Source organism: Lepidochelys kempii, chromosome 1 (assembly GCF_965140265.1).
Source record: "Lepidochelys kempii isolate rLepKem1 chromosome 1, rLepKem1.hap2, whole genome shotgun sequence".
In the NCBI taxonomy this organism is placed as follows: Eukaryota; Metazoa; Chordata; order Testudines; family Cheloniidae; genus Lepidochelys; species Lepidochelys kempii.
In genome coordinates this window covers 309,828,376-309,889,323 of record NC_133256.1, presented here as the reverse complement: position 1 = coordinate 309,889,323, position 60,948 = coordinate 309,828,376, and the positions used below count along the sequence as shown (strand labels likewise).

The window sequence follows — 60,948 nt, the reverse complement described above, 5'->3', positions numbered from 1 at the left end:
ACTCTATGACTTTTGTGACCACTCACACCTAGCCAATACAGACCAAATTTGGAATATTGAATATTAGATTCTTGAGGTGATTTGTTTGTAATCATTCCATAGGATAAAATTAATAACTTTTAAAAAGTCTTTGAATACATTTAAATAAGGGATATATAGCAAAGTCCTTGCATATGTTCTAAAAGTAGAAATTGGCTTCAAATTATTTCCTCCACTCTAAAGTTAATCCAGGTATTTGTAGGAACTAGTATTTATGTTCACACTGGATGAAAATTCACCCCATAAGGAGAACCATCACTAAGTCTATATATTAGTCAAGACCCATTTAAGTTCAGTTTGAAGTGAATTTCATATGCTTATTTTGACACATAAAATCTTCTATTACAAATAGCTCCCTCAACCATACAAATGTTTTTTTTATATATAAAAATTAGTTACAAAATGTTCATTTTTTTGGATTATTCTGTTACACAAAGATGTGACCAGTATTTCTCTGGCACAAATAGTAGTTTATAGAACTAAACTGAAAAGCTGATGTACAGTATGAGGCACAGAAAATGGGACTGATCCAGATAAATCCGCAGAAATTGCAGCTACTTATCTCCTTTCAAGAATAGTCCTTTTGTGGGAATAAAAACTCCAGAATGCTGAACGTAGCCTTTTCTTTCTTTCTTTCTTTCTTTCTTTCTTTCTTTCTTTCTTTCTTTCTTTCTTTCTTTCTTTCTTTCTTTCTTTCTTTCTTTCTTTCTTTCTTTTTCTTCAGTTGTGCCATTTAGATTAGGTTTCTCAAAATTAGAATTAAACAAACCACATCCAGTATCTTCATCTCATCAGAAGACGAGCCACTGAAGCTATGCGTATCAGTTATCTTTAAATCACCACTGCTGTTAATTGGGACGTTGATGTGTCCTGCAGTAGATACATTGAATGTGTTATTCCAGATAGTCTGCTGAAAATCTTTTGTTGCATTATGTGCAGGTAATGTTATGTTTCTCTGTGGGATAAATGAAAATATACTCGTGTTGGAAGAGGCTTCTACATTAGAAAGTGAATTTAAGGATACGTGAACACAAATATCTTCTGAAATGCAGGCATTGATGTAGTGGATGTCATTTATATCAACTCTAAGTTCACAATTGTAGCCTGCATAACAGCGGCAATAAAATTTTTCTATAAATCGCTGCAGATCCTGAAAGGATGGCTGCCCTTGTATGGCATATTTCCCATTCTTTGACATCTGAATGACAAAATTCTCTGGGTTCAGATGAAGATAGTCACTGGAGTTCCAGTTCTTTCGTGCACATGCACCAGAGTCTTGGCATAATGCCTGACTACAGATTTTGGCTGCCATGGTTACATTGATGATGTAAGGGTTCAGAGTGTGCCTAAGGTAGCTGTCCAGAGTCCTGCAAGTGTTCTGTGAAAAGAAAATCATATTAAAAACATTTTCAATACGAAAATGGTTGTCACTTCAATAACAACATTGTCATAGCTAATTATCAATGTTTTTCTTGAAGTATTGCAAATGCAGACAGCCAGTTATCATTGGATGTTGGAAGCAAGCACACTTATTAAATTATTATACAGTGCAATAATTATGAAAAAATTATGCTAGGTAGATGCTGGAGATTTTATTAAAAGCATTCAAATATCAGAAAGCAAAGGAATTAAAGCTTTCACTTTATCTATGTAAGGTTAGCCTGTAGTTTTTTTGAGTCAGATGTGCTTAATGAAGTTATAAGAGAGATCAAAATTCCTTTTATTTTGAGGGGATCCTGAAGAATTCTAGGTCTTCACAAATGGTCATTTTTTTCTAATTATTGTCCCTATGAAACTCTTAATTTTTTCCGCTGAGCTGACTATCCGTCAGCTGCAGAAGACAGGGGTTTTTATGGCTTGAACTGAACACTCCAAGGGCTCTGCCTTTGGAACAGAAAGAGTTCTGGGAACTTCTTCATATTGAGGAATATCTTCAAAACATGCCTCATTGACTGAGAAATTCTTGTGTAATTGGCACGGGTTTCCTGTTTCCTTGGCATGGTTTCATAATTAGAGGCTGGGGGCAGGGGTTGGTTTTTGGTATGTTTTGTTTCTGAGGCTATATCTATACTGGGAATTTACCCTGATTAGACACCAAACACCTAGTGTAGACCCGCAAAGCTACTATTTGCACCAGTGCAGCTTACTGCTGGGATAAACTGTACCAGAACATAACACAGCTGATAGCAGTTAGTTTACCCTGTCTGCATTAGGGTTTGTACTGATACAGCTACATCAATGGCTGCCCACCAATGGCTGAAATCAGGATAATAACCCAGTGTAGAAAAAGCCTAAGAGATCTCTCTGCTTTTTATCTTTTCCCACCTGTTATGTTGAAAAGGGTATGTCTTGGACCTAGCAAAGGCTAAGATGAAACATTTATTTACTATTAAAACATTAAAGAGTTAAGTGTGGTCTGGGATTTCATATCAAGTTATTGCTTACTATACTGTAATACACTCCACTATAAAAATCTTTATAACTCATTTATTAAAGATATAGAAAATGAAGGGGAAACAGTTAAAGCATTTGAGCATTTGAAATGTGAAGTATTGAATAAGACTTTCATTTTAACGGTAACCATTATTCCCTTTCCCTTTAGCTGGAAACAGTCTTTTATAGGAGACAGCTCTGTCTGACAGCCTTTTAGATGGTGTTAACTGGTCTTCTGGGGAAAAGAGAAGTTCGTTTGGATGGTCTAGAGCTGTTGTTGAAATTGAGCCCCATTTTCTTTAAGACAAAACAAAACAAACACATGAAAGAGAAGAGGACAGAACAGTAAAGATGGAAGCTGTTTTTTCTATTTTAGGTGCTGATTTGTACTTGCAGCCTCTCTGCTGGAGAAGCACAGGCACATTGCATTATCAGCCACTCCAAGACCTGTCGAACTTGTACCACTGTCAGTCTGTCTTAGGCATTGTTTTAAGCGGCCTCTCTGGTCACAAGCTCACAGCTATATTACGAAAGATAAGAGTTGTGTTGGCTGGCTTATCCACACTCTTTATTTTTAGACAGAAGGCAAGAGGAGTGAGCAAGGAAAGAGAAGAATAAGGCAGGGAAGGAAAATTACACACGAGGGGGTGACACCAGAAACCAAAATCTCATGTTCCAGGCCTTGTTTAGGATTTAGCCAAAGCTGGTAGAGGTAGCAATGTCATCTGGTTCCCTCTCTCTCTTCTCTGATCTGGTCTGGTCAGGATGCCTTTCAGGATTAGGATGATGTAGGCCCAGTGGTGTTAGTGTGGATCCCAGCCAGAAGACAGTGGGAGTGGCAGTCAAGATGGTCAACCTTGCTCCTTCCAGTCCATGCATCCTTCCCACTCCCATTTGGTGAAGCCCAGATAAACATTGTCCATTATGGTCACCTCATCTAGGTAACATTAACCAATTAAAATACTTCTTTTTATTTCAACTATAGATATTTCCTCCCATTTCTAGAATCTCTCGATTTTTATCACTTACGTTATGCCAACCTGTGACCTTTCTAGGAGTCTGGAAGACTCCTTAGTACAGGATTCTTTTAATTCAAGCAATCCAGTTTGTATCTGTCTATTTATTTTTAACTTTTATGGAACAGGCTGTGTTGTTCTTGGACAATTTAGAGCACATGCCTTTGAACAACACAATCTACTATCTTTCCACTCTTCTGAAGAGCTGCAGGACTTTACTGTTACTGATTCTGTCAGTTACTCTAGGTCACTTATATTGATTGCAGTGGCACCCAAAGTGACCGAGGCACACAAGATAACACTTTCAAAAGCACCTGCGGGAAAAACATACAAAATGTGGAGAGAAAGGATATAATATACCATTAAAGTAGTCAGAGTGATGAGTGGTACAAGTATTGTTTTGTTTTATATAAAGAGAGGACAGCTAAAGATATTTTAGCTAGCAATTCTTAGCTGATTCATTTCTTGGAGGAGTTGTGGCAGAAGTGGGTCTAGTGGAGAGATTTGTATGAAGAGGGTAATGACTTGACATATCCCCGCTGGAAGGTTGTTCCATGAACACACAGCTTTACTCATGTAAAAACTTGCACAACTGTGTAGATAAATGTTACAATCTGTTTATGCAAAATCTCATTTGCTTATACTAATCACTTGCAAATTTAATTTTAAAGGCTGTTGCCAATGTAAATTCTGTCATAATAATTGTGTGCACAAATTACAGATGCAAATGATATTCATATCAAAATCAAGCATGTAGAAATGGAGTCCATGTTCAGACTCTCTTGAAAATTCAGTCCTTAAAGAACTATAAATATTTATGTGGGCATGCTTTCTGCTCAGGAGATACCAACAGTGCTGGACAGTTCCAATTCCTTCCTTTTAGTAGACTGTGGGTGGGGGTGAAAGTACAATAACTGCACAAACAATATTTTATATGGAGTGACTTGACTGTATACAAATGGTCTAGTTCATAAGATTTATTGGAGCATCCTTAGAACAGTGTTTCTCAAACTGTGGCTGATCTTCCTAAAGTACATGAAGGGGGGAAAAGATTTTTTTCCCCTCTTTTGTCATGCATCTTTCTCCTGTAAGAGTCAGTCTAGGTATTATCATCCATTGCATACAAAATAGAGAACAGACTAATCATGAAATGTAACAGGCTGCACCCTCTTAATGTTTAAAATATTTTCCCTAAATGTACCATTAAAAAAAACAACAATCCGTGAGGACGATCATAAAAATAGTTGCATCAGACAAGGCCTGAATATTTTTCTGTGCCTTAGGATGGAATGCTATGAAGAAATTTCAGAACTCCTAAACTGACTAAACAAGTGCCAACCTGCCAGCAGCTAGCATAGTAGCTTGTCTAGCCACTCATCCCTAACAGCATATATCAGATTAAAAGCTAAGTACTAACACTGATATAAAAAGACTTCTGAAGGGATGATGTTTTATTTAAGTATAGTGGCAGATGATGCCAACAAGCCTTAAAGGTGTTTGCTTTCTTCTCAGAGAAGACACTGGGTCTTCTGAAAACTACTTAGTCATTATTTAAAGTAGAAATTCTGAGAGGAGTAAATAAATAATAATAATTAACACCTAAAACTTTTCATCTCTAAGGAAAAAGAATGTATTGCTTGTTAAAAAATTGAATGTAATTAATCTGACATACCACACTCAGTGTTAAATTCAGGTCTCCCCAGATTACAATTCCAGACACCCCTAATGCAGCAGATTCTCCAATGGTATTTACAAGGTCATCCTGAAAGCAAACATGCAAGGATGAATAATAAAGTAAGTATGCTTCAGTAATATGCAGTACATACAATAAGTTTTACATAAACAGAATAACCACCTTGAAAGCGGTAAATAATTAAACAAACATTACACCCACATTCTGCTCTCAGTTATGCTGGTGGATTCTGGAACAGAGTTGAGCAGATAATGCAAAACAACGTTGCCACCTAACACCCTTTTGAGTATGTCTTATGATCACAGAACTAAGACTCAAATTGAGCTCGTAAAAGTTCATGAGACACACTGGCACTTCTCCAAGCTGATCACCATTTTGTCCCACCCCCTTCTCACCTCGACTGGCTAATCAAAGTTGATGGTGTCCCAGTTCAAAAGTGCTACCTGAGGCTGGGACATGAAAGACCTCGGGTTCAAGGCAATGCTTCGCCTAACTTTGGCCAGCAAGGGGAGCCAAAGCAGAAAAGCAGCAGGGGGAAGAGTCAACCGCTTTGGGACACTCTGCCATCAGGAAAGGCAAAGACACAGGGTGATCCTGGGCTTTACACATAGGTGAATTTAAAATATTTGTTTATATATTGTTCAGTCAGGTCTAATCCCAGGTAACCCCACTGACTTCAGTGGAGTTTCTCCAAATGTACAGAATTATACTGTATAAATGGGAGCAGAATTTGTCCATCATACTTAAGATTGACCTATAAAGGCAACACTCAGTGGACTTGTGCCATTTTTGCCTCTTTATGGTGTAAATAAGTTTTGTTTTGATTTTTTTTTAATTCTGCTTCTTTTTTCACATCAGAAATTCTGACCCTGCTCTAGACAAGCAAGTTCCATGATAGCAGAACTAGTGAAATGGTGACATCACAAGAGCCCAGAGAACAAAAAATGAGCAACAGGGTGGGATAGGGGTTTACTGTTTAAAAAAAAAACCTCTAATTTTCTTGTTTGTTTTATTAACACCTAATCAACAATGGGTATTTAACATTTTAGAGAAAGGAAGCTTCTCTTAAAGATTTGAGAAACTTGCTTCTTCAGTTACAGAGTTAGAATTCACAGTAGACATCCCTGAGAGCTCTATGGTCCTCTAACACAGTGGCTCTCAACCAGGGGTACATGTACCTCTGAGAGTACGCAGGGGTATTTCAGCGGGCACATCAACTCATCTAGCTATCTGCCTAGTTTTACAACAGGCTGACATAAAAAGCACTAGCAAAGTCAGTACAAACTAAAATTTCATACGTCTTGTTTATACTGCTCTATATACTATACACTGAAATGATTAAATACATATTAAAGTACAATATTTATATTCCAATTGATTTATTTTATAAGTATATGGTAAAAATGAGAAAGTAAGCACATTTTCAGTACTAGTGTACTGTGACACTTTTGCATTTTATGTCTGATTTTTATAACCAAACAGTTTTTAAGTGAGGTGAAATTTCGGCGTAAGCAAGACAAATCAGACTCCTGCAAGAGGTACAGTAGTCTGGAAAGGTGGAGACCCACTGCTCTAACAAAACCAGGGCAGACCACACTTCATATTCCTAATCCTTCTTGAGGTAAAACTCAACTGAAACATCTTTTAAAAAGTAATCTTCATACTTTCTTTCTACATCACATAAAAAAAATTGTCCCCAGTTAATTTTAATAGCCCCTAACCAGTCAGGCTGGAACAACAGCTTATTCATATTTTCCCTCAATTAACATGCTACAATATTCTTTCCACTTCCATAGTATTTCACTACTTGTTAGATATAGTACTACTCATAAGGTACTGGGAGGAAGTTTGGAAGAATTCAATCCTTTTGGCTTGGCTAAATTTAGTTGCTGAAAAAACTTAAGTTTTGTGAGTCTGTCTGTACACTTCCATTTCAATACAATTTCATTTACTTGTTAAGTAAACATCCAAACCCCCTGTAGGATACTTTAATCATCTTGCAAATGCTTTGTGCCTATGTATTTAGTACACCTTACATTACAAATATTTAAGAGCTAGCCAAGCCTCACTCACCTGAGAGAGATATTCCTGATTGAAATCTGTGAATACTGGACGTGTATATACAAAAATGGGAAGTGGACAGGTGGAATTGGAAACATTAGAAACTCTAATGGCTTCTTGAACTCTGTTACGAACAAAGAGTGGTGCATTTTTGGAAGATCTCAAGGCCGTTTCCAGATAGACAGATGGGTAAAGTGCTGTGCTTTCCTCCCACAACCAATTAAGCTCATTATTTCTTGCTATTTCAATATCTAAACAGCTTCCTGTATAATTGTGGGGATTTTGGTTGTAATCATAGTTATAGCAGTCAGGGTAAAGGTAATATCCCCACAATTGATTCGGCTTCATTGATATTCCCAGTTTTAAAGACTGCAACATAAATGATTTTGCTGCAGCTTCAAATTCCATTTTGGCTAAAGTCCTGGCTTGGGTTTCTGATATGCTTAAATCTTTTTGCTGAACAAACTCAACAGACTCCTGTCTGTAAATGTCTTTCGATCCCCAGTTCCGTATCCATAGTGGCCTCCAGTTTTCCCAGTCGATGACAGCCAAGCCAACCTGTTCATCTGAAGGGATGTAAAAATTAACGTCATCACTGGCTTTCTTTAAATGATGCTCCATGGAACACAGTTGGGGGATCCCACCATTAAATGTCTCACCTGTGTTCTCATCTATGTAAGGATAATTGCCGAGCCTGTCTGCATAGAATATAGTAATACTCTGCTCAGTGGATGTCTTCAGTGTGCTTCCTACCAAGTGGAAGGTTCTCAAATCCAGCTGCACTCCAGTCTTCTCAGTGCAAAGCTCTGTAGGGGCATTCCATATGGAGAGGAAAGGAGAATTGGGGATGAGAGGACGGGCTCTTATATGCAAAGATGAGCTGTAAGTAACTAGAATAATGATGAACACCAGCCAGGATGCTCTGATAGAGGCAACAAAGCTACCAAAGCTTTGGACTTGCCTTAGGGTTTCCATTTCAGTTAGTGAATGGCTCTGTATGTACAATGCCATTAGCTGTTTGTAATCAAGCTGCAAATAAATGCTCCAAAGATGCTCACAGCCATGGTAGTCAGACAAAGTCTTTAGTAAAATAATATATTTCTTCAAATAGAGTACACGTTCAGCAATATTCCTTAAGGGTAAAAGATGTGTGTCATTTATCCGATGTTCTTTATTGCACATCCGAGAAAGCTTCCCAATAGTTGCCCAACCTAATGCAAAAAAGAGATTGAAATCATTATAATACCTGGTGGGATTTTTTTTCAGAGTATCCTTAAAACATAAATAGATATAGTTTGTAGCTAGGAAAATACTGCCATTTTTCAACGAGTAGAGACTACTCCTACTGAGTGAAAAACCAGCATAGCATTATAGAAGCAATACAATACTTAGAGAAGATATAAGATGGCCAGGGAAGTGGTTTCTAATGGTCAGAGCATGGAACAGAGTTGATACCTCCTGTCTTACTTCTGATTCTGTCAGCAACTCAAGTGTGTGACTTTGTTCAAACTCACATAAGCACTTGGTGCCTCTACTTATTCTAATTATTCAGTAGTAATCTGGGTATAATATTACTTACCTACCTCACAAGATTGTTGTGAAGCTCTTAATTTTACAAAGCACTTTGAGATCTCCAGATGAAAGATGCTGTATACATGCAATTGTTATGATCATGTCCTTGCCCTTGGACAAAATGTGGATGCTATTTTCTTCTCCATAAGTTTCTTGTCTCATATTCCTGTTGCATTCCTGTTTTTAATGCAATATACCATACCCCTGTTGCAGCATAAGCACTATGATATAGTAGCTCTGTTTGTCTTCCACTTCTGAGCCCGGTAATCATGACTGCATGCCTATCAGTCAAGCTTTGCTAAAAATGCAGTGCTTTTTCATAATTTACGCTGTTGTGAAAATCCTTCCTGCTGAATTATTTTTGCCAAAATAATATGGTAATCGTATTTGCAAGTGACTTGCAGTAGGAAAGATCTCACAATACAGAATCCATCAAAATAAAGCTTGTGATCTGTGGGCTTGATTATGCCCAGACCTATGTGGGTTTGGAAGGCTACTTTTCCTGCCCTAGCTGCACACAACGAGAGCATATGACTTCCCCAGTGCAGGTTCCCTTGGTAGTGCTAGCCTTCCCAAATGGGTGTGAAGGAGGTGGGACATTGCCCTGTATCACTCCTCTCCACAGGCTAGAAGAGTGAACTCTGTGTGAGGCAGGAATGAGTGCACACTGCACCCTTGGAACACCTGGTACAGTGGCCACGCTCTTAAGAGCTCAAAGATGCATTATGCCTGAGCCAGGCCCAATGACTTTAGGACTCAGCATTCCTGCTGGGGCAGGGTACCTCCTCACCATAACTAAACACTTTGCTTGAAAAGAAGTATGAAGCAATAGCCCTGTTATTGCAGTGCGATGGGGTAGTCTGCCCCTTAAGGGCAGGACTGCCTATGGGTCAGTCCTCCCCATCATGTGTCATGGTCTTTAAGAATATTGGGCGGTCTGATATATAAGACCTGAGGAGATATGGGAAGAGAGGTAAAGGGTCCTATGAAGAGTAGCAGATAGAAGGAATCCTGTTACTGTGTTTTTACCAGCCTGGGACCTGAAGCCTTGAAGAGAGGGTGAGGTAGGGTTCCCTTTTTCACCCAGACAGTAAGGAATGAGCTGGGAGAAGGGGCCAGCATAAATGCTGCCTCCACCTTCAAAGCAAGTCAGATACCTGTAGAAACTACAGGGAGCAAGAAGGCTCTGTTAGGATATAGATATTCAGGCCTGTCTGTAAAGGCCTCTACTCTAAGAATTTAGGTGTATTCTTATCACTTAGCTAGTTATAGAGTTACAGAAGAAAGAATCAAAATCACTGTCTGCCGGTGTAAGGTCCTTCTCTTACTGTGACAGTCTGAGGCCTTGTTCTTAGGCTAAGGCCTTTGGCTAAGCAGCAGAGGCAGCCATAAGCTGGAAAGCGAATGGTCACATCCTCACATTCCAAACTCGTCAATCTGGGGCTGTTAGGAAGGTGATCTGATCTATCACCTCCAGAGAAAGGGAAGAGCCTAGAAGATATAAAAGGAAATTTAGGTTGATAGTTTTCTGTTAGAACTCACTTATCAATAGACACAGCTGGGAAACCCTTATGTCTTTATAGTTGCAGTTGTGAAATCCTCACTTCTGTATTGTTTTGTCATTATAGTTCCCACTTTGCTATTGTTTGTCTGTATAGTCTCTGTCTGGTTCTGTGATTGTTTCTATCTGCTGTATAATTAATTTTGCTGGGTGTAAACTAATTAAGGTGGTGGGATATAATTGGTTACATAATCATGTTACAATATGTTAGGATTTGTTACTTAAATTTCAGTAAAATGATTGGTTAAGGTATAACTAAGCGGAACTCAAGTTTTACTACATAGTCTGCAATCAATCAGGAAGTGTGTGTGGGGACGGGGGTGGAAATGGGAACAGGGAATGGGAGTGGGGAAATTGGAATCATGTTTGGCTAAGGGCAGGAATGGAAACAGGGACACAGGTGTAAGGCTCTGTGGTGTCAGAGCTGGGAAGGGGGACACTAAGGAAGGAAACTGGAATCATGCTTGCTGGAAGTTCACCCCAATAAAGATCAAATTGTTCACACCTTTGGACTTCGGGTATTGTTGCTCTCTGTTCATGTGAGAAGGACCAGGGAAGTAAGTGGGTGAAGGAATAAGCCCCCTAATAGGCTCCTGCAGGGCCCTGAGTTAGCAGGGAGAAGACAGCAGTAGGGGAAGGTCTGCTTACTGAACCCTGCCAGCCTCAGGGTGAATGGACTAAGTGGGGAAAAGGGCCCAGCTGGAAGAGAAGCTGGTTAAAGCCCTGCCAGTGGCCTGAACTACAACCCAGTTCCAAGGAGGAGCACTGTGGGAAACTCCTATCTAAATGAGGGAAACCATAAGGGCAGTTTGAAAGATAGGCTGGCATGTGCCACAGAAACTGAGGAGGCTTAGCTGTGTCAGCTTCTGCCTTTCGGGTTCAATAAACTAGACACCTGAAGGGGTGTTTTTCAATATACAAGCCTCATGGGACTTATTAAAACCCCTCACTCAGTGAAACCTAGGCAAAGACACAATGGTGGCACTTTACTGGACCACCAGGGCTCCAGGGACGAGGGTCTCTGCTGCATGCAGATATGGGTTTATAATATGGACACTGTTCAGATCTAAAGAGCCCAGTTCTTGGTCTGCAATAGCTTCTCTGCACTGCTTTGTCTGTGCAAGTGGGTTGTAAAACTGATTTAAATGCCCCCTGAATATTTCCCCAGTGTAGAGGAAAGCCAGGTGTTATAAAGCCAGCACAGTCTGAGCCCCCAGCATGGTGGATGTGGCTAGGCAAAGACTGAAGCACTGCAGTTCTGTGGCTATCCTGGTTGCCAGAACAGCTGCTTGGGGCTTTGGGCAGCCATGTGGAATTAAGAGTCAATTGGAAGCTACCCTAAGTCATATGAGGGGCCAAATCAGCCCTGAGCCAGCTCTAAGATCAGGGGAACACTAAAGTAAAGCTACATTTACCCCCTCTTCCTTTGTTCGTGTGCCAAGTACAGCTCAGCTAGACCCCAGATTTGGGTCCCCGTGTTGTTTTTCACAGACTCTCTGCAACCATTTAAACAAGTGCTCAGTGCATTCCTACCCCTCTTGTGCCTGATCAGCTCTGCTGGCTTCTGCAGAGGGTTTTGCATCATTGTGTTTTCCTCACTTGTCCCCTTTGAGAAGGCGAATGATGCCACTGATAGCCTCATGCAGTGTCCATGCTCCTCAATCACATTATGCCTGGGCCTGCCATAACTTTACCCTAAGTGAATATCCATCCTTTTCTTACACTCATTAATACTACCTGCTTCCACTAGAACCTTCAATAGATTCAAATCCCAGTAACTCTATGAGAGAAGTCTTTTCTGAGATCTAAACTAACTCTGTCCTTTCTTTGCTTAAGTTAAAAATCAGGACTATATGCCATGCCCTCTCTTCCTAGAGGTTGACCGATGAAGCTATGTCTGTGCCAGTGTAGGGGAAACCCTACATTTGTAAGGGCAGGCATACTGCATGCACATGTGCTATGCAATTTAAACCTTAATAATGCAGGCAACATTTATTATGGAATTCAGGAGTTTTTGTTTTACAGTGGAGCTTTATATTAACACACTGTATGGTTCTATCTAACACACACTGTATGTTAATGGTATGATGGTGTGTAAGGACAGGCCTTTCTTGGGAGAATGAATTTTGAGTGGATGAGGGTGGAAGTGGGCTATGGATTAATCTGCTAGCTGTAGTAACTATGCTATTGGTAAGTTCCTTCCCTTGTGATTTGCGACTGTACTACCCAACCCGCTAGGGAAGGGTAAGGAGGATGGTGATGTACTAACAGTAAAATTCTTACCTTACCTCTAGACAGCTGTACTTTCTCATCTCTGACTGGTTAAGGACCTATTCTGGAGCAGTGCAGCTTCTCTTTATTCTCCCAAAGTAGTGACCTATCATCGATGTAAGTTGCATTGAATGCCTATGCAAATTGAGACATTTTATCAGCAGCCTTCTGGATAACAATTTTATGCAACTGGTATCCAAAACAAATGTGTCCCATACTTAATGAAGGGGGCAGCTGTTGGAGATGGAACTGAAAAAAAAAAGGCTGGATCCTTTATAGGGCATTATCTCCGGCTGATATTGCTAATAGTCTCATTATTGAGGGTGTTGACATTTGTAATGGTATGTGCAGTAACTGAAAGCATTATTAAAATGGCTAGGGAAACTACTTATGTAGTCAGTCCATTACTACATTACTACTAATTATTTACAATTGATTGTCTCTCCTTGGGGGAAATGAGAACCCAGATTTTGGGGTACATGTCAACTTCCTGCATCAGGAAGCTTTGCCTGCTTCTGATCAAAGGCTAGCACATTATGGACTACAAAGAGGCTATGCAGAAACTCTGTTATAGAAATCTCACAGAGATTCTGGAAGGGGCATGAGTCCCCAGCAGCTCAACCAGCGCTCTGTAGATCCCAACTCATCTATCCCCCCTCTGCTGGGACCACAAAAGTTACTACAGTCCTGGGCAGCCTGTATGTGAGAGGGGACGTCAATGCTGTGATAAAAGACCCATGGCACGATAAAAGACCCATACAATTGCATTATAGCTATTTGGGCTCGGGCTGGAGCGCTGGCTATGAAACCCTGCCTGGGGGGAGGGTCTCAAAGCCCAGGGCCAAGCCCAAATGTCCATACTGTAATTTTATAACCCCTCTGCCTGAGCCCTGTGAACCCAAGTCATCTGACCTGGGCTCAGAGACTGTGCCATAGGTTTTTTATTGCAGTGTAGACATACCCTAAAAGAGGGAGGTGAGAAGGAAAGCAGAGGAAAAGGGACAAACCACAGAGGACCATGGATAGGGGCTTTCCCATACGGCCAAAAAATTAGCTAGTGGGAGGATTGGAAGAGTCATGGGTGGGCTTTGCTTTGTCTTCTCTGTCCTCTGGATACCCTTGGTTGAGTGGGAGAGCTTCATCCTGAGTGAGGTCTTTATCATCCCTGGCTTACATTTCTATTTTGGAGCTGTCCTCTGGCTCCGGTATCTCAGGAACATGAGGAAACTGACCCCAACCACAATCTTCTTATAAAATAATTTCTGATATCAAGTTACAGATGGGTCATATCCGCATAATTCATTTCAGTGCTCCAGAGTGTGGTTGTAATACATACCGTGATAACAGCAAAGGTGAAAGTGGGCCGGTACGGTGTACTGGTAAGAAGTGGTTGCCAGTACTGGCCGGTACACAGCTGATGTTAAAGCGCTGCCACGGCAACGCTTTAACGTCACTGCCCCTTCCCCGCCCCCTCCCCGGGCCGCTGACGGGGGAGACAGTGGCGGGGGGGGAGGGGCAGCTGCCCTGTGGTCCGGTGATTTAAAAGGGCCCGGGGCTCCTGGCTGGAGCCCCGGGCCCTTTAAATTACCACCAGAGCCCTGGGCAGCACCAAGCAGCATGGAAGGGCTGGCTAGGGGAGGCTGACCCCCAGCCCTGCCTCTTCTGCCCGAAGCCCTGACCCTTCCAGTAAGTCTTTTATCTTACTTTCACTCCTGGATAATAGGCTATGTGAATAAAGAAGTGCTTCGATACAAATGCCATACTAATACTGAAAATACTAATATATAAATTCTGCTTTGATCATATGTAAAAGATGATGGTAATTACGGAGCATGTGTTTCATATGATTCCATTTGAGTTTTTTGAGAAGAAGAATGTTTTTTGAGCTTTTCTTGGTCTCTTTGACTCTTCTGTCAAGTCTGTCTTCTACACAGGTATATAGAATTTTGTATTGGGGAATAAGGATTTTGTATTGGGGAATAAGGAGAATGTGATCAAATAGAAAAATTCAATTACACACTTCATGTTGGATATTATACAATGAAATACCTATCACCAATTAGCATCACGATAATATAATGTTATAGAACCTCCTACTTAATAGCCATGTATTCTTGAGAAAGGGTCTGATCCTGCACCATTGACGTCCACTCTGTATTTGTTGTTGACTTCCGTGAGTGGGATCAAGCCGAAAATGTGCAAAAAGCTGACCCGCCATATTGCAAACCTGCTCTCTGATCTAACCTGATTTTTTCTGTTTTGTTGACCACTGTAACTTAGAATTTCTTCACATTAACCAAATAAGGTGACGTTTTCTGATGGAGTGACAAGTTTATATTGGGGCTGTAGAGACAGAACAAGGAACTCTTCTCAGAAATCATGAGGGGGGGAGGAGAATATCTTCCATTTATACATGAACAACTAATCAGATGAAAGGAAATTATCACATGGTTAAGGAGGAATTCTTACCCCCAAATCAAATTGGAGCACTAGAGAGTACAAATTTGACTTTCCACTCTGTTAAGTTTACTTGTAAGTGAATTTGACTGGAAGGCCATGGATGTGGAGGAAAAATATAAATCATTGTACTGTATATTACATTTATCAGCTTATCTAAAACTCAGCTGATTTTGCCAATCCTACTAAGATTTGTTCAATTGATTGTTGGGAAACTTTTGCCTCCAGATCTTACGGTAATTTATTCTTGTGTGTTAAAGTTAATAGATTATTTCACATAATAGCTTTCAGTTAAAAGGATTGCCTCTGGCCCAGCTTAATGATGACAGGTCTAATAAATGTTTCTCTTTTCAGTCTCCTGTTGTGAATGTGGGTCTAAATGAGCTAAGTAATAAAGCTGCCCTTGTCTTTGTCAAAAAGTCAATATCTTTAGAATATATTAACACTAATTGCTCTAGAGTTATCTGGGAATATATACTGATGGATCTAAGTGCCCTGAGTCTAGGGAAATAGCTACTACTTTATATTTTCCTGAATTTGACATTTGTGAAGGTTATATATTGGAAAATATCATATCAATTTTCTCTGTTTAATTATTTTCTCATTTTTATATCATAAACTAGATTGCAAATGAATAGAAAGGTTGAAAATCTGAGTGTACTACTCCAATGCAACATCTCACATTTCTTATTCCACTGGTACAGAATGATGTGTGTCCCATCAGGGGTCACTGCTAGTGCTGCTTGGATTAGCTCCAGGAAGTGCTCCTAAGCATTATAAGTATCGGGCAGCGTTATTTTACTAGGATTAGATGTGAGAGTCTAAATTCAATCATTGAGTCCACTAACATCAGAACTAAGTTTGACCCAGTAAGTGCTACAAGCATCTGACATCTACTGCCAATAATGCTCTTAGCCACATGCCTCAATTTTGATGCAAAAGTCATTGAATTCATGGATTTGGATGGCTCATAATGGCCCTTCATGGAATCCCATACATTGAGTGACTTGTATAACCTGTATTAGTCTGCCTGAGTATACAGAAACATCTCTAAGATTATGACCATGGATATATTTATCTATAGTTCAGAATGTTTGGGCCATTTTTTGCGTAGTTTGCTAGCCTAGTGATTATTATTTCTTTACTTCATTCTAGCCTGAGTCACTTGAATAATTAATGACAGTGTTAGTAATACAAACAATGATCAATGAAGCAAATTAGGCCCTGATCCTAAGAGTAAAATCCTGTGAGTGCAGGAATCAGCTTTTGGAATTGGGGCCTTGGTTAAGATGGAAGTGGAAGGACTAGGCCATTTGTTTAGATCAGTCTAAAGCTGTTAGGAATGATGTGGCTACTTCCTGATGTCTAGTAGGAACCAGAACTTTGGGCCTTTTCACTCTGTTGTTTCCTTTTTGATTAATAGTTTATAAACTATTAATAAAAACTTTGCATGTAAGTTGACTCTAATGATATTGGGGAATTCATTTTAATATAGTTACTGAGATATTCCTTTTTCAAAAACATAAAGATTAAATTCCTAAACTCCATAATTACATACACAGAGTGCATGTATACATCGGAACTTAGTCTTTTAGTGAAATATAGCTAGAGTCCTGCATGGGTACAAAATTTGTATCTGCATCCGTATGGTCCATGCATATTCGTGGATGTAAAGTGGATATCCACAGATTTGCCAGGCTCTAAAATAGCTATTCACACTATCAAGAACATACCATACTTGAGATTCTAGCCCTTTGTAACTCTGTGGAACAAAGTGGTATAGATCTTGCTTCATTTGTATTCATGCTCATAGTAGAAACAATGAAAAAATGACTGAAGTCTCAACTCCACCTACTGGAAAGAGAAAGCCGTTCAGCAGTTACTGAGGCCTTGTCTACACTACAAAATTAAGTAGACCTAAGTTAGGTTGACATACAGCCATCGCAGTAACTACTGCATTTTTTTATGTCCACCCTGGCCCTTTCTGTCTGCAGTGCACTTCCTCACCAAGAGTGCTTCTACTGACTGAAGTGGGGCATTGTGAGGTACTGACAGCTGGACTGCCCCCTGCTCCGGGGCTGACAGCCCAGAGTGCCTGCCGGGGCTGACAGCCTGGAGTCCTGCTGCTACTTCCCAGTGGGGACCTGGGGGGAAGGGAAGGAGAACCCAAGCCTGCCAGCCTCCCAGTGAGGGATTTGGGAAGGGAGTTAAGGAGATCCCAAGCCTGGCAGCCTGTCGGTGAGGGACTGCAGGGGAGGAGAGCCCGAGCGGTGGCCAAGCTTGGGCTCTCCTTCCCCAGTCCCTCACTGGAAGGCGGTGGCGCAGCTCTGGGCTGTCAGCCCCAGTGTCCAGGCTCCGGGCTGTCAGCCCTGTGTATCTGACAGACAACAGGCAGTGGTAGTAATGCAGTGTCTACATTGACCTAAGCTCTACGCCTCTCACAGAGGTGGAGCTATTAGGTCAATGTAGTGGCCAGCTTACATCGGTGGGAACACCATTGTAATGTAAACATCTATAGAGTTAGGTCGACATAAACTGCCTTATGTCGACCTAACTCGGTAGTGTAGACCAGGCCTGAGGAGTAAACAACAGCTATAGTTGCTGAGGAGGAAACAGACCAAAACAAGTGTGAGCAAGTTTTGTATTTGAAGAGTCATTAATTCTGCAGCCTTGTGAGGTAAAAAGACAACTAAGGCCCAAAAGCCATTTTAAGAGAGAAACCATATAACTTCAGAAGATCACTGAAGGACAGATTATGCATAATTTGGGTAGTCTGATAACTGTTTTGTTTGAGTAAACATTAGATGGCCTCAAACTAGGGAAAATAATTTGTTCATTTGAATCTTATTGCCCAGTCTCATAAATTGAAAGAGCATTCAAGGCATTGGTGGGCCATTAAGCACAGCAAATGTCCCACTTTCTTTGAGAATCCTCGTATTAACTTCTGTTTTATATAGCTGTTGACCAGTAGGTGCAGCAAATAATCATGTTGAAAGTTTAGATGTGTCATGACAAGTTAGATGTCTTCAAGTCACCAGAGCCTGGTGAAATACATGCTAGAATACTCAAGGATCTGACTGGGGAGATATCTGAGACATTAGTGATTATCTTTGAAAAGTCATAGAAGATGGGAGAGATTCCAGAGGACTGGAAAAGGGTAATAGTGCCAAACTATACAAAGGGAAATAAGGACAACCTGGGGAATTACAGACCAGTCAGTTTAACTTCACTACCTGGAAAGATAATTGAGCAAATAATTTAGCAATCAATTTGCAAACACTTAGAACAGGGGTTCTCAAACTTCATTGGACCGCAACCTCCTTCTGACAAGAAAAATTACTACACGACCCCAGGAGTCTGGACTGAAGCCTGAGCCCACCCAAGCCCTGCCGCCCCAGGTCGGGGCCAAAGCCAAACACCAAGTCCCACTGCCCCGGAGCAGGGGTTGACCAAAACTAAAGCCCACGGGCTTCAGACCTAGGTCAGGGGCCTGTAACCTGAGTCCCGCCGCCCAGGACTGAAGCCTTTAGGCTTCAACCCCGGGTGGTGGGGTTCGGGCTTTGGCTTCAGTCCCATGCCCCAACAAGTCTAACCCTGCCCTGGTGACCCCATTAAAACAGGATCTTGACCCAGTTTGGGGTTCCGACCCACAGTTTGAGAACCGCTGACCTAGAAAATAATAAGGTGATAAGTAACAGTCAGCATGGATTTGTCAAGAACAAATCACGTCAAACCAACCTGATAGATTTCTTTGACAGGATAACATCTTTGTGGACGGGTGGAATCAGTAGATGTGGTATATCTTGACTTTGTAAGGCTTTTGATACTGTCTTGCATGACTTTCTCATAAACAAATTAGGGAAATGCAACCTAAATAGAACTATTATAAGGTGGGTGCATAACTGGTTGGAAACTTGTTCCCAGACAGTAGTTATCAGTGCTTCACAGTCAAGCTGGAAGGTCATGTCAAGTGGAGTCCCATAGGTATCAGTTCTGGATCCAGTTCTATTTAATATCTTCATAAATTATTTTGATAATGGCATAGAGAGTACACTTATAAAGTTTGTGGATGATACCAATCTGGGATGGTATAGAAGTGCTTTGGAGGATAGGATTAAAATTCAAAATGATCTGGACAAACTGGAGAAATGGTCTGAAGTAAATAGGATGAAATTCAATAAGGACAAATGCAAAGTAGTTCAGTTAGGAAGGAACAATCAGTTGCACACAAAATGGGAAATGACTGCCTAGGAAAGAGTACGACTGAAAGGGATCAGGGGGTCATAGCGGATCACAAGCTAAATATGAATCAACAGTGTAACACAGTTGCAAAAAAAAGCAAACATCATTTTGGGATGTATTAGCACAAGTGTTGTAAGCAAGACACGAGAAGTAATTCTTCTGTTCTACTCCACTCTGATTAGGCTTCATTGGAGTATTGTGTCCAGTTCTATGTGCCACATTTCAGGAAAGACGTGGACAAATTGGAGAAAGTCCAGAGAAGAGCAACAAAAATGATTAAAGGTCTAGAAAACATGTCCTATGAGGGTTTGTTTAGTCTGGAGAAGAGAAGACTGAGAGGGGGCATGATAACAGTTTTCAAGTGCATAAAAGGTTGTTACAAGGAGGAGGGATAAAAATTGTTCTCCTTAACCTCTGGGGATAGGACAAGAAGCAATGGGCTTAAATTGCAGCAAGGGTGGTTTAGGTTGGACATTAGGAAAAAATTCCTAACTGTCAGGGTAGTTAAGCACTGGAATAAATTGCCTTGGGAGGTTGTGGAATTTCCATCATGGGAGATTTTTAAGAGCATTTTAGACAAACACCTGTTAGGGATGATCTACATAATACTTAGAGTCTTGCAATGAGTGCAGGGGACTGGACTACATGACCTCTTGAGGTCCCTTCCAGTCCTATGATTCTATAGTATTTGAAAAGAGAACAAAGAGAATATTTTGCATCTTAGTGCTAAGAATTGTGGTATATGAAATGATATCACCTAAACTGGGACAAATCAGATGGCCCAGGGATTGTTAATAGAATACAGAACCTTTTACTTCCATTTCCAGCTCAGGTCGGAATCATGGCTGTTCAGTGTCCTGTGTGACTTGACCCATGTCTTAGTTCTATTCCTAGTGAATGGGTATCGATGTCATAAAGCCACCTCAAAAGGGAGGGAAGGATAGACTTGTGGTTAAGGCACAGGCCTAGGAGTTGAGATGTGGGTTCTCTTTCTAGCTCTATCTCAGTTTCGTTGCCTGTAAAACAGGGTGGAATGGAACTGACCTAACACTAACAGACAAATTAATACTGGTGAATTATATTGAGTTCTTTAAATTGAAAGTGCTACATATAAATGCACACCATCAAAAGGATCTAAGTAGCACATGTGTTGGCAGGCTGAACTGATATGCCACAGACTGAAAGAGCAGTGAGGTTGAACATGCATCCTTAGAGGTGGCCGTTGTCAAGGTTCAGGCACATTGATGGGACAGAGTTAAATATGCTGCACTGCCACCTGCCTGTGCTGTAGCTTCTGCAGTCACCATGGGCTGCTGACAAGGGCTCTGTTCCGAGATAGTTGAATTCTCACTCTGGTTTAGTCCCATATTTAAACATAGGACAGTTGTATGAGGAGGAGTGGAAATGAAAGAAGCCTAACGGAAATTATAAGACAAGCTCTGCTCTCAGATTTTGGTGTTTCCTGATTGATCCTGAGGTTTTTTTGTATATAACGGAAGACAGAATTTGTCCATCCTTCAGGGGGTCAAATGGTCAATACCTGAACTTACAGGGGACATGTTTCCCTCAAAAACTTACATATTAAATAAAAAATGTGAAAAGGCTAGTTAAACTACCATTTACTTATATTAAACAAGGGATTTTCTAAATGAACTTTCCTAATATTTTCAATTATTTTTTGACATTTTCCCCATGACTACTCTATTTTTCCATGACCAACTTGGAGTGTTAGGAATTCTTTTCCCAATTCCTGTTCTATGATTTTCCCGTTAGGAGTTCGAACTCTCAAATCTGTAAAGATTCGTCTGACAGCATCATTTCCTAGGAGCCTATTTATTGATGTTCCAATTTGTTTTTCAGCATGTTAGCCAAATGAACTGTCTGAACATATTTCTAAAAGTATTTGGAGAAACACCTTTGCCTTGCTGTATATAATTATGCTTGGTGGTACCCAAATGCTGCAATGACAGTGTCCATGGCTTTCAAAATAAGAAGGAGGACAAGATAAAAGCCCATCTATTGTTACTCACTCTGCAGAGAATTCAAGCTCATTAAAGTTGCTTTATAAACCTCTTGGGAAGTGTCCATATCCAAAAAAGCACATTAGAAGTTAACATTATGTGAAAGAAATACAGCCATAATCTCACTTAAAACTTCGCTCCTACACTATAGCGTAAAAAGTGGCTTTATTTGAGGCTCAGATCAGACTGGGGGGGTCCATTCTGTTCACATTTCTACAACAGGCTACATGGGCAAATCACAAAAGCTTTGGGCAAATCACAAAAGCGGCCACAGATTTTCATGGCCTCTCTTTTGGTGATGCACTTTACAGTGTCTCAGATTAGGCCCCCAAAACCCGAAACACAGCAAATCGGTGGCTATTTGGAAAAATGGCCTTAATTCCTCTTAGTTTCCTTATCTGTGAAATGGGTAGAAACAATACTTACCCACCTCCCTCTTTCAAAGGGGCTGTGAAGTTAAATACATTAATATTTGAATACATGTATTGCATTGTAATAATGCTTTGTATTTCCATAAAACCTCCCATCTGATGCTCTCAGTGTGTTTTTCCTCTGTCTTTGTGTTCTGCATTCTCATGTCACAGTAAAATTTTCTGGGTAGCAATTTTAAAACGAGGGCTGTAGTGTAGTGTACAATCTGTTTTACTTTGTGTTGCTGTACAAAGACAGACTTCCCAAGCTGATGAATAGTTCTTTTGAAAGAGCTCTTCCTAACAGAAGGCAGTAGAACTATGACAGTGCAAATGAAACGCTATAAGTTACTTGGTCCATATGCACAAATACTGTATTCATAAGCAAACTTTTTTTTCCCCACCAGGATCTTGATTTTGAAAACTTGACTCCTAATCTCTGCTCAGAAAAAATACAACTTGCTTTCTCAAATACCAGGCCAGCACAGAAACCTATCTAAAGCACAATTCTGGTTAAAGTAGAGGGCACTTCCACATCTATTTTTTTTTCTCCTAAGAGGGGAAGTGTTGCCCAATTTTGACGATTATATGGGGAAATGATCCAGACTCTTCGAAAATTGCTGTGCCTTAGATAGGAGAGTAATTTTCAAGAAAATGTCAATGAAATAGGCAGAATGGGCTTTTCAGAACCCTGATCTTTTAAAGAAATACAGACTCAAAATTATTATAGCTGCCATTTCAGCATCAGAAAGTTCACTGTTCTATTAATTGGTTTCAGTCACGGAATTATATTACAGCTTTTGATAACTGGGTCTTTCAGTAAGGATGCAGCTTTTTTAGTGGTGGTCACTTTTGAAAGCAATGGGCCAAATTCATTCCTGGAGTAATTCCATTGTGCAATAGTTACACCAGGGCTGAAATTGTTCCAGGATCTTTAATAGCAGCGATTTACCTGTAGGGCTATGGGAGAGTAAACAGGGAAATGTCTCACATCGGAGTGATCCTGGGAAATACGTACTCACTGATTTCAGAGCCAGTTTGCATCTGTCCTCTTTTCTGCTGTAGGTGATTTCTTTTATTGTTTGTTAAAGATCAAACCTCACTGTTTTTTTAAAGCTTGCCTTCCTGTCAGGCATTAGCTGTGTCTTCCCTCACCCCGATTATTAGAATAAATAAAGCCAAGGAGAACATGGACTTGCAACACAGAAACTCATCTCTCCCAAGAGTAGTTTCCTTTTCCCTTTATTTTCGGTCAGGCCTTCTCTTGTCTTTCCCTTTCTCCATTATCCCCATGGTCTTTCAGTATTCTTATAAATTCATCTGTCTTTTAGGGTAAGATTCTACCCTTGTCAGAGACAACACATACCTTTTGATGGGAGTGGGGGTGGAGGGTAAAATTTAAAGGTTGGGAGACACTTGACCGCCCCAAGTGTTGCCTCTGGGAGGTGGGGGACATGGGGAAAATTGAACTTGCCTGCTGACTTTGACTGGACTTTTGCTGGCAGTTGAAGCAGAGCCATTCACAGGTGAGAAGCCCCATCCCACAGGGTGCCTGGCTAGTGGGCTGGCTGCGGGAGGTGGGCGAGGCTGTGGTTGTGAGTGTGAGCCTAGAAGCGGCGGTGGAAGAGTCCGGGCGAGGGAACAATGGGAAGAAGAAGGGAGCTCAGCATGGGCTGTGGTCCTGTTAGACTGGCTGCATCGTGTCCAAGTAGAGAATGCAGAGAGGGAAAGGTTCTGAGTTGTTAGGAGTTAAGCAGGACTGAGCCCACCTAGCCCATAGCACCTAGAGGTGGCAGGGGACTGAGTGCCCTGGTACATCAGAACTTCATGAAGTAGAGCCAAATGGAAAGCAGAAATCTGGGGGTGGGGGGTGGGGATGCAACCCTGTGTGCCCACCCTCCACATGTCACCTCTGTTTGCACTGGAGGGACCACTTTCCTTCTGGAGCCCCTGCAACCTTAAGCAGTGTGCAGTCCAGGGAGCTCTTTGGGATGGTGCATGATGGATAAAGCTATGGCCCACCTTCTCCCTACCCTCTCTCAGACACCAACACCCATTGGGGGCAGTGGGAGGTAGCAGCAATTGTACTCCCCTGTACAGGCCCTCGCCTCCCTTTTTGCACTCACACAGCAGCTGGCTACAATCTAGCCCTTAACTTATAAGCAACTCTGAGGCTAACACCTTAGTTTTTTATTTGCTTGTAGCAAGTCATGCCGTCAATGGTTCTTCGTAAGTAATAATTAATTCATTACAACACATCATTTACCTGCATCAGCAGGTTAGAGACACTGATGTGTCTTTCCTTCCACCCTTTACTAGAAATATCATAGTAACCTCACTCTTTAATAGGAACAAAATAACTTTTCACCAACTTTTCTCCCAAACATAGCTCCTTCCAGTAGCTTCCTAAAACAGGGCAAATACTTAATAGCTTCCTTCACTTATAAGTGAAAGTGTCCAGAGAAAATTTTAGGTCAAGCTAATATAATTTAAATAAGTTACTTGAGAAGTTTGTTTTGGCACATTTTGTAGGTCTGGATATATGCACTTTACTCAATAATCCTTACACAATGTAAGAATAGCCATACTGGGTCACACCAAAGGTCCATCTAGCACAGTATCCTGTCTACTGACAGTGGCCAGTGCCAGGTGCTCCAGAGGGAATGAACAGAATGGGTAATCATCAAGTGATCCATTCTCTGTTGCCCATTCCCAGCTTCTGGCAAACAGAGGCTAGGGACACCATCCCTGCCCATCCTGGCTAATAGCCATTGATGGACCTATCCTTCATGAATTTGATCTAGTTCTTTTTTGAATCCTGTTATAGTGGCCTTTACAACTTCCTTTGGCAAGGAGTTCCATAGGTTGACTGTGCATTGTGTGAAAAAATACTTCCTTTTGTTTGTTTTAAACCTACTGCCCATTAATTTCATTTGAGATCCCCTAGTTCTTGTGTTATGAGGAGTAAATAACACATCCTTATTTACTTTCTCCACACCAGTCATGATTTTATAGACCTCTATCATATCACCCCGCCATCTCTTTTCCAAGCTGAAAACATATGAAATATAAATAGCCCTATGCGTATTTGTCATGATGCCTGTTAATTTGGGAACAAGGAAAATAAAAACATTCTAAATCGCAAACAGGTGATAGTCGGTATTATTCACAGAAGAAGGTATTTACATGGTATATTATACTGTTTACTTATCTAACTAATAACTAATCTTCAGTTTTTCTGGAAAATCTGACTAAAAGGTTTCAATGATCAGAGGTGAAATTGTAATACTTTACAAAAATATAAAGGGCTGGAAAATCAATTGTAAGTGCTCACCTGCATGATACTGGAGGGCAGGAATTGCTGCAATGAATGGGTGTATTGTTACGCAGTTTAATCTGCCCTGTCAAGAAGGGCAGGGCTATGACACAACCAATCAGAATTTAACATTTAGGCTATGACCCTAATCCCAATTACATGGTGAATGAGCAAAACTATTTTGTCACACTTGAGTGTGTTTAAATTGTGCAACAAAACTCTGCCTCACTCTTCTGCTATAGGTATTACTTTAGCAATTGGAGTGTAGAATTAAATCAAATAGTTTAAAGCAATATACAGGTTTGTACTTATTTTGTTTCAAATGAGGTTTTTTGGGGGTTGTTTGGGTTTTTTGTGGCTTGATGCAGTGCCCAGTGCCCGCTATATTCAATGGGAATCTTTCTTTGGATTTCAGTGTGCACTAGATCAGGGCTCAGATAAACAAAAATTAGATGTACAATCAAGAACACATGTAGGTTATGTTATTATTAAGGACAGAAGGACCAATGATAGTTAGAAAGGCAGCATGTACTTGCCAGTGAGCTGTAAGTAACTAATTGTCCCCATCTCCTTCCACCCCAACCTATCTCTATATTGCAGGAGCCTTCCTCTTCTCTTGTGGCATTAGCCTCCTCGTTACTGTCAACAGAAGTTTACTAGTTTACCTACAGCTTGAGGCTTTTTATTGGATAGGGTTTTTAAATTAAAAAAAAAAAAAGATATGCTCTCTATATAATTCTTTTAATGAGACATAAGAGTTAATGGACCTGGTGGCAGTGGTGGTGATCTGTGGAATAGAAAATGAGACATGAGTCTGATGAGCTATAGAGATTGTTCCTGAGCTATATGGGGAAAGCATTAAAGAGGAGTTAGTAGCCACCCTGCTGTAAATGAAATACTGTAGAAAGGTATGTCCAGGCCAACACCAAAACCCCTTTTTAGACATCATTAAACTATTGGTCTGCCTGTGGCTTTCAATAGCCATCTCTTGTGGCTGAGAGTCTTTTAACCTTTGTTCACTGTTATCAAACTGCTCCTTTCAAAAAAAATTAAGTTATTTGGAAAGATGCCTGCCCGGCAGCCTTGGATATGGAAAGCTTCCACTGAAGAGGCACAGCAGGGCCCTCCACATTACCCCAGTGTTCTGCACTTCATCCCTTCTTCTGCAGGAACCTCCTAGGATTGAGGACACCCTGGATGGCCCATTGAATCCATGGTCTGTCTACTGAGATTGCCAACAAGGGTGTCAGTGAAAGCTGTGTGTTTTGTGGTGTGGACATCTGTATGTTCGGAATTGGACTCGCTCACTGCCCACCTCGCTCACTGCCCACAGCTGCCAGTCTGCCATCAGATGCCAACAGCTTTTAGCTACTATCCCAATGAGCTGGATTCAAACCAATGACCTGGTGCTAAGTGTTTCTATGCTCCCCTGAACCATCCAGAACTGCTGTTAAGCTCCTGGGTTTTTGTTGTTGTTTTTTTTTTTTTTGTAGACTGCAAATTGAAAGATGTCCTAACTCACCGTTGGAACAGCCATCAGGCTGTTGTAACCTGAGAAACACAGCCTTGCTAGTCATTTAGCTTAGTGCAGTCTGACGGACCTCTGCTGATAAAATAGTTTTAAGCCCAGACCTATGTGTACCTGCATTTACCTTCCCCTACAGTATTGTATGTGTTACACTGTCATGATCAGTCACGTACATCTCTGCAGAGGGATTTTTTGAAATGTGTGTAATATAACAAGTAGATACAAATCAGTCCATTGCATACTATAAATGTTTACTCTGACAATTTCCAGTTGCATGGCCCACCCAGAGTCTGAATAGTTGAAGAGAAAGAGGCCCAACTGAAGAAAAACAAAACCCTCTCTAGGGTTTCTGGTTTATCTGGTTTGTTGCTTAGCCAGAAGCCAGCCAAGTCTCGGGCCACATGCCCTTCATGTGTCTCGACACTCTGTAAACTCAAAACAAACAGTGTAAGATCAACATAATAGGGCAGCTCTTCTGACTCACCCTCTCATGACAATGGTTCAGCTCTTTTTTAAGGTTTGTGTGTATCTGTTGTGACAAAGCTCTGTCCTTGCCTCCGTGGGTCCCGCGTTTCCTGGCAGATTTCTCTAGCCTCAGAGGCTCACTGTGACGCTGCACATAACCATTCTCTCTCTAGAGACAAGGGTCACAGTCTACTGAGCCATTTTCATCATAATCCAGCAAGGGAGGTGAGGAGAAGTTATCCTTCCTTGCACAGACTCTGTTGTCTCCCAGTCTCAGTGATTAATCAGGGGGCAAAGGTGGGGGGGGGAAGCCCGGGCCCACCCTCTACTCCAGGCTCCAGCCCAGGGACCCTAATAGTATCAGCTATGGTAGCTGACCTTTTAGAAACATAACATGTACAATTCCCTGGGCTACTTCCCCCACAGCAGCCCTCACTTCCTCAAGGGCCTCCCTCCTTGTGCCTGATATGGTGTGTACTACTCAGCCTCTCCAACAGCGCAACTTCCTCCCACAGCTCCTGACATGCACACCCACCTGACTAACTGGGAGGCTTTTAACTAGGTTCAGCCAGCCCCTGATTGGCTTCAGGTGTCCCAATCAACCTAGCCTTCTCCCTGCCTTCTGGAAAGTTCTTAATTGGCCCCAGATGTCTTAATTGACCTAGAGCAGCTGCCATTTCACTTATCCTGGTGCTAGGGATTTGTTTAGCCTGGAGCTAATATATCTATCTCCCACTACTTTTCTGTAGCCATCTGGCCTTGCCCCGACACACTATGCTAATGCATTCCTAGCTTAGATCCCAGACTTCTTAACCCAAAGTACTCAACAGTTGTCTGGTTCAGTGGGGGTGCCTCCCATGAGGCGAGGTACAACAGGGATGGGGGACCTCCTTTAGGAAGCAATGAACAACCTGTACAAACCATTACAGTGCTTTTTACGCCATGTCTTTTACCAAACTTATTCCAGGGTCCACTGAATCTCACTCCTCTTGGACTCTCAGTTTCCAGTAATGCCCCAGTAGTGTATTTAATGATCAGCAATGGACAAGGGGACTTTGTTGATTTCTATCAGAGGTTGTGCAAAGCTTTTCCACATATCACCTTTCTCATCTCCAGGCTAGACTAGTGCATGTGCTGTACTTAGAGTTACCAATTAATTCCATCCCAAATCTCCAGCTGGTGCAGAATGCAGCCACTCACCTCCTATTTGGTCTGGACCATCACAAGCACATAACTAAGGCCCTACCAAATTCACAGTCCATTCTGGTCAATTTCACGGTCATAGGATTTTAAAAATAATAAATTTCATTATTTCAGATATTTAAATCTGAAATTTCTCGGTGTTGTAACTGTAGGGGAACTGACCCAAAATGGGGTAGTGGGGGGCGGAGGGGGTCACAAGGTTATTGTAGGTGGGTCATGATATTGCCACCCTTACTTCTCTGCTGCTGCTGGTGGCACTCTTTCAGAGCTGGGTAGCCGAAGAGTATCAGCTGCTGGCAGGGAGCCCAGCTCTGAAGGCAGCAGCACCACCACCAAGGGTGGCCTGGTATGGTATTGCCACCCTTACTTCTGCACTGCTGCCTTCAGAGCTGGGTGCCCAGCCAACAGCCACCGCTCTCCAGCTACCCATTGCTACCCTTACTTCTGCGTGGCTGCTGACGATGCTGCCTTCAGAGCTGGGTGCCTGGCCAGCAGCTGACACTTTCCAGCCTCCCAGCTCTGATGGCAGCACAGAAATAAGGGTGGCAATATCAAGACTCCCCTACAATAACCTTCCAATCCCCCCCCCCCGAGCCGCTTTTGGGTCAGGACCCCCAGTTTGAGTAACACTGGTCTCTGCTGTGAAATCTATATAGTATAGGGTGAAAGTACACAAAAGACCAGATTTCATGGCGCATTTGATGCATTTTTCGCAGCTGTTAATTTGGTAGGGCCCTACACATAACACACATGCTCACATGCAGTTGCTTGCCAGGCAATTTAAGGTGCTGGTGAAGATCTTCAAAGCCCCATATGATCTGGGACCTGGTTATCTGATAACACTTCCCTCTTTGATGTCTATCTAATCTTGCTAAATGTAGATGTTTCCAGGTACCTTCTAGGTACAGTATCTAAGCACCATTGCTCTCTACTCATCACAGCAGTTAAAGTGGGTGGGAAGACTGTCATCAATTGATATGTCTGATCACTCCATGGCAGGCAGCAAAGCCTTCTCAGTTGAGGGCTGCTACAGTAAAGCCTGCTGCTCACAGCAGACGCCCAGAACATGAATCTAGTGACCTTTAGCCACCATACAAGGCTCATTTATTTTGTTTAGCATTTTAACGACTTACTGATTTTATTTTTGAGAATGGCACCTCTCATTTGTGTTTGAATCTTTTTAATTCAGTGCCAGGCTACCAATAGGCAATAGACACTTTCAAAATCGTAAATAAAAATGTCTTATTTACCTGACAGACCTTCACCTCTTGTTGTCTCTTATATCAATCTTTGCTGGAGTGCAAAAAAAAATCCAAAATAAATCATCTCCCTGCTCATCTTCTGTGTAGCTTGCCTGATGCACATGATCCATATTCAGCTGCCTTTTCACTCTGAGAAATAGGTATGAGACTTGTTTTTACATGTGTATGTGTTTACCCAGAAGTAAGAGCAGGATCTTTGTGGGCTAGATCTTTTCAAATATTGACATGGGAACTTCTCTTTATTTTGATGTTAGAAAGGATAGTGTTGTGCAAAGTCTTAGAGGGGAAATATATATTTTACATTGAAACATGAATGTCATATTTCATGAAATGTGAAATCATGACGATGAGTGCCATTCCCCAACCATCTTTTTCTGTCCTGGAAGTTATGAGCAAGTTGAGTGAAAATTGGTTTTATGTCAAATAAAATACATTTCTGTTCACCCCATGCACATGATGAAAGTCACCCTACTGAAGAATGTATAGTACCAGCTCCCTAGCTGGTGTAAATCACCATTAACTTCAATGGACTTAGGGCAGTGGTGGGCGAACTGTGGCCACTGGGAGCTGCAGACGGCCATGCAAATGTAAACAAAGGGTCTGGTGGTCCACCAGCGGATTACCCTGATGGGCCGCACATGGTCTGCAGGCTGTCCACCACTGACTTAGGGCGACTTATACCAGTTGGCCCATATTCATTAATATAGTAGACATTTGAGGCCACATCTTTAAAAAGCAGAAGCCACTTGTCTATTTTTGTGCACAGATGTTGGGTAAATATATCGGCTAGTCTCTGGGGCTCTTCAGTGAGAGTAAAAGAGAACTCTTCAGATACAGGTTAGAGTGGAACTGCTCTGTGGAAATTCCTCCAGTTTAAAGGCCCTCGCATATTGTTCCACAGCAAAGGCCAGAGAATACAAATAACAACAGATTATCTGGCCTTCTCACTACCTCCACCTCAGGCAAACCCCCACTCACTACTGCTTAAGGCAATGGTTTGCAAACTAGGGAGGGCAGAATAAGTTCTCTGGGGGGAGGCGGGGGCACGAAGAAACTGGGATTCCACAGGTCCCGCAGGACCCACTGCCGTAATAGCAGGATAAAAATAGAGTGGGTATTTCAGGATAAAAGTAGAGTGGTATTGCATGGCAGGATGGGAGCAGGGTTAAAAAATTAATCCTCCTGTGCTACAAACATCATGAACACCCCAGTCAGCAGATACCTCTCTCTAGTCACCCACCTCTGGAGGCAGCGCTGCTGCAGATTACAAGTAATGGAGAGGTGCCCATCACAACTTCTGTAAATAGTAAGGGAGGAGTGAATGGAAAAATTTGTGCACCACTGACTGAAGGAGCCCCCAAAGAGCTGAGCTTCCTGCTATACAAGAGGTCTGGACACACCAAATCCTGGTTCTCACCAGTTCTGCTGCCCCCTCTCTCAGTCTGTAAGAGGTAGGAGCAGGATTTGCTCCTTAGTGCAGAACTTTATTTTAAAATATGTATTTTACTGGCCAAATTCTTCTACCAGTTACACCCATGGAACTCCACTGGCTCACTGGTGTGGCAGGAGTGGAACTGAGTGCAGAATTAGGCCCTATACATTTATGTAAGATCCCCTGTTTACAATTTTTTAAAAGACTGTTGCTATTTAGAAGCAGTTGTTCTACTATTACCCTAGGAATACAACATGTATTAAAATGTTATCTTTTAAACATATTGTTCTACATTAATATTTAAAGAAACAAAAAGAAGTATTTGACTGGTGCAGCAGGTGGGAATGTGAATGTATGAAATACTGACTGATCACGTGCTATAATATATATTATTCTTACTGTATTTTTCACTCCATGCTTCTGATGAAGTGGGTTGTAGCCCACAAAAGCTTATGCCCAAATAAATTTGTTAGTCTCTAAGGTGCCACAAGGACTCCTCGTTATTTTGACTGATCACTGATTGGCATTATCCCGTGTCTATCTTTGATCATGTAATCAACAGTCTGTTTGATCAATTTGTTTTGTTTCCTTCAAATTTGCGCTTATGGAGCTTAACCTTTGAAGTCCAAGTCAAAACTTTCCTCTGAGATCTTCTGGTGATTAGATCAGGTACATTTTCTGAACATTCCAATCTTTCCTACTGAGGTTTCATTCTTTTACTCGGAGGCTATGAAGTCAAGAGGAGAGCATATCTTCATTAGCACTTGCATCTTCAGGGCAACTAGATTAGGAAGAAGGCCTGAGACCACGAAGTTAACAATGATGAAAATCTCCACTTGCTCTACAAGAGGTCCAAAAAACTTCCAGAGGCTTAGTTAACTTTTAATTTGTTATTTTATTTTACCTGGCTGTGGTTGGGATGTCGAGCATTTTTTGCAGGGTGATGATTTTATTGTTTTCCAATATCAGTCAGGCAAATGCTGTTCTAACCAGCTACAATGGCCTGATTATCATTTACACTAAAGCTCTTTTCACTGATCTGGTGGTTTAAAGGGGCCTTAGAATGGCTATAATTGCATTTATATCCACTTTAAGGCCCTTTTCCACTGTCAGACTAATGCAAGGGGCCTTAGTGTAAATGAAATAGGCCCAATATATAGGTATTCTTTAAAGAAAAATATATTAGGGTCTGATGGTCTTCTCACGTTTGTTAGACACTATTGTCTTCAACTGAGTTACTCATTTACTTTCACCAATGTGAGAGGAGAATCAGGCTGATAGGATTTTTGTTGGATTTCTGATTTAAATTTAATGATGGAAATCTGTGTATCAGATGTATCTCAAAAGCTTTGTTCAGTGCATTGAAAACAATCACATGCAGAATAATTTAGAAAAGGAGACATTCTTTATGTAAAGAAGGAAGGATTGTTAATCTGTGGTATATTTGAATGCCTGAGGAAACAGAGTTGGCTGTTTTTCTTACACAATAAATTGGGCATTCCTTTTATGAAGAGTGTAACAATCTTGGGGTTCATTAAATAACAAACCAGTGAATGAGAAAGGAATGAAACTTTAATAAAACAATCTGGAGCGTTTCTGGTGAAATGCTGCACACAGCCATATGTTCCCAGCCTCCGCCTCCAGGACATATCACCAAATTCCCACACTCACAACACAATCCCTTATGAGGAACTGTCTCCATATCAGAATCTTTCATAAACATATCTCTACATCTTCCCTCTTAAAGAAAAATGAATTAACTCTTATATACATATATATAGATACACACTAACAGTTAACTATCTAATAACACATGCATCAAATTCTCAACCCATCTAGTACATTTCTATAAACCCAATGTGTCAACTACCTAGAGAGGAAAGGTTACCAGCAGATCATTCTCGACTGAGTCTTTACCACGCACTTTCCTCAAATACTCCTTCTCCAGGCAAGTTAGCAAGTCTATGAGTCTTTCAGGATGTTTAATCTCCCACTCTGATCTTCTCAGTATCAGCCTTTCATTAGAGTCTAAGTTGTTCTCTTATTCTTTGGCAGTTTCTCCTTTGTGCGTTGATGATAAAGGATCAGTTAAATGGGAAATGCCAGAGTCCACATCAGCTGTTAATGTGTTGGAACTTTCTGGAATTATTTGTAGATCCCTTTAATTATGTTGAAATGTGTCCCCCTGGTCCATCTGGAATACATAAGACCTTGGATGCAGCTGTTCTTTAATGTTACCCCTTCGGCCACAAGTATTAGAGATGTGATTCCTCGGGCACTCTCTATCACTTGGGTTAAGAGATGGGAGATCATGGGCCCTTTTGTCAAAGTAATATTACTGCTTCCACTTCTGATTTTCTTTCATCTTCTGTATGGTTTCATTGTTATGAGATTTCAGCAGGTTATCAGTAATTGGTAAATTAGATCTGATCCTTCTACCCATTAACAGCTGAGCTAGAGAAAAACCATTTTCCAGAGGTGTGCTTCAGTAAACCAATAAAGCTTTATACAAATCACTCCCATGGTCAAACATCTTTTTATAAGGTTCTTTATTGTCTGTATTAACCTTTCCACAGGTCCATTTGGTTGGGGGTAATTTGGACTTGATGTTTTATGATGAAAATCCCAATCTCTGGCAAATTGCCTAAAATCTGTGCTGGAACATTGTGGCTCATTATCACTAAAGACAGCATCTGGAATTCCATGTCTGGAGAAGATTTCCTTCATGCTGGCTATCACTGACTTACTATTAGTACTGTGCAGTGTGCAAATTTCTGGTTACAGAGAATAATAATCTGTGACTATTAAATAATCCTTTGATAGCGATGTAAATAAATCAGTGCTGACCTTCTCATAAGGCCTTTGGGGAACTGGATGAGGTCTCAGTGGCTCTGCTTGTTGGCATGGCTTGTATTTCAAGCAGAAAAAGCAGTTTTCTACCACATTAGTGATGTTGTGATTGATCAGTGGCCAATACATCACCTCTCATACCCATTGTTTGCACTTCCCAATTGGTAAATGACCCTCATGAATCTTCTCTTGCATTTCTTTTTGGAGGCTCATTGGAATGACAACCTTACTGCCCTTGAAAGTCACCCCATCTATCACAGTAAGTTCATGTCTGCAGTTCCAATAGTCTCTTATACTTGGACAGGAACTGCATATTTCTTCAGGACACCCTTTAATTATCACTTCTTTAAGGATTCCCAATTATTCACCTTTATCCGTTTCCTCTCTTATTTGTTGTAATTTCCTGTTAGCTACAGCAACTGAATTTACAATCAGATCTAGATAAGCTTGCATCTCTGTCTCTAAAGTATTCTCTGGTTTCGTGGAAGCCACTGCTCTGGAAAGTGCATCTGTGGTGAACATGAATTTACCGGGCATACAGGTCACAACCAAATCATACTTTTGCAGCTTTATCATCATTCTTTGAATCTTTAAGGTACAGTCATTTAGCAATTTGCTAAATCAGGGGCCTGTGGTCCATTTCAACTTCCACTATCTGTCCATAAATATACCAATTGAATCTCTCACAAGCAAATAATATTTCTAAAAGCTCATTCTCAATCTGTGTGTATCTGGTTTCTGCCTCAGTCAGGGATTTTGATGCATATGCCACTGGTTGCCAACAATCCTCATGCTTCAGTAAAATCACTGCACGTAATCCACACTGTGAACCATCTGCTGAGATTTTAACAGGCCTTCCTGATGCATAGAACTTCAACACTGGTTCTTGTATCAGTTGTTGTTTTAAACCTTCCCATGATTCTTCCTGTTCTGCACCTCAATGCCATTCATTTTTATTCTCTAAGAGTTTTCTCAAAGTTGCTGCTTTGGTAGATAAATTAGGTATGAATTTTCCAAGATAATTAACCATTCCCAGGAGCCATTGGACATCTTTCTTTGATTGGGAACATGGCATCATTTCAATGGCTGAAATCATCCCCTTATCAGATTTTACACCTTCATTGAAAAAAATATGCCCAACAAAAGTCAATTCTGTAACTCTCAAAACATATTTCTACCTATTTAGTTTGAGGTTTGCAGCTCTAGTTGCATCCAAGACTTCCTGAAGTCTATGATCATGCTCCTTTTTCATTGAGCCCCGGATGATGATGTCATCCATTGAGGTCTCAACACCATTATTACATTCATAGATTATATGTATGGTTTTGTGGTACACTTCTGTGCTGAGGCTATGCCAAAGGGTATGCATAAGAATCTGTATCTTCCAAATGGGGTATTAAATATGCATAGTTTTGAGCTTTCTTCAATTAATTTTAGCTGCCAAAAACCTGAGGATGCATCCAATTTACTGAAATATTGAGCATTCGCAAATTGAGTCATAATCTCTCTTCTTATTGGTAGTTTGAAATGTTCTCTTTGTATAGTCTTGTTGAGGTCTCTGGGATCTAAGCATATATAGCTGGCTGTTACTTTTCTCCACAAAGACTAGAATTTCACCCATTCTGTTTGCTCCTCAATTTTTTGTATTATTTGCATTACTTCCATCCTTTCATGCTCAGCCTTGAGTTTATCATGGAGTACAAATGGCACCTTTCTAAATGGATGGATAACTGGAGGAACCTGCTTGTTTATCTGGATTATATGTTCACCCTGCAAGCAACCCAACCCTGGAAACAGGTCATGATATTCCCGAAAGACTGCCTCATAGCTAGGGTCAGTATGATCTTATAGTGAGAGCACCCATTTTACCAGACTGAGTTTCTCACATGTAACCAGGCCTAAAATTGGTGTCACCTCTTTTGGCACAATGAATGGGAGCCTGTACATGATGTTTGTATGGTTGATCCTAGAATTGCACCTCTCCTTCACTGGTATATTTGTTTCAGAATAATCAGTTACTTTTATTTTTGTTGGTCCCAGTTTGGGTCTTATTTTTAGTCTCTCATAATCTTGTTCAGAAAGAATATTAACCTGAGAGCCTGTGGCCAGTTTCAGTGGAATAATTGTTCCATTTACTGTCAGTATCCAGTCCCTCTTATCAGTCTTGCTAGGTCCAAGTACGTCTATGAAAAACTCCTCAACCAGATTGTCTTTAACTGAGTGCACTTGACTTTTCTGCATTTGAGATCTGCAGCATTTTGCAAAATGATTATGTTTCCCACATTTTTGATAGAGTTTCCCAAAGGTAACACACAGTTTGGGACCTTGCTCTGATCCACACCTTCCCTGTGACTGTCTGTACCAAAGTCACAGGTTTTACTGAGTTTCCTTAATTCTGTAACATATTGCTCTATGGTGTCATCAATTTTTTGTATGCATGTAAAAAAAATTGTCTCTCTCTAAGGTTTCATCCCTTTTTGGCATGCAATGTTCCTCAAATTTAGTCAGTATTTTACTTAACTTCATGCTTTCCCCTTCTTCAAACTTAAAGTTGTTATAAATATCCAATGCTTCCTCCCCAACAATATGCAAAAAGATAGATGATTTCACTTTATCATTTTTCTCCTGTGCCCCTGTGGCTGCTAAATACAATTCAAATCTCTGATTTTTTTCCAGTTTTTCCAGTTCCAGTTTTTATGTTTTGCTTTTTTAAAAAAATTACTGTCTGACAACTGCAGACTGGATGGAGGTTGCAACACATCTATTTTTGGCTTTTCCCCTCTATTTAAGCTAGTCAAGATGCTACTGTGCTCACCAGATACATGCAAAAGTCTCTGTGCCTGGACTCCGCATGCTTCTCTGGTGCCTCCCTTTATCTCTGCTTCCCATTGCAAACACAGGAGTTAACTTCAAGATGACTGCAGTTTCCTCCTCATTCAGTAACTCTGGCACCATGTAACCATCTTGGGGTGCATTAAATAACAAACCAATGAATGAAAAAGGAATAAAACGTTCAGAAAACAAACCAGAGAGCATATCGGTTGAACTGCTGCATACAGCCATATGGTGTTCTGAACCCCTACCTCCAGGGCACATCTCCAAATGCACACACTCACAATGCAGTCCCTTGTCAGGGAGCGACTCCAAATCACGATCTTTCATAAACCTATCTCTACAAAGAGGTTGCTGGAGAAATATACTAATTAGAGGTGAATGGAAATTTGGGTCAGCTCCCTGACTCCCTGAACAGCTGGCTCTCTGGGCTGCACAACCCAGGGTGAACATTCTTGGAAAACTTCACATTTTTTCATGGGATGGAAAGACTGGTTCTGAGCCAGGACTAATACTAATGCACCTCTGCTCTGCTTATGCAGTTAGAATATTACCTCTTAGAAAATCTGCTTTATAAACTACCTCCAGAATTGTTTCAGCTGTTTGTGAAACAGTGCCCGTGAAAAAAGGATTCTGACAGTAGCAAAAGTGACAGGCCATTTGGATTGCAAAGCAGCAAAGATACAGTAAGAATCTTCCCAAGCAATACATCTACATATTAAAGAGATACAAGAACTTCACAGAGCTTAACATACTAGTCCCAAAACAAACTTAAAGGGTCACTAGAGAATGAGATGCTGATTCTCAGATTACATGTGTTATTTATTGTGCCTATTACTAAAACACTAATATACTTTATAAAAACCACACTGCATTTTAATACAGAATTGCCCAATTTTTTTTAGGCCCTGGAAAATAGCTTTGGGAAATGTCAATTTCAGTGAGAATCCTGTATTCTGATTGCATTTGATTTCTGGTAGTTTAATTCTTTGCAACATATGAATGGAATTTCTAGAGGGGATTTTTGATAGTTCTCAAATGAGTGTATTTCAGTTTACTCTATGCTTGGTTCCACTGTGAATTTCTCCATATGAAGACAATATGAGAATTTCTGAAATGGTTGAGTAAAATACAGAAATGCTGATCCATTTAGCTCCTTCCTCTTTTGTAATGAGAGGCCAATAATATGGATCTGAACTTGCTAGCCTAATAACGTGTAATTGGACCACTGTGTGTCACACGAACAGAAGTGTGAGGTGGAGGAGATAACGGTAAGGCATAAAGATAAAACACTATTTGGGATTGCAATACACCACATTTCTTTCGTATTGTGATGGGGGTTTTTATTAGGGCAGGAAGGGGCAATGTTTGTGAGATGTTTGTATATGAAGGTTGCAACAGACAAGATCAATGTAATTAGAGGGGCAAGACCCACTAGCCTGTTTGTATCATTGAGCTCTGTGAATAACTGATTTTTCAGTTCACTGGCCACTCCATTTGAAATTTTTGGCAAACCAAAATATTTATTTAGGGTTGAATGAAACACTTGGACCTCAAAATAAAAAGAAACATTATGTTTTGCTTTTTTAAAAAAAGAAAACATTTTATAATTTTTAAAATAAAATTGAAGTAAATTTTGAAACAAAAGGTCATTTCAGATCAAAAATTCAAAATGTTGTATTTCAAAAATGTCAAAGCAAAATATTTTAACTCTTTGGGAATTTCTTTTAGTTTTTTTCCCCAACCAAAACAATTCATGTTGCTCCAAATTTGCAAATTTTTTTGTGGAAAAAGATTTAGGCCCACAGCTCTAGTGCATCCCTTACAAATTCAGGACATCCTGTAACAGAGGATAAATCTGATGCTTACTTCATGCTACACCTGTTCTTTCCAAAAGGAGAAAAACACTGCTAACAATGTTGGGAAACATCTGTTCCTCTCATGTCACAATGATTTTTAGTTAAATTTTACCAAGTTAAGTTTAAAAAGGAATTTAATGGAAGAAGATTAGAAATCAACACTCACTGCTGGATTTCCTCTCTCATTTTAGTTTCTCTGGGAAGGATTGTGAAATTAATTGTTTTCAAAATATTTAAGACTTTTTGAATCTGGTAAAACTTTAAAAATCATTATGATAAGACACACATTTTGCACAAGGAAAATACTTGATACCTTTAGTAAGAAAAGCACGTACCCACATAACAGCATTACAAAGTTATCCAGAAGCCTCACAACGTTAGGTCCCTTCAAATACCTGGTGGGACTCACATCCATTTCAATACAGCAGCCAGCTGTATTTGCCTTTTAGTCATAGCTTCCTTATGCTCAGCTCAAAATTACCACGCTGAGAGCCTGTTCAATTTCATAGTCATCTAAAAACTCATGTTAGGTTTTGCAAGAGTCTGATTGGAATCAGTTAATGTTCACCTTGCTCTTTCCCTCCTCCACCCACTTAATTACCTGCTGCTACTTCCACAGGGGGAAATGTTTGTACGGTGCTTTGAAGACACATTGAACTATGTCAGTGGCAATTATTAGGATAGGAAAACATGAATACCTATATAATACTGACCTATGCATTTTCTGCAGATTTTACCCATGTTATCTTTTTTTTGGAAGAATGCCCCCAGAGTTACTCTGAAACACATTTTCCATTATGGTAATCAAAGTATAAGAATATTACTTTAAAACCTCCCCACTGTCCTGTCTTGATTCCGAAGGCTAGCTGCTTTTTGGTCTTAGAGAATACTCTCATTTCTTTCATCAGTTTATTATTTTTAAGATAAACCAAGTCCAAATATAAGTTACAGATCAGATCACTACTCTGAAGTCTTGTCTACGCTCGAGTTTTCCCCCCTAAAATTTCCAATCATTCCTAATACTGATGCAGCACCACAAGTGGTAGCAACAGTAGGAATTCTTAAGATGATAGTTGTCACTGTCATTTTTATCACCGTCTTTTCTAGACTTGCACTGGTCAGATTTAGATGACATAAATGCAAGTCTAGAAAAGATGGTGATAAAAATTTGTGTCTACACTACAAATACTCCAGCACTGCAATTATGTCTCTGTAGCATTCTAATGTAGACACATGTTTCAGTGATGGAAAGGGGTTTTCATCATTGTAGTAAATCCATCCTTTAAGAGACGGTAGCTACATCAATGAAAGAATTCTTTCATCAACCTAGTGGTGTCTATACTGGGGCTTAATTACATCTCTCGGGGGGCGGGGGGGGGAGGTTTTGAGATTTTCACACCCTTGAGCTATGTGGCTAGGCCAGACTAAGTTTTAGGTATAGACTAAGCCATAGAAACACTGCCAGTTGCTGGAGTCTTGTCTACACTAGTGATCCCATTTTACTATCACTGGTGGAGCTGCACTGGTGTTAGCAACCTTGGGATATTTTAGAAGGGAAAATCTAGTCTAGACACAGTCATATCACTTAAGTGAACTAACAAAACTAGAATAATGTTGTTGAGTTCTTTTGTCTTCCTTCACATAGTCCATTTCAAAGCCTACCAAACTCCACAGGTTCATCTTCCAAGTTCAATAAGCTACTATAACATTTTAATTTTGTTCCCAGATGGGATTTTAGTTTTGACTGACTTCATACAATTCTCTTTGGATTTCCACATTCATCGATTTATAAACTTTGTAGATTTTTTTTATAGTGTAAAAGCCCACTAAAGTAAATAGAAAGACTCCCAATGATTTCAAAGGGGAAAACCACAGAATGATCATAAAATACTTTATTTATTTACGTTTAATATATTTCTAATTTTGGTACATGTGAAAAGCTCATAGGGCCAAATCTTGGCTTGCCTTACTCACATGAGCAGTCCTGCTGCAGGCATTGGTCCAGATTCTGAGCTCAGCTATACCTCTGGAAAATAATTACTATTCCACTGAATCCAATGGAATCAATACTTGGATGGGAGACAAAACAATGCATATAAAACTTCATCAGATAAGAAACATCACTATTCATTGGTCTGTTTAGTAAATGTAAGAACATTAATAACATTGATGACTGCTTGCAGCTTTATTTAAAACTGGAGTATATATTTACTGAAGCCCTCTAATTTTGGCCAGGTATATTTCCAGAGGGCACTCAACACCAGTTCAGCCATTCTAAAAGTCAAGCTGTGGGTGTCTGAAACTGAGCACTCAGAAACTGAGGCACCCAAAATGAGTGAAAACTTTTGAAAATTCAGGCCCAAATTACTAGAGAGCTCACTCTTAATCTTAATCTTAACAAACAAGGGAAGATTTCTGCCTTATTATAAGTAAGGTAAACATCTCTCTAAATGTCTCTAACAACCGCACCAATAGAGACTTATCTCTCTGGACAAATATATTCTTCTGTGTGAGTAATGGTTTGTTTTAAGAGTTGCCTGGAAACAATTTGCCTGAAACACATTCTTAAGGTAGTACTATAAACACTAATCCTTATGACATTAATTATTTTTGGAGGGTTTATAATCAGAGCTGTGTGAAACTTTCCAAACAGTATCTGAAACTCAAGCCACATTTGCTATGCTTAATCAACCTTTCAGTGAACTTGTACCGAGCATTGAACCAGCCTGGACAAGTTCTGAATAAACCTGAGACATTTTATATTTTCACCTGAAAACATGCAACATTTCATGGTTCTTGCTGAGTTTTACATTATATTCCAGGGTTCATTTGGCATCTAAATTCAGTGGGCAGAAACTCAGAAAAATGTTTGCAGTGGTGCTGGTCAGAAAAAAATCTTTTATGAATCTTTTGCATTATGACAGGTTTCAGACAGCAGCTGTGTTAGTCTGTATCCACAAAAAGAAAAGGAGTACTTGTGGCACTTTAGAGACTAACAAATTTATTTGAGCATAAGCTTTCGTGAGCTACAGCTCACTTCATCGGATGCATTCAGTGGAAAATACAGTGGGGAGATTTATATACACAGAGAACATGAAACAATGGGTGTTACCATACACACTGTAATGAGAGTGTTCAGGTAAGGTGAGCTATTACCAGCAGGAGAGCGGGGTGGGGTGGGGAACCCTTCTGTAGTGATAATCAAGGTGGGCCATTTCCAGCAGTTGACAAGAACATCTGAACATATATAATTCTAATTCTGTTAGAATGCTGGAATTGCTGATGAGTCACCCTAGGGTTGTCAGGCATCTGGTTTTTTACCAGAATGCCCAGTCGAAAAGGACTTGGTCCCTGGCAGCTCCGGTGAGCACTGGTGCTGACTGGATCGGTAAAAGTCTGGTTGGTGGCACAGAGGGACTAAGGCATGCTCCATGCCTGCCTTGGCTCCGCACAGCTCCTGGAAGCAGCTGGCATGTCCGGCTCTTAGGTGCAGGGCTGGCCATGGGGGCTCCATGCATTGCCCCTTCCCCAAACATCAGCTCTGCAGCTCCTATTGGCTGGAAACCACAGCCAATGAGAGCTGTGGGGACGGCACCTGCAAGTGCGGGCAGCACACAGAGCCCCCTGACCCCTCCACCTAGGAGCTGGACATGATGGCCACTTCTAGGAGCTGCCTGAGGTAAGTGCCTTCAGGCCAGAGCCCGCACCCCTCAATCCCTCCCGCACCTAAACCCCCAGCCCCAGGTCGGAATCCCCTCCTGCATCCTTACTCCCTCCCAGAGCCAGAACCCCAACCCCCTGCCCCAGTCCTGAGTTCCCCTCCTGCACCCAAACTCCCTCCTGGAGCCTGTCCCCTCCCCTGCACCTCAACCCCCTGCCACAGCCCTGAATCCCTCCCTTCCCCCCCCCCCCCACTCCAAACCCTTCATCCCTGGCCCCACCCCAGAGGCTGCAATCCCAGCTGGACCCCTTACCCCCTCCCCAACCCCCTGCCCCAACCTGGAGAAAGTGAATGAGGGTGTGGGAGAGTGAGCAATGGAGGGAGGGGGATGGAGTGAGCGGGGGACGAGGCCTTGAAGAAAGGGTGAGGCAGAGGCGGGACAAGAGTGTTTGGTTTTGAGTGATTAGAAAGTTGGCAACCCTAGTCACATACAGTGGCATGTATATGTGCACAATCACTTAATGAAGAAAATAAAGTTACCTATCTGTACAGTAACTGTTGTTCTTTGAGGAATGCTCTAGGAATTATTTTGGAGAACTTCTATGGCTTGTGTTATGCAGGAGGTCAGACAAGATGATCACAAGTGTCCCTTCCACACAAACTTCCTCGTGACTGGATTTTACTAAAACTAGACAAGCCATTTACAACACACACTTTGCTTCTCTACAAAAGAAAAAGGACACTAAACTTTCTAAACTACTACATGCTACAAGGGGCCACAGCAATGGTTCCCTCAACCCACCCAGCAATATTGTTAACCTATCCAACTATACTCTCAGCCGAGCAGAAGCAGGTCTCCTATCTCGGGGCCTCTCCTTCTGCCCCTCCACCCCCATGAACATGATACAGTTCTGTGGTGACCTAGAATCCTATTTTCGACATCTCCGACTCAAGGAATATTTCCAAAATACCTCTGAACAACATACTAATCCACAGAGGCCTCCCTACCAACACTACAAAAAGAAGGATTCTAGGTGGACTCCTCCTGAAGGTCGAAACAGCAGACCTTCATAGGCTACATAGAGTGCTTCTGCCGACGTGCACGGGCTGAAATTGTGGAAAAGCAGCATCACTTGCCCCATAACCTCAGCCGTGCGGAACACAATGCCATCCACAGCCTCAGAAACAACTCTGACATCATAATCAAAAAGGCTGACAAAGGAGGTGCTGTTGTCATCATGAATAGGTCGGAATATGAACAAGAGGCTGCTCGGCAGCTCTCCAACACCACTTTCTACAAGCCATTACCCTTTGATCCCACTGAGAGTTACCAAAAGCAACTACAGCATTTGCTCAAGAAACTTCCTGAAAAAGCACAAGATCAAATCCGCACAGACACACCCCTGGAACCCCGACCTGGGATATTCTATCTACTACCCAAGATCCATAAACCTGGAAATCCTGGACGCCACATCATCTCAGGCATTGGCACCCTGACAGCAGGATTGTCTGGCTATGTAGACTCCCTCCTCAGGCCCTACGCTACCAGCACTCCCAGCTACCTTCGAGACACCACTGACTTCCTGAGGAAACTTCAATCCATCGGTGATCTTCCTGATAACACCATCCTGGCCACTATGGATGTAGAAGCCCTCTACACCAACATTCCACACAAAGATGGGCTATATTGATGACATCTTCATCATCTGGACCCATGGAAAAGAAGTCCTTGAGGAATTCCACCATGATTTTAACAATTTCCATCCCACCATCAACCTCAGCCTGGTCCAGTCCACACAAGAGATCCACTTCCTGGACACTACAGTGCTAATAAAGAATGGTCACATAAACACCACCCTATACCGGTAACCTACTGACCGCTATTCCTACCTACATGCCTCCAGCTTTCACCCTGACTACACCACACGATCCATCGCCTACAGCCAAGCTCTGCGATACAACCGCATTTGCTCCAACCCCTCAGACAGAGACAAACACCTACAAGATCTCTATCAAGCATTCTTACAACTACAATACCCACCTGCGGAAGTGAAGAAACAGATTGACAGAGCCAGAAGAGTACCCAGAAGTCACCTACTACAGGACAGGCCTAACAAAGAAAATAACAGAACGCCACTAGCCGTCACCTTCAGCCCCCAACTAAAACCCCTCCAATGCATTATTAAGGATCTACAACCTATCCTGAAGGATGACCCAACACTCTCACAAATCTTGGGAGACAGGCCAGTCCTTGCCTACAGACAGCCCCGCAACCTGAAGCAAATACTCACCAACAACCACATACCACACAACAGAACCACTAACCCAGGAACCTATCCTTGCAACAAAGCCCGTTGCCAACTGTGCCCACATATCTATTCAGGGGACACCATCACAGAGCCTAATCACATCAGCCACACTATCAGAGGCTCGTTTACCTGCACATCCACCAATGTGATACATGCCATCATGTGCCAGCAATGCCCCTCTGCCATGTACATTGGTCAAACTGGACAGTCTCTACGTAAAAGAATAAATGGACACAAATCAGATGTCAAGAATTATAACATTCATAAACCAGTCGGAGAACACTTCAATCTCTCTGGTCACGCAATCACAGACATGAAGGTCGCTACCTTACAACAAAATAACTTCAAATCCAGACTCCAGCGAGAAACTGCTGAATTGGAATTTATTTGCAAATTGGATACTATTAATTTAGGCTTAAATAGAGACTGGGAGTGGCTAAGTCATTATGCAAGGTAGCCTATTTCCCTTTGTTTTTTCCTAACCCCCCCCCACAGACGTTCTGATTAAACTTGGATTTAAACTTGGAGAGTGGTCAGTCTGGATGAGCTATTGCCAGCAGGAGAGTGAGTTTGTGTGTGTGTTTGTGTGTGTGTGTGTGTTCCGGGGGGGGGGGGGGGGGAATGAGAAAGCCTGGATTTGTGCTGGAAATGGCCCACCTTGATTACCATGCACATTGTAGAGAGAGTGGTCACTTTGGATGAGCTATTACCAGCAGGAGAGTGAGTTTGTGTGTGTATGGGGGTTGGGGGGTGAGAAAACCTGGATTTGTGCTGGAAATGGCCCAACTTGATGATCACTTTAGATAAGCTATTACCAGCAGGAGAGTGAGTTTGTGTGTGTATGGGGGTGAGAAAACCTGGATTTGTGCTGGAAATGGCTCACCTTGATTATCATGCACATTGTAGGGAGAGTGGTCACTTTGGATGAGCTATTACCAGCAGGAGAGTGAGTTTGTGTGTGTGGTTTTTGGAGGGGGGTGAGGGAGTGAGAGAACCTGGATTTGTGCAGGAAATGGCCCAACTTGATTATCATACACATTGTGAAAAGAGTGGTCACTTTGGATGGGCTATTACCAGCAGGAGAGTGAGTTTGTATGTGGAGGGGCGGAGGGTGAGAAAACCTGGATTTGTGCTGGAAATGGCCCAACTTGATGATCACTTTAGATAAGTTTCAGAGTAACAGCCGTGTTAGTCTGCATTCGCAAAAAGAAAAGGAGTACCATAGAGACTAACCAATTTATTTGAGCATGAGCTTAAGCTCATGCTCAAATAAATTGGTTAGTCTCTAAGGTGCCACAAGTACTCCTTTTCTTTTTACTTTAGATAAGCTATTACCAGCAGGACAGTGGGGTGGGAGGAGGTATTGTTTCATGGTCTCTGTGTGTATATAATGTCTTCTGCAGTTTCCACGGTATGCATCCGATGAAGTGAGCTGTAGCTCACTTAAATAAATTGGTTAGTCTCTAAGGTGCCACAAGTACTCCTTTTCTTTTTGCGAATACAGACTAACACGGCTGTTACTCTGAAACCTTCTAGCCTTGGAATCTATGAATTCCATGAGCCTCCTACCTTCCCCGCTATTTCAGATAGTAGATAGACAGTGGTGCAAAGGAACAGCGTGGAAGGCGGCAGTCATGCCCTTTTAATGCTACAGCATTTTAAATGTAGACAAGCCCTCAGAAAGACTCCAGTGGAGCTCATATAAATTTTTGCCAAGCCCGAGATTGTTGAATACTTAATAGTATATCCTAAAATTCAATAAAATTATATCAAGATAAATAAAAAATCATCAACTCAAATGGCACTATGAAACGGTAGATCAACAAAATGAAAATCAAAGACTGCGCTGCACCAGGCAATAACAGGAATTCTGTCCATACCAAATTGGCTCTACTAGATCCAACTGCATAAAATAGCTATTGAAATATTGCTGCAGGAGATTAAAAATGCAAGTTACATTTGTAAAGAACAAATACAGGACAGCAACATGATCATTATAAGTCTACATAGCAAGCTTGGCAATATTCAGCAATGAGTGGCAGTCACTTCTTGGAGAATAAAGGATCTAGAGGATGAAAGTTAGTGATCAGTGGTAACATAAATAATTCACAGTTTTAAAACTCCAAACTTTATTGGACAGAGTAATAGACCTAGAGAGCTAGTTTCAGAATCTCAGCAGTGTCGGTAGGTGCTGAATAACTTCTCAGCGTGACACTGGCTGGAGGAGACCTCGCAGAACTAGATTCAGACTGATAGCATAAATATAGCCTACAAACCATCCTTCAAGGAGAAAAACCACAATGACTGGTCACCATTAAATTAATTCACTTCCAAGAAAGGAATTGGGTGCTACAGCAATCCAGAGTATTGAAGTATCTAGGAAGAAACTATCTTGTGTACTATATGTCCCTTTTCCAACATATGCCTGGAAATGCAGTGTAAATGTGCTGCCTTTCTCACAATAAAAGATTGTAACCACAAAACAGGAATAAAATTTGCCCTGTTATACTTAGCAAAACTGTGAATTGTTTTCTGGAACCATTAATCTCAAAATTCAGTGAAACACATCAAGACAATAGAAGCCAGACAAGCTTCCAAAGAAAATTCAGCTGAGCCCTTCCTCCAAAGAATAATTTACACTATGGAATGCTGGAAACAGAGTACGCCCATGTGGATCACAGACAGCTATTACAGAAATAAAGTTTAACAATTGATTTTTTGTTTAAAATTTAACTCAGAACTCTGGACCAACTGTATGGAAAGCAAACAGGTTCTATGCTTCACTTGTGCTACCCTCCTTTATAACCTTCTCTGTGACTAACCTACTCTTGAGGTAATGGTTATGTAAAGTACTGCTATTGTTTATAATACAAGAGCATTAGTTACTGACTTCTTCACCATATATGAGCATTATAGAAAATGTTTTTTTCCTAGGTTCTCTGCTTGTGTACTTATGCCAGCTGAGGCTATGACCCAGAAAATCTAGTTGCACGTGTAACTGGTGATTTACTGTGTACTTCACTTTCACCATCTGTATAGAGAGGAAGGGAGAACAACTTTAACTTCTGCTCAGTCTGTCTCAGATGGATGACCTGAAATTGTTTGTCTGACATTTTTTGCAAATAATTGCTTTATAGATAGTGGTGAACACATTTGATTTAATATTTTAGGGTTCTACAATCACAATGTACAGTCTAGGAAGCCACAGAATGTATATAGGACCCCAAGAGAACCAGCTCACCTATACTGACCTGAAAGAATTTGGGCAAAGATTTAAATTTTATTTAACTAAAAGAGTTTTGTTTCCTTTCATAGCATCAAGCTGCCAAATTAATCTCTGCTGTAAAGAGGTGCAACCCCAGTGCAGTTAATGGAAATCCATCTTCTGAATATGGCCAACAGCATCATAGATGTTAGATGAAGAAAAAAACTGGGTAACCTAATAAGCCATCTCCTTATCAGTGCAGAATTATTCCCTACATTATACTTTCTAATGTTTGCAAAGACCCAAAAGCCTGGTCTTCCACCACTTCCCATAGGATGTTAATCTACAGCATAATACATCTCATGCCAGGAAGTTTTCCCTAATATTTCCCCTAATTTTCCCTTTCCTATGTTTATACCATTTCAGCTAGCTATACCCTCTATATACCACAGTAAATAATTCCTCTCTCTTCTTGCCATTGACGCTCATAATTTATTTGTAGTCTGTTATTATGTTCCCCTGTCCCCTTAATCATTGCTGAACAAGCCATCTTAATCTTTACCTACAAGCCGGTCCCTCCAGTGCTCTGGTCATTTACTTTGCTCTTCTCTGAACTGCCTCTATTTTTTCTGTGGTAATGAGGTAGTCAGAATGGAATGCAGTATGCCAAGTGCAGTTGCTCCTTCCTGCTCCATAATGTGCATTGGTCTTTTCTGCAGCCACATCTCATAACTAGCTTCTATCTAATTTGCTGGCCACTGAGATCTTTGGTCTCTTTCAGCATTACATTTCCCCAGACTTCTCCCTCAGCCTAAGTATATGTTTAAGATTATTTTTCTCCAGTGGTATTTCTTTCCCTGTAAAACAGAGTTTTGTTTGTTTGTTTCTGATTGGTCACTGTTAAAGTTACCCAAGGCCCAAAATGACTTATGAAATTTGTTCAGAAGTTTCTGCAACATTCCCCACGAGAACTGCTGTCACCCCAGAAAGCCCACTGTGATGCTCAACTGCTTTTACTTACCTTGTAGATGTCTCCGGCTGTCTCCAGGAGAGAATCATGTAAAGGAATTTCCAAGGGTTTTTTTTTCCTGTGAGCAGCTCTGAGGTGAGCTGTGCAAGGGAAACTGGAAGACGGCAGAGCAGGAGAGATGTGTGAGGTGTGGGTATCAGAAAACACTACTGTGCCACAGGTGTTCTCATGGAAAGAAAATTATGGTCTGTATGCAAAAAGAGGAGGAGTAATCCAAAGATGGGAGGAGAGGGAAACAAGAGATAGCAAAGCCATAAAAATTCCAGGTAGCTGATGAAGAGGGACCATAAAAAATGACACCTGTAACTGGTTAAATTAACTCAGGTACTGGGGGAGTAATGTAATTATTTACTTTTGTTGCTGTTTGCCATTTATTTTTAATTCTAAAAAGGAGCCTGCAGTTGTCTAAGGGCTTGATCCTGCACCACTGAAGTCAATGGAAATTTTGCCATCGACTTTAATGGGAGTAGGTTCAGTCTCTAAATCTAGATATTTTAACTGTAATGTAAGGAATGTAATGAAACATGACTGTTCAAATTGCCACAAGACCAGTGGTAGAAATACTTTGTAATTGGATCAAAGGAATAATTACACCAAACAGATACGTCTTCTGGTAGATGTTGAGAGTTAAAATATTTCCATGAGCTGTAGGGAATAGCAGGCTTAGATGTTTAGTGACCAAGATCTGGGAAAAGAACATCTACTTTTATCAATCGTTTAAATGACCTAATCAGCTGGAACAAGAGCTGGTCAAAAATGTTTAGACAGAAGATTTTTGCATCAGAAAACGCAGATTCGACAATGTTGGAATTTTTTTTTACAGGAAAGTATCAATTTCATACAAATTTTCAATGGGAAATTATCAAAATGTTTTGTTTTGAAAAGGTCAAAATGTGTTGTGTTGACTTTATCAATTTGACTTTACTATATTATACAGTATTATATATAATATTATATTGAAACAGTAATTAGTGTGTAAATGATCAGAATAGTTTGAATCATTTATATCATTTTCATCTTCAGAGTGCTTTATTTATTATTATTATTATTTATTTATTATGAAGCCCTCTGAAGGAGCAGCATGGAAGGTGCTGCATGGAAGAAAGGCAGGCAGATGGGAGTAGAAACAGTGGTATCTTTAGCCAAGCAAAGGGGGCTGTGCAGCCAGGCCCACATCTATTACATGAACATATGGAAATATTAGTGCCTGAGCCAGTTCTCCTAAGGGGCTGCCAGAGTCAATGATGAGGATGGACTATGCCGGAGACCAGGAAGAAATGGAGGAATATCGGTGGGTGTGTTCAAAGAACAAATTGGCCACTGAAAGAACAGCTTGAGAGATGACCCTTCTATCCAAGGTGAAGGAGAGCAGCTCTGTACACCCCCAAACAAGAAAATGTAAGGCATAACCTACAAATTGACTAACTGCTAATAGACTGCAGACAAACAGCCTGTTACATTACCTACTGCTTAGGCCTATGCCCAGAGCAGTTAAGGCCCCAGAGCAAGGCACAGTCAGTCCTCCCTTGCCTAAGGGGTAGTCACTGCTCCATCGATGGAGGGGATATAGAAGGATTCTACAGGACTCTACCAAAACAAGCAAGTATCTAATCAAGAAATACACAGAAGAGAAATAAAATCAGTGTAGCTGTATGTTTCAAAACACATTTCTATCAAGTGAAAAAGGGTTTAAACATGCAAATTTGCCTGCTGGTTTACTCTTGCCAAGACAAAGTTCATCTTATGTAGTGCAAAGTGGTGAGCATCAGAGTAGGAATGTTTCACTATAAATGTGGAGTCATTTATGGCTCTAAAGCAACTGGGGCACATTGAATTTGGGTCAGTGAAGCAGGAGATGTGATAGCAAAATGCCTAAACCCGCAAACATTCAAAGCTCTTACACATGCATATGCTTGCCAGCTGTCACTCAGGATACAGAATAAGAACAGCCATACTGGGTCAGACCAATGGTCCATCTAGTTCAGTATCATGGCTCCTGACAGTGGCCATTACTAGATGCGTCAGAGGGAATGAACAGAACAGGGCAATTTTGGGGTGATTCATCCCTTGTTATCCAGTCCCAGCTTCTGGCAGTTGGAAGGTTTGGGACCCTCAAAACATGGGGTTGTGTCCTTGAACAACTTGGCTAATAGTCATTGATGGACCTAGACTCCATGAACGTATTTAATTCCTTTTTGAACCAAGTTATATTTTCGTCCTTCATAACATTTTGTGGCAATGAGATTCTCTAAACGCCCCTCACCTAGGGGCCGCAAGGGCATGCTGGCGAGCCCGTGCTTGTGGCTCCAGTCTCATGGGCTGGGGGAAGAGCAAGGCTAGGGGATTGGTGTCCAGCCCACTGCACAGAGACTTGCCATGAGCCGGATGAAAAGAAGCAGTGAGCTGCATTCGGTGTGCGGGGCTCCCCTTAGCCTGAGGCCCTGGGCTGCAGCCCTAAAGCCCCTGAGTTAATCCTGGCCATGATGGCCCTGCCCCTTTCCCTTCCTGCTTCACTCATTCCCCAAGGCCCTCACTGCCTGTTGCTGTGGTCCCTGCTGCCTGCGGGGGTAGGGGCGTGAGGAGTCAAGCGGGGAAGTGTCTCACAGCTGATGGGTGAGGAGGTGAGCAGCAGGTGGGGGGGGAGTCTCACGAAGGGCAGGTGAGGAGGCGAACAGCAGGTGTGGGGGCTCTCATGGCAGGCGGGCCGGAGAGGAGGCAAGCAGCAAGTGGTGGGGCGGGTCTTGTGGCAGGATGTGGCAGTTTCATGGTGGGATGCGGTGAGCGGGGAGGGGGCAGGCCAGGGGCAGAGTGGGAGTGGAGTCACTCGGGGAAGAGGTGGGACAGGGAGCTAGCCTCCCTAGGGAAAGTTTCACCCACTGCCCATGCAAAAGTCATGTTGACTCTACCTCAATATATCGCATTCATCTATGTATCTCATCATTCTCTTCTTTATTATAGTTTCAACCAATTTGCCTGCTGCTGAAGTTAGGCTGGTACTTAAGTTACTGGTCTATAATTGCCAGGATTGCCTCTGGAGCCTTTTTTAAAAAATCAGTGTTAAATTAGCTAACCTCCAATCATCTGGCAGAATCTGATTTACGTGATAGGTTACATACCACCATTAGCAGTTCTGCAATTTTATATTTGAGTTCCTCTTTGGGTCACATTTTCAATTTTTGGGTCACTGGTCTCCAACTAATATATCCACAAATCGGTTTTCAAGAACAGACAGAGTCGTTAGATATATAATTGAAGCTTTGTACACACACATCTGAATTTTCAACTGAAGGTGCCTGAAAATTGTGGGATTGTTAGTGAAGGTCACTTTATAATTTGGCTTGGATAGTTCGCTTTGAATGCTAGATTTTACAACCACAGTAACAGCAATTCTATGTTTTTCTGCCCTTAACCTGTTTCTTAATCTTTTTTTACTACAAAATAATTACACAAACTTTTTCAACATGTTATTTTATGGTTTCACGTGAGGGCATGGGTATGTTCCATTTCAGACTCTTTTTTCCTGGATTAACTAGTTAACATTTGAACAGGTCTTTCATTATGTAAATCACTACATACACACAATGTCCTATTGTTTATTACTCCTGTTATCAATACTGCCATGGGCTAGATTAGTTCTTCAGGGGGACCACCCAGTTGACACAAAACACCTCCCGCACTTCTCCCATCTTGTAAATGGAAGAAAACTTTATTATACTTGCCCACAATGTAGGTTATATTTAAATCCTATCGTGGTTAAGAAACAGTTTTGTTTGCTGATGAGTATCTGCCACTGCCTACCATTTAACTCAGATGGATATTACTTCCTGATAGGAATAATAAGAAGCCTCACAGAGAACTTGCAGGAAAGCCTCTTCCCCAAGCAGGAGGTGATAGCAACGTTTTGTTGAATTCCGATATACATATGGTGAAAGGAACACCTGATCTGCGACCCTTGGAAAGGAATGTCCTTGTTCTGTGGAAAACTGGATACATTTAAGCCCCTGGGGGGAGAGAGACTTTTGTTCTGACCAAGCCCTGTGTAAACTTTGTCTTTAAGGCTCTTTTACATTATTAAATGAGTTTCCAGATTGCCTAAACTGTTGAAACTGGATAATATTCAAATTCCAAAGTATGTAAAAGATTTCAATATTCTCATAAGAAGCTTCAAAGATTCAGAGGTTTGTGTTCAGTCTGAACAAGGTTAGAAGTTTAGCTGAACTTACTCAAGCCCCTTGGGCCAAGAAGCTTTCTGAGAAAACCTGGATTTGTGCTGGAAATGGCCCACCTGATGATCACTTTAGATAAGCTATTACCAGCAGGACAGTGGGGTGGGAGGAGGTATTGTTTCATATTCTCTGTGTATATATAAAGCCTGCTGCAGTTTCCACGATATGCATCTGAGGAAGTGAGCTGTAGCTCACGAAAGCTTATGCTCTAATAAATTGGTTAGTCTCTAAGGTGCCACAAGTACTCCTTTTCTTTCTGAGGTCAGGCTTTCTAATGAGATTTCTGGTGTTTTTTTGTTTGTTTCAGTGAGTTTGGCAATATTACCAGAACAGTGTTTCTCATGGTATTTTGGCATTTTCACTTCTGTTCCTGGTTTAAATCAAAAAGTGTCAAAAGCTGCACAAATTTTTATTTTTGTATAAAAAATTAATCTTTTCCAGATTTTTGAACAGTGTGCATTTAGTTTTAATCACGCTGTGAGCAAAGATTCAGGGTGGTTCATGCTTTAAATTAGCCAGTCTGTATAGCCTTAATTGATGATGATCCTGACATTTGTAAAATACTTTGGCCTGGATCCACATGGGGACTTTAGGCATTGTAATACTGAGCACTGCCACAGCTAACTTTTAGTCACCTAGAAAATCACTGGCTCAACACAGCAATCCACAGAGAGTGAGTTAGGTGCCTAGGCTCCCTGTTCAATTAATGGGAAGAGACAAGCAGTTTAGAAGGCAATCTACAAAGCCAGCTAGCTTGGTGGGGAGATGCCTTAACTAACCAATAGGAGATTCTAACAAGAGGGGTGTATTGTAAAGCCCGCCCCTCTCAGAGTTTGGTGTCTATCTCCACTTGCAATCCACAAACAGGGGAAAGATAGGCAGGTGAATGCCTGGTGGGGCCTCATACAGTAGGTGGGCTCAGGGGCAGTTTAACGCCATATGTAACTTCTGGAGTGGTAAGGAAGTGAGGAAGATATCTCTGATAACTTTTAGCTCACTGGGTAGGGAACTCATCCAGGATGTGGGCCACCCCCAGTTCAAGTCTCCCCTCTGCCTGGTGAGGCAAAGGGACTTGAACAGGGATCTGCCACCTCTCAGGTGAGTGCTCTAAACACTGGACTGGAGGGATATTCTGATGTGCGTCTCCGTCTCTTTTATTGAAGTTATTCCACTTTAACTATTTAATTGAATAATTAAATATTAATTGGGCCAAAGAGGGTGAGACTCACTCTACAGTCCAGTGGTTAGAGCACTCACAGGAGAGGTGGCAGATTCCTGTTCAAATCCTTGCTTCTTACCAGGCAAAGGGGGGACAGACTGAAACTGGTGCTCTTCCACATCCCAGATGAGTGCTCTAGGCACTGGGCTAAAGGTTAAACCTCCTTTCCTTCTGTGCCACTCCCAGCTATTTTGTATGCAGATAGGCAACTTCTGAGCACGACTTCCAGATTTGGCCTAATTGGCAAGATAGACATTTGCGTGTCTATCCTCCCACAGTTCATGGATTGCTCTGGACCTTAGTCAGGAGAGGTACCTGGATACCTAGAAGCAGAAACATAGGTATCTAGCATACTTTTATTGCAAAAACTTAGGTACAAGTGAGTTAGGTGCTTACAGGGCTAGGCAGCAGCTATGCAGTGGCTTAGTGGATCACAGTAGAGCCCAAAAACAGGATTTAGGCACTTAAATCTGGGAGTTAGGTGCCCAAGTACCTTTGTGGATTAGGGCTTTGAGATGTAATGATTTAAAGCACTAGATAAGAGCTAGGTGTGATTGTTATAATTTTGACCCTATCTTACAGGCCAGATGCTGCCACCATTAATCAATACCTTATTCTATGAATTTCTAGTAGTGTTGATTTCAGTGGGGCTATGTATGATGTAAGGTACAAGACTATTCATGGTGTAAAGTATTAAATGCATGGGTGGTAGAATCTGCCCCATAGGTATTAGAAAAATACTCTCCTTTTCATCCCTGCATACTTACTAGCAGCCTAGGTCTTAAAGGTTTACAGCACCTCCTGTGAGTTGCTGCGCACCCTCAGTACCAATTGAAATTTACAAGTGATGGCACTCAGCACCTTGCAGGACTGTAGCTTATTAGAAATATGTTGGAGAATGGGTTGAGCTGGTGGTCTACTTCAAACACTGGCGGTAGAGCTGATCAGAAAAACATTGACAGCATAGTTTTCCAGCGGAATATGCAGTTCTATTAAAATATGAAATGCTTCATGAAACTGTGTTGATTTCACTGAAATTTAATTTCAGAGAAAAAGTCAGGGGGAGGGAGTTCTAATGTTGTTGAAATGGGACTTCTCACATTCTTGGAATGAAGTGTTTTAACTTTTGTTTTCAAAACAACTGCTCATTTTTAATTTTCCTGTACTAATATTAGGTTAAACTTAAAGTTAAAATCAAAATGATTTTATCAAAGTGAAACACTGATCAATCTGAACTGAATTTTTTTAAATTCTCTGTTGCAAAGAACTTCCAGATTTTCAGGTTTTATTCTGAATCTGAAAGAGATCTTTAAAGTTTCCCCTATACAGAACTTCCATTTTCCACACAGCTCTAACCAGAAGCAAGTGATGGCCGCAAAAGCATCTGTTTTTCATTATGTAAATGTATCAGAAAACAAAAAGATGTAACTACTTGAAAGCACATGAGGATCTCTCTCAACACCTCAGCATACTAACTTCAGAAGATTAGATGTAGGATTGTCAAAATCACTCAGCATTGGCCTAACTCTGTGAGTTCAGTCAATACTCAGTGTTTTAGAAAATCCCACTCTTGGAATGGAGGTGGAACTCAGACCTCTCCCTCAGACCTACTTTCTTTGGCATTGCTGAAAATGCTAATTTGGGTTCACCTTGTTCTAGGAGCCTTTCCCAACATGCTCTTCTAGTAGCTTTTTCTTTTTATCTGGCGGGGTAAGGAACTGTATCCCTAAAGTGACCATTTTGCATCCAGGTGGTACTAGGTTTAGCTATTCCCCTCCAGCTGGTAAGCACTCTTAATTTCTATTAAGGGGAAAGGAGGGGGGAAACCTTTCTTACGTCTGAGGAGATAGAATATCCTCCCAGAGAAGATGTTTCTGCTTTAGACAAAAAATGCTCCTCTCTCTCTTTCTTGTAAAATCTCAGACTTCTTGGATTTATTTCTGTGGTATTATAGTTATTTTATAGTTATAGTTAGTTTATAGTTATTTTCTGTGGTGTCCTGGTCACACTGATGGTAAAAATGGACACAGCTGAATTTAGGTCAATACTCCTGGTGTGGTGATGAATCTGCACATAAAAGGTCTTGCTCTAATAAGAGTAAACTGTTGCTGTATGCAATAAACATTTATTATAATAAGAGCAGGTAATGGTTTTTGGGGTGGTTTTTTTTGCTTTATATATTTCTGTTCAACTACACAAAAAGCAATGTTCTAGCTTAGTACACACACACACACACACCAATGGCACCTTTTTCTCCATTATTGTTATTACATACATAGCTTGGATGAGATGAAAAGGAAGTGCAGGCCCTGTTGTTTGCATTGGCTCTTCTCTGATCTAGTTTATCTACTTCTCAGCATCTGAGATTTGCATCATATTCTTTCCTTATCACTTTGTCTCCTGTTTTCATTGCTCCGTGAAGTGAACATGATTTTTGAAATCTTGCTATCATTTAATTTCTCCACTAATTTCAGTAGAAAGACATCACCTTGAGCGTAAGTGGCAGCATTTCTTAATTGCTTTCAATACTCCATCACGTTTGTTAAATCAATATTTTACTACGTGCAATGCCTTGACAATAAAATTCATACCTGTCATCTTTTTATCAATAATAACACTGTTAAAAGCAGTTACCAACACTTTAATGATTGTGACAGCTGTTTGGGCATATGTAAATAAATGTGGCAGGTACAGCAATATAACTGTGAATGGCTATTTGATCTGTTCCAGAATAGCATTTAGTGGGTGATCCTTTCAGAGTTAAGTACTCTCAATAAAGGAATTAAAATATATTTTAAAATTATTTGCTATTTCTGAGTGTGTAGTTGTTGATTTTTTTTAAACCAATTAGAATATTTTAAAAACTACTTCCAACAACGTTTATGAACAAAGGACTGTGCAGAACATCATTGTCTATATACAAATAGAATAGGAGGAAAAAACATATCACAAGGCTCTGATATGGTGGATGGTGTTGATGATCATGTAGACTATAAGACCAGAGACAGTATGAGTGTTTTGACACCTCTATGGTGGAATTGTCTTTTTGCTTAATGCTTTAAGTATATGATGTTACCCCAAATCACTGTTTAATTTTCCTTGCATTTCTGTTTTTCTACTTTTCTAAACCTTCTCTTTCCACATTTAAACTTAAACAAGGAAGAGGATATTTCAATAAGTGTGTAAAATATAGTTACCTGAAGAATAGTAAATTATATTATCAATATACAATGCTTGTATTTTCATCCACAGATCTCAAAGGACTTTACAAAGGAAAAAAAGCATCTTTTTAAAGATGGAGAAACAGAGGCTAGCCTGAAGTCACACAGCAGATCAGGGAGATAGCCAGGAATAGAACCTAGGTTTCCTGATTCCTAAGCCAGTTCTCTAGCCACTAGACAACACCGTCTTCTCTGCAAGGTCTCCTTTAAGCATTATTATTTTGTGGTCCAAAAAGCCCCGAAACCCCTCTTTCCTCCAGAAAAAAAGAGCAGGTTATTGGGAGTTAAGGGCTTGGGTTTTATTCCTGCCACAGTGAGGTTTTGGGCAAGCTCCCTATGTCATCATTTTCAAAGAATCTCGTGTTTGTTTGCTTTTGAAAATATATCCCTTATTCTCTGTGTCTTGGTTTCTCCATTTTTAAAATGAGGTTCATAGACCTGCCCACTTTAGTCACAGGCTCTGAGCTCATCAGATGAATAGCATATTGTAAGTACAAAGTAAGTCATGTTGTTACCATATCATTGTGATATTTCAGAAATAGTAACTCTTTTATTTTATCACATCGTTACTAAGGATTCACAACATTTCATCAGGCAGCACCTTGTATAATATTCTGTGGGTGATGTCTGTAGCAGAAGGGCATGGAAAGCAATGAGACTGGCACAAGAGGCAGGAAGTTATAACTTTTATCAGTCTCATGACTGTGTGATTAACCCAGATATTAATAGGTTCTAGCAAAACTAAGCACCTATGTATAGTGTTCCAACTCATCAGGAGATAGCTTATCCTTGTCTACAGACACAGTTGCACTGGCTTAATGCAAACCTGTGTGTGGACACTCTTATTTTGGTTTAAGAGTGGCTTGATTTGGTTTAGGTTAAGTCAGTTAGGAACAGATTTAAGCCTGGTTTAAATCAAAATAAGTTAAGGGTATGTCAACACTACGAAATTAGGTCGAATTTATAGAAGTCGGTTTTTTAGAAATCGGTTTTATATATTCGAGTGTGTGTGTCCCCACAGAAAATGCTCTAAGTGCATTAAGTGCATTAACTCGCGGAGTCCTTCCACAGTACCCGAGGCTAGAGTCGACTTCCAGAGTGTTGCACTGTGGGTAGCTATCCCACAGTTCCCGCAGTCTCCGCTGCCCATTGGAATTCTGGGTTGAGATCCCAATGCCTGATGGAGCTAAAACATTGTCACGGGTGGTTCTGGGTACATATCGTCAGGCCCCCGTTCCCTCCCTCCCTCCATGAAAGCGAGGGCAGACAATCGTTTCGCGCCTTTTTTCCTGAGTTACCTGTGCAGACGCCATACCACAGCAAGCATGGAGCCCGCTCAGCTCACTGTCACTGTATGTCTCCTGGGTGCTGGCAGACGCAGTACTGCATTGCTACACAGCAGCAGCAACCCATTGCCTTGTGGCAGCAGACGGTGCAATAGGACTGGTAGCCGTCATCGTCATGTCCGAGGTGCTCCTGGTCGCCTCTGTGAGGTCGATCAGGAGCGCTTGGGCAGACGGGTGCAGGGACTAAATTTGGCTTGATCAGGTCATTCTCTTTAGTCCTGCAGTCAGTCCTATTGAACCATCTTCTGCTGAGCAGCCATGAGATGTGGATGGCATGCAGTCCTTCTGCACCGTCTGCTGCCAGCCAAAGATGTAAAAGGTAGATGGAGTGTATCAAAACAAGAAATAGACCAGATTTGTTTTGTACTCATTTGCAAACCCCACCCCGCCCCCCGTCTAGGGGACTCATTCCTCTAGGTCACACTGCAATCACTCACAGAGAAGGTGCAGCGAGGTAAATCTAGCCATGTATCAATCAGAGGCCAGACTGACCTCCTTGTTTCAATAAGAACAATAACTTAGGTGCACCATTTCTTATTGGAACCCTCCGTGAAGTCCTGCCTGAAATACTCCTTGATGTAAAGCCACCCCCTTTGTTGATTTTAACTCCCTGTAAGCCAACCCTGTAAGCCGTGTTGTCAGTCGCCCCTCCCTGCGTCAGAGCAACGGCAAACAATCGTGCATCTGAGTTGAGAGTGCTGTCCAGAGCAGTCACAATGGAGCACTCTGAGATAGCTCCCGGAGGCCAATACCATCGAATTGTGTCCACAGTATCCCAAATTTGACATGGCAAGGCCAATTTAAGCGCTAATCCACTTGTCAGGGGTGGAGTAAGGAAATTGATTTTAAGAGCCCTTTAAGTCGAAATAAAGGGCTTCATCGTGTGGACAGGTGCAGGTTTACATCGATTTAAAGCTGCTAAATTCGACCTAAAGTCCAAGTGTAAATCAGGGCTAAGAAGATGAAATATCATGTACAGGATGCAGTGCAATGATTGGAATGCTACAAGATGTTATGATGCAATCTGCTGCTGCTATGTTGCTCAATTAAAGATAAACAATAATATTGTGTGTTCCCGACAGGTATTTCCTCTATACTGGCAGAAATCCAACTTTTTCCAGTCATTTACTACGTGTTCATGGTACTCCACATAAGTGTGTCTCCTCGGGTCTACTAAACACTGCTCAAGCAAGCAAAATCAACAGAGTGGTGCTAACCTAAGGCCTTTTGACTCATGCAAGGTGCTAAACACTCTCTGACTTAAGTGGGAGTTGAGGGTACGTTGTCAGGGGATCCCAGTGCTCTGCAAGACTGGGTCCCTAGTCTGTGAAACAAAGGGAATGAAGAGTGATGCAAAGTTAGGAGGGAAAGTTCCCAGATAAAGAGCTGTGCAAGTGTAACTTACATAAAGGGGAGTAAGTCAGCTTACCTACCACAGAACTCCGCTATCTGACTTAAAATATTTGCACTGATCATGAATTCCTATTCTTGCAAGAGACTACAACTGGGTTTTCTACAGGAACGCTATAAATACTAAAAGTGGGAGTTATAAGGGGATTGACTTTCTTTCTCTTCTTAGGAATCCGGTAACAGTCTTCACCATAAGAAAGTTATCCACACACAATTAGCAGCATCAAATTTCATTTTTTTAACTGGCACTCCAAAGATAAACCATTACAGCACAGCCGTTTCAATGCACCTTAGCTAGACTAACATAACTAACTACAGATTTGTTGTTTTCCTTTAAAATGAAGAATATAACACGAGCCCTAAAATATAGATATTTATACCTCACAAAATAAATACAAGGATTGGGGCTTCTGACAATTAGAGAGCTTCTGCTTCTCACTTTCGGAATTATATTGACAATTAAATAAAACATTTAGTTGTGCTACATAACCAATTGTTTCATCATCCACACAACTTCAGAAAGGAGAAATTGACAATTACTGTAGGTGGATGAGGTAATATCTTTTGTTGGACCAACTTCTGTTGGTGGAAGAGACAAATATTTGGGCTTACACAAAGCTCTTCTTCAGGCCTGGGAAATATTCCCCAACAGTCACAGCTAAATACAAGATAGAACAGATTGTTTGGCATAACTAGCTAACATATTTCAAGGGACCATTCAAGGTGAAATGGCCAGTAAACACCTCTCCAGTCATCGGGGGGAAAGGAGAAAAAAAGGCAGGGGACAGGGAAATTTAG

At 41.2% G+C, this 60,948-nt stretch overlaps 1 protein-coding gene across 2 annotated transcripts; it reads right to left on the bottom strand.

Moving 5' to 3' along the window:
* Positions 1-449: 449 nt before the first annotated feature.
* Positions 450-48,818, bottom strand: LOC140906880 (hyaluronidase PH-20-like). Of its 2 annotated transcripts, XM_073331748.1 has the most exons (4): positions 48,720-48,818; positions 7,255-8,453; positions 5,161-5,250; positions 450-1,417 (listed from the first exon to the last, which is right to left on the bottom strand). In XM_073331748.1, exons 2-4 carry the CDS (start codon positions 8,422-8,424, stop codon positions 773-775), a joined length of 1,905 nt encoding a protein of 634 aa, XP_073187849.1. In that variant the 5' UTR covers positions 8,425-8,453; positions 48,720-48,818; the 3' UTR covers positions 450-772. The 2 variants fall into 2 exon arrangements, with proteins under 2 accessions (XP_073187849.1, XP_073187859.1); XM_073331758.1 differs by lacking the exon at positions 5,161-5,250.
* Between the last annotated feature and the right edge of the window lie 12,130 nt (positions 48,819-60,948).

Coding starts and splice junctions, on each gene's coding strand:
- LOC140906880 (XM_073331748.1), bottom strand. CDS start 8,424: ATGTGCAATAAAGAACATCGGATAAATGACACACATCTTTTACCCTTA. Junction 5,251..7,254: donor ATCAGGAATATCTCTCTCAG/GTGAGTGAGGCT, acceptor GTTTGCTTTCAG/GATGACCTTGTAAATACCAT. Junction 1,418..5,160: donor TGAATTTAACACTGAGTGTG/GTATGTCAGATT, acceptor TTCTTTTCACAG/AACACTTGCAGGACTCTGGA.